The 72,089-nt window shown below is 47.4% G+C and overlaps 1 long non-coding RNA gene across 1 annotated transcript; it reads right to left on the bottom strand.

Annotated features, from left to right (window-relative positions):
* Window positions 1-31,501: 31,501 nt before the first annotated feature.
* Window positions 31,502-34,829, bottom strand: LOC123480891 (uncharacterized). Its single transcript, XR_006657032.2, has 3 exons — window positions 34,768-34,829; window positions 33,119-33,215; window positions 31,502-31,587 (listed from the first exon to the last, which is right to left on the bottom strand). It is a non-coding gene; the product is annotated as an uncharacterized lncRNA (long non-coding RNA).
* Window positions 34,830-72,089: the final 37,260 nt, after the last annotated feature.

The raw sequence follows: 72,089 nt of genomic DNA on the forward strand, positions 1-72,089 counted from the left end.
TAAGTAAAAACAAAACAAACTAAGCAAACAACTAGAACAAGAACAGAATCACAGAAATGGAGATCACATGGAGGGTTATCAACAGGGGAGTGGGAGGGGAAGAGAAGGGGAAAAGGTACAAAGAAGCAGCATAAATTGTAGGTAGAAAATAGACAGGGGGAGGGTAAGAATAGTGTAGGAAATGTAGAAGCCAAAGAATTTATATGTATGGCCCATGGACATGAACTAAAGGGGGGGAATGTGGGCAGGAGGGGTGTGTAGGGTGGAGGGGAGTGAATGGGGGAAAATGGGACAACCGTAATAGCATAATCAATAAAACATATTTTTAAAAATAAAATAAAAGAATTTGAGACACGACTTGCAAAATCTATTACCTATATACTTGCCATTTAATTGCTCATAACCAAGATTTATCAAATTATTATTAATTGTATCTGTTACCCTTTGAGTTAGAGGCCTCTTGTTAAATGATATGGTCAGAAAGTATTAAGAAATTGAATTATCATTCACTCAATTATATTTTTCCTAAAATAATTGTAAAATAGAATATTTTTATTTTATGTGCTTTAGACATTCTGTTATGTGTTTGGAGCTGCAGGGTTATCACTTCCTTCATGCAGCTTACACAGAAAGTCTCCACCACATAAATTCACTGGCAAAGGCAGTAACAGTTGTCTCGTCACTCAGCTAAGTCAAACTTATGTTTTTACCAGAAAATAAACCCAACTTTATGTTTAAGTTAAAAGAACCATATTCATATGAGTTCTATAGACTATAAAACCAGGGGAAATAAATGTACAGTGAATACATTACGAGGCAGATTACTAAACATGATAGAGTTAAAATTATTACGATATGGGTCTGATATAATAGATGTATCTATGTAAAATGTTACAAAAATATTAACCAATATGCTTTTTCTCGCTACCTAATTTGTAATAAAGGCAATATTTCATGTAGCTAAATCATAAGTTATTCATTATTTGAGGAATATTTTAGATGTATGTGTTTATGCATCAAACTTAGGTGTTTGGCTTTGAGGAATAGTTAAATAACAATTATTTATAAAGACAAATAATTTTAGTAATTTAACATACATCATGATCAAAATTTATCTACGTGGGAATAAAAGAGATTTAGTAAGCCGTCAAAACCATTTGTTGAAAGAAAGGATGCATATTATTTCCGTATATTATTTCTATGGGATAATTCTCAGCAGTAAGATCCTGGCCTTGTAGGGTTATCAGTTATTTAAATTGTGCATTAATAGAAATAACATTAATAGAAAAACCTAAAATTTAAAAAAGTTTGTACCAATCTATCCTACAAGATTGTACCAGTCCTTTGGGCAACGAACTAAATTAGAGTTTTTCCACATCTTCGTCATCACTTGGTATTTTCATTCATTTAAAAAAAAATTTTTGCCAATCTGATAAGCAAAAATAATGACATTTTATTGTCGCTTAAATTTGTTTTTCTACTTATTAATGATGTTAATCATATACATACATATTAAAGAAACACTCTGTCCAACTTAATATCAACAGCTTGGCACTCTTGCAGAAATTAATTTAGACTGAAATGAGAATGTTGGAAGGGGGCACGTCCATGTCGGTGAGGCATAGGTTCCAAGAGGAAGAAGCTAAAACACAGTGCAAATACTCCCAAATCTCCACAGTGAGGTGCTACAGGACCCGTGTAGACCCTGCCACATCTGTTTCTTGTCGCCAGCCTAACACAGGAGAGAGGCTATGGAAGAGTTGAGGGTGTGGACAATTAAAAGTTATACGCTCACCTGCAGTTCCTACTCCTGCCCCGCTGGGGGAAAGTGTGTCCCCTGCAGTCTAGGACACACAGGGACTGTTTGCTACCTGACTCACCCTTAAAAACAGACTTGAGTGGCAAATCTGGAAAACCGCAGCTTTCTTGCCTATGGCAGATGGAAGGTGAGCACACCCCGGACGCCAGGGGACTTGGCAGTGAGGGTGGCAACACAGCGCCAGCTCAGAGAGAGTCAGTATGAGTGCTCTGCAGCTGCTGTAACACAGCCCCACAAACTGGCCCTCCGCACACGGAACTGCCTCCTCTCGCACTTCTGGGGGCTGGCTGGCTGGAGTCACAGTGTCGGCGGCTGGGGTCACCTTGCCTCTCCAGGCTCCCGATGGTGACGGTTGACCCCTGGCGATTCTTAGGATTCTTAACTTACAGAGGCCTCACTCTAATCTCTGCCTCTGCTATCATGATGTGCTCCCTGTGGGCCTGTCTGTTCCCCTTGTAACACACCAGTCACATTAGATTAGGGTCCATAGTAATGAACCCTCCTTAAGTTAATCACATTTGCAAAGATCTTATTTCCAAATAAGTGTCAGGGTCGGGACTTCAATATATCTTTTGAGGGGACACAATTCAACCCACAACACCATCCAAGAGAGCAGCAGCCCGGGAAAGGAACACATTTAAGAGGTCATGTGACCAGCTGAAGCTGAGACTCTACTGAGTCGAGAGGTGCCCCAGGGATGTCTGCAGTGGCACCTCTGGAAGGCCCACACCCCCAGTGTGAGAGTTTAAGTTAAACAGCTCCCTCAGGCCGGCACCACCGAGCCAGACGCCACTGTGACCTGCATGCACGACTCTCCTGTCCCCATCTGTCCCCCACTCTGCAGGAGCCAAAACCACATTGGAGGGGGGAGCAGAGGAGAAGGGAACAACTCAGGGGAGCTTGAGAAGCCACCGCCCTCCCTTCACCCTGCAGGCTGCCTGAGGCAGACCTATGCTGGGGACAAACCAAACTTCTATTTGGACCCAAGCCCGGAGTTCGTTTGTCTTAATTATTACAGCAGGCGCGATATACTCATTCTAAAAGGGAACTGCTCTCGTAACTGAAAGGGAAAGGCTTTCTAAGAGCGAGTGGGAAAACTGTGGGACTGGGACAGGGAAGGACTAGACCCACAGAATCTGTTTGGATGTGGGAGTGTGGAATGATAATGTTGGTTTTGATTATAAGCTATGAGTTCCAATTTTCAATACTCTGGCAATACACGCTGTTTTCCCAAATCAGCTCAAGAGGAAGTTGAGTAGAGCTTTGTAATCCCAGAAGAAATCGAAAAAGTTTCCAAAGAATTGGCTCATATATTACAACTTTTTAAAGCAAATTCTCTTCAACTGTGAAAAATGAAAGTGCTGAGATACTAAGGGTGAGTAACAACATATAAAGATGTGGGGCGCCTGAAAATTCGAGAGGGACTTGCTGTGCAAGCCGCCCCGTCCACAGGCAGCACGTGGGGCCAGAGCTGTCAATGCGGATTAGACAGCCTTTGAGTTCACCACCGGAAACACACCCTGCAGCCCCCCAAAACCCCCTCGGTTACTCAGCATACTTCTCTCCCACAGAGCCCCAACTCCTTCAAACCTTTTACTAGTATGTTTATGAAAACAAGCGTAACCTATGTTAAGATGGTTAGATAGGAAGATGAAAGACTTCTAGCCAAAGAGGCTTTGACAACCAAGCTCTACGTCTAGAAACAAACCACAGAAATTCAACATCTGACGACATGCAAATGAGTCTGGGGCTGGAGAAGGAAACCCGTTTGGTACCCATGGCAGAGCTGCGGTGTAAAACCTCACGTCTTTCTGATCAGCTGGGCCTCTGGTTGCACAGAGTGGGAAGTGTGGAAGCACATTCACACTCACACACAGTCTTTGTGAGCTCTGCCGGTATTTATAACCTCTCATGTGCGCCTCAGTTCCCTACAGATGGACTGAAGGTGGACTCTCGTACTTTCCTCTGGTGGATTTGGGTTGGTCACCTGAAACCTTGTCGAAAGGGACACGTGGCACCAAGATGTTTCCTAGAAGTGCCTTCATTTCCTCGTGAATGTGTTTCATTGTAAACCAAGACCCATCCATGATTCAGAGGACTGTGGTTTCGAAATGATTAATATGGAAGTGTTCTAACAACATGAGTCATTTGAAGGGGGAAAGGTATCAGGAAATATAAAAATTAGAGGAATGCACACTATGAAAAGTGAAGGTGGTTAGTCATGAATAAGAGTATGTAGAGGGCACAATGCTGGTCATTCACATTTTCTCCTTATTTGACAAGTGCAGATTACTAATATCAGAGGATGCTGGAATGAATCACAAATGACAATCATCGTGGAGTTTACTTTTGCATGATTCACTCAACAGACATTTGCTGAACTCCCAGTATGTGCCAGGGACGGGGCGAGGTGCACCACTGAATACGTAGATGGGTAGATGCAGTGCAGGTAAATAAGCAGATGGATGGGCGGATGGATGAGTGGGTGGGTGGGTGGTGGGTGGATGGATGGGTAGGTGGATGGATACTCCTCACCCTCAAAGAACTCCCAATTCAGAAAAGGTATCAGACAAACATTTTATGAGCTGAAAGTCCAAAGACATAATCAAGTGTTCAGGGCCAGACCATGGATTTTGAAACTCCTGCAGGGAATTTACATGCCCACACCATTGGATTGGATTAGATCGTGATATATTTATGGCACTCAGTGTCCATTTTTCCCCTGAAGCATAAAATAATATTAAGTCCTTAAGTCCCTCAGGGATAACTTATTGCAAGTTAGTAATGTGAATTCAAAATACTCCCTCATTTATTTGCCTCTACAGTGACAGGATATGGAAAAAAACATCTTTTATGAAAATTGCTTGGCAGAGTCAAAATGGCAAACTTCTAGGCAAATACAGTTAACTCTTTAGGTGACCAAGAGGCCGATTGCTGAACAGTACAAAGAGGTACACCTGCCTTTTCAAAGCCAGTGCCCAGAGCACTGTCATCTGTCCCTGGGGGGGGGGGGGGACAACGGCCACTGAGGCCACTTAGAGCTAGAACTGGGCCTTCATCCAGCACGAAGGACACTGTGGCACTCGCCATGCCTCATCTGTAACTGGAACTTGGTAAAACCGGTCACATTGAGTAGAAGCCCAGTAGTAAGAGATCATATGACCACATCGATTACAGTGGTATTTCCCAGATTGAAAACTGGCTCTCTGGGGTTTCCATTTCTTTCCTTCATCCATTCGTTTGTTCCTTGGTTACTGTATCAACTCACCGAATCCACTGAGTACCTATCAGGTGCGAAATGAAGCGCTATGCATTGGGAAGGAAGCAAAGACAAACGACTCCGACTGTCCTCAAGAAGCACACAGTGTAATACCCACCTGCAGCACTTACAGCAATACCTCACCCAGAAGACACACCTCAGTGCCGCAGGAAAGGTAGACACCCGTGCCGGCCACATGGTCGCTACCAGCCACGTGTGGCTGCCGAACACTTGAAATGCGGCTTGTCCCAACTGAGATGTGCTGAAGGCGTAAAGTACACACTGGAGTGTGGAGACAGCATGAGAAAAAGCAGTGTAAAGGATCTTGTTGAAATTTTACATTGATGGTAGGTTGAAATGATAATATTTGGCATCAGTAAAGTGTTACAATAAAATATTAAAATTCAAGAAAACATTTAATGTATTTAAATAAAATATTAAAACTTCCCAACCCTGTCTCTTCCGTTACCGACAGGTGACATCCCATACTCGGCCCCTTTTACATTCCTGTCGGACGGCGCCCGCGTGGGGAAGGCCCACGGACGGTGTTTCGAGATTTTAGCAGCTACTTCCAGCACTAAGGGCTGGGGCGGGGGTCAGAGGAGGCAGTGGGGAAGGAGCATTTTGGCTGAGCTTGCTTTCTTTTAAAAAAAGGAGATTTTATTTATTTCTTTTTAGAGAGAGAAAGGGAGGGAGAAAGAGAGGGAGAGAAACATCCATGTGTGGTTGCCTCTCACACGCCCCTTACTGGGGACCTGGTCCGCAACCCAAGCGTGCGCCCTGACTGGGAATCGAACCAGCGACCCCTTGGTTCACAGACCGGCACTCAATCCACTGAGCCACACCAGCCAGAGTGGCTGAGCTGCTTTCTGCAACTTAGACCCCCATGAGCAGTGAAGTTAGAGGTTTCAGGAGGAGCCTACCTGAGTTTATTATCCGGAACCACTCCCGGCAACTTGACGCAGGTCTAGCTTTGTCCTGCTTGAGGGCTCCGGGTTGATTCCGACGGCCTTCCTTCCCACCTGCCATTTATTCACATGCTTGCCCGTCTCAAAGCACAGCCACGAAGCCACATGTCCACACTGGGCTTGTACACTGTCACCATAGGTTCTACAGCATAGAGCGTTCCCTCCACCTGAATGACAGAAAAAACAAATTCAGGAGATCATCAGTAAAGCACTCAGCTCACGAGGCCAGAGTGTCATGGAGCAAAGATGAGAGGTGACATTTCTGAGTCGCTTTCCTTAGGTTCTTTCCCAGACATCATGCTGTCCCCCTCGCCTAGGAGCCCTCCCTCCCCAGCAGTCTCACAGCCAGTCCAGTGCACCCGAAGTCCTCCAGGTGGACCCCACTGTGGACCCAGGCACCTGTGTGCCCTCCTGAGACAGAGCCAGCTCCTGCAGTGGCCCAGCTCCCCAGAGACAGACACAGGCTGCAGGTCCGAGGCAACTGCCCCGGGCACTGGAAGAGGGAAAAGGAAAGTGTTGTCCTTAGGTGTCTGCTACGTACCAGGCACGGTGAGCCCATCTCACAGCAAACCTTGGGAATAAATATTACTAAACTATCCCAGGATTGGAGATTTCCCACAATGCCTCATAATGCTGACGTTAACTGACCATCCTGTCTTCTCCAAGTCTCACTGTTTGGTGGGGCTCACGGAATCCTTCTGGAAGATAACCCTCCAAGTCGTGGTGGGAATTGGGCCTAAGCTGTAGTTTCACAGTCTGAAATGGTGGCCACCTCAGCCGTCTGGACGCACGACAGCAGCATCGCCTTCCATTTATTCACAGCTAACCATGAGCCAAGCAGCACGCCAAGGGTTGTCTGTGACCCACGCGGCTGTACCGCAGGTAAGGCCCTTTATTGTCCCGTGGTACAGGTGAGTGGACAATTTGAAAAGGGTCGCTTGACCCACCCAAGGTCAGCAACAGCAAATGGCAGGACTGGGATTCAAACACTTGACACCCTGTCCCCAAAGCCCACACGCGTTACCATTGTTCTCTGCTGCTTCCCACTATTCCTCAATAACCGGAGTGGACAGAGAGCCATTGAAAGGGAGCACAGGACCCACACCAACGAGATCGACTTGCGGGAACACCACTCCACGGCACAAAGAGAGCAGCTGTCTATCGCCTCCTCCCGCCAGAGCAGCCGGCGCCGGGGGGGACTGCACAGCCCTGGTCTTTGCAGGAACGGTGTGTTGTTCTGGCCCTTACTCTCCAAGGGCTGTGCAATGAGGCCCCTTGTCTGTTTTCACACTTGTTAAAAAGACTCCCTGCAAGCACGTAGAAGGCCTCTGAGTGAATGCGTACCTACATGTAGAGAAACCAGGTGACTGGCTGCAGATCACCCCACAGGCTAGTGACGAAGGAACGATTTGCATTTCCAGCCCCCAAGTCTGTAACCGGCTTCCCAGCCTACATCTCGACAGCGCCTCCCCGGGAACCAGGAGGCAATGCCTCCGCATCTGGTCCGCCGTGTGCTAGACAAAGACGGCCCTGAGCATCCACTTGCTTTCACGCTGCACTGTTCTCATATTACCACCGGCCCTGAGGGTTACACAGGGAACGGATGTCATGGCGATGACATGTTCCAGACCTGGGATCGCATAAGGAATTCACACCACCCCCATAGGTGGCTTCCCGGGCTAGCAGGGGAGGCATCAGACTTTACACCCCCCTACATACGCTTCTGCTGACTCGGAGATGGACACAAAACACAGAATCGCACTCTGGGACTAAGCAGAGTCTTTGAAACTCCCTCGGGGAGGCTCGTCCCTAAATCAATGCCTGGGTGTTGCGTGCAAGTGTATGCTTGTGTGTGTGCAAATCGCTCTTCTGTGAGTTACAGGATAAGTCAGCTGGAAACAGCTCTGGGATAATCCCACGTAATTGCTAATCTGATATTAAAATGCTGATTTCACAACGCTCTTTATTTGACTTGGCTTTCTCATATTATTATACTTTAAACAAAATAAAGCCCTAGTGAAATTTACAGCCACCTCGGGCTCCTTCCCCCACATCTCTGACACGTGTAACACTGCAATTTACATGTACCTGACCTTCCATGAAGTATAACATTTACTGGGATCTCGACACACCTGACCACCTTCTCAGAGGGTCCATAGATGATAGATATTGCTTAAGCCCTTCCAGTAGTACAGCTATACTAATAATCGTTTTAATCATAATAAAGATAGCTTATGTTTATTGAGTGCTCACCAGGCACCAAGCACTGTGAGAGGCATTTGGCACGCTCCTCAAAATAACCTCACCCTTTAGATGTCATTAGTAGCCACTTATCAAGGATAAGAAAATGGGGACCTTGGAAGTAGTGGCACCAGCCCACCAAGTCAAGCTCTCTAACTCCAGAGGACATGATTTCAATCATTATGCAGAAATTTCAAGAAGGTCAAGGCCATGTTATTTAGTCCCAGAAACAGATGTAAGGGGAACTGGATTTCTCGTGTTGAAATGTTTTAAAATGTAATTGAAAGAGACAAGTGCTGGCGAGGATGTGGAGAAAGGGGAGCCCTCATGCACTGTTGGTGGGAATGCAGACTGGCGCAGCCACTGTGGAAAGCAGTATGGAGATACCTCAAAAACTTAAAAATGCAACTGCCTTTTGACCCAGAAATCCCACTTCTGGAAATATATCCGGAAGAACCCAAAACACTAATTTGAAAGAACATGAGCACCCCTATGTTCATTGCAGCATTATTTACAATCGCCGAGATGTGGAAGCAGCCCAAGTGTCCGTCAACAGACAAGTGGATAAAATAACTATGGGACACTTACACAATGCAATACTACTTGGCCATAAAAAAGAATAAAATGTTACCCTTTGCAACAGTATGGATGGACCTGGAGAACATTATGCTCAGTGAAATAAGCCAGTCAGAGAAAGACAAACACCGTATGATCTCATTCATATGTGGAATCTAATGAACAAACTGAACTAACAAGGAAAATGGGGACAGACTCATAGACAGAGAGCAGGATGACAGCTAAGGGGGACGGGAAGGTTAAGGGTGGAGGGACTGAGCAAAAAGACAAAGGACTCATGGGCATGGACAACAGTGCAGTGATTGAGGGGGGAAGGGGAGCATAAGGGGACTAAATGGTGATGGGAAAAACACAATAAAATTTTTTTTTAAAAAAAGAGTAATTCCTATTGGGCATGAGCTCCATCTTGAAGATTATCATTACAAATACAGTCTGATGTGAGCACAAGAGCAAGGCTCAGAGATAGCACACCTGGGACAGCGCACCTGGGACAGCGCACCTGAGAACCATCCCCGAGCCCGCTCCGCTGAAGGCTCAGATCCGGGTCAGATGCCAACGAGGCCACTGTGGCCCTAGAAACAGCATCTGAATAAGCCTGTCACTGCACATGTCCCAGAATTACGTTAAAACACCATGGGACTTGCTTGCACACGGCAGTAAGAGATAACAAGGCAGAGCACACACTCCACAGTGAGGGTCATAGAAGTAAAGAGAGTTTCTGGGTTCGTGGTTCTAGCTACAACTAAGTTACCCATCACTTCTGCACTTTAGCCACTTGTTACAAGCAAAAACGAGCATGCAATAAGCCGCTGGGAGACCTCGCGGTTGCTACACTTGCAGCGCCGTTAGTGGGAGTGCGTGTGAGGGCATCTACGCCTGGGGCTGCGCACGCAAGTGTGCATTTGTCGCCTAGTAGCTCATGACCACGTGCTCCCGGACCCAGGCTAGGAAAGCACCCACTTGACTGCGAGCCAAATCTGCTGCACCGACGAGACCCCAAGAGCGAGCAGAATAGTGTTCATCCTGTCGTCCTCTTAACATGCAAGGCTCTTCATTTTCTGGGAAATAAAGTTAAGTCTAGGTCCACAGTTTGTAGTCTTTGCCAAGGTTCTCTCAGTACAAACAGCTCCCAAAACAAATCTCACAAAATTTTGAACGTCCTTGTTTACCTCTGATAAATGTCCTCCCAGGGGTCCATTGGCAACACGCGTACAGCAATGTGCTCTTTCCTTTTCCTTTCCCAACCTGTTCGTGTACACAAGCCCCTTCTGTTGCTTCTGCAGTGCTGATGCTAAAGATTGTGGATGGGTGTTTGATCTGCTTATCCCATCAACAAATCACACCTCCTGTGGACTGCATCAAGAATCGGTGTGTTACTGTTTATTCCTAAGAGTGACTTTCAATATATTTAAGCTGGACAAACTGTTGGTCCCTAGGATTCTGCCCAAGCATTCCACTGGACCCCAGGAAATAAACGAGAGGAGAGAGCCTGATTTCCTGCCCCTGCTGGTGCCAGCCTGGAGTCTCACAAGACCTCCACCATCACCACCTTCCTAATCCCTTTTCCTACGTTTTTATGTCCTGACTCTGTCTCATGAATTAAAGAATTTAACCACTCAGAGCCACCTAGGTTGTTCCTAGGAGATCTTGCCGAGTTTTTTCAACAGCTCACATCCTCAAAGAGCAGCCACTGGCTGATCCTCCCGCTTAATTACAATAAAAGCTTTGCCCAGATCTCACAGGTTTATTTCACCACGCACATGCCTGCTTTCATCTGCATGCAGACTCGGCGGGGCACACTGACTCTGCATTTTAAGAAATTATGCTGATGGTGCTAAGATCAAAACTCCGAACAACCCTGCCCATTCCACTTCCTTGATTAATATCAGCATCAGACAACAGCACCGAAAGAATGGTGTAGGTCGACCTTCATTCATGAATTCAGTCAACAAATATCTCCTAGGAGATAATGTCTCATGCATGACCTACTGTTTTGGAACAAAAATAAATGACAGATTTTTCTCTTCTAAAGCTATAGAGAACGAAAGGTAAGATGCAAATCAGTTCCGTGAAGTGTTGTGGGTGCTGTGGCTGATCTTCGGGATGTGCAGAGAACAGCGGTTGGTCGTTAGGGGAAGAGAAGTGATTTATGCAAATGTTTGTGAAAGTGAAAAAACAAACCCACCCCCGCACTTCCTCCACGTAGGAGCAGATTAACAATTCGATGTGACCCAATGTAGGGAAAACCATCATTTCAAAATTTCTGACAATTCTTTGTGTAAGCAAAGAGGGCATTAGAAGAAGAGAACGCTGCTATGTGTGCACACGATCAATGTCAATCCAATGGCGTGTGCAGACAAGGCACAGGATGGAGCCCGAACGCCGGGAAGGGGGATTGAATGTTCTCCGCGGGAGCACGCACAGCGCTGCGGGCAGGCGGCCGCGACTGGGGAGCCCTGCCTCCGCTTTATGGGGCATGAGGCCGCACTGCCTCCGAGAGCTCGGATTTGACCAAGGAAGCGCACATGTGTGTGCATATGTGTGTCTGGATGTGTGCGTCTGTGTCTGCCGGTGTGTCCACGTGTATATGTCTGTCTGTGTCTGCATGTCTGTGGGTCTTCGTATGTGCCCATGTGTCAGCGTGTGTATGTCCGTGTCTCTGTGCGTCTGTCTCCGTGTGTGACTGTGCGTGCCTGTGTGTGTCCCTGTGTGCCTTCCATACAAACTTGCCATGGGAAGCTGGAAGGCTTCCAGACCATTTGGGGCGGAAGGAGGCCGCCTCTGCGTCGCCCCCTGGCGGAGGGGCCCTGACTGGCGGGGCTGCCCTGAGACCTGGGCGCCGCAGACGATGGGGGGCCACAGACGATGACGTGGGCTATGGCACACAGAACTCCAGGGCTTGCTTTCCACGACATGACTGACGTCTTTAAAGTGATGAAAGAAAACAACCGTCAACCTAGAATTCTACATCCGGTGAAAACATTTGTCAAAAGTGAAGGCAAAATAAAGATTCCTGGAACAAACAAAAGCTGGGAGGATCCGTCCGCGGGGGATCCGTCAGTAGGGTGCTCTGCAGGCAGAGGGCCAACGGCACCAGATGGGAATTGGGTTCTCACAAAGGGGCGGAGGGCACCAGGCACAGTGAGTATGGGAGTGAACACACAGGACTTTTTAAAAATCTCTTTTGAAAAATAACTGTTTAAAGCAATAATACTAATATTGTATCGTGCATCTTATATATTAAACTCCACAAAGAACAGGAAGTAGAAATGAACAAATGCTGTTGTGAGATTTTTGCACAAAATATGAAGTGGTGTATTTGAAGGTGAACTGTAATACTTTAGTTATGCACTATAAACCCCACTGTAACGGCCAGAAAATGTGAAACAAAGTTATTATTACCCATAAACCATCAGCAGAGAAATGCAATCATACAAAATACTCAGTTCATCCAAAACAAAGCAAAAAAAATAGGAAAGGAGGAACAAAGGAAATGTAGGATAAATAGAAAATAAGTAGCGTGTGATAGATTTAAACAGAACTAGACAGCAATCTCATTAAATGTAAACAACCTGATATATATATATATATATATATATATATATATATATATATATGCAAACAGGAAGCATAAGAAAGCTGAAGCAGTTATATTAATAGCAGGTAGAGTGAACTTCAGAACAAGAAATATTGTCAGGGATGAAGAGGGGCAGCTAATAATGGTAAAGGAATCAAGAGGACAAGACTCATAAATATATAAGCACCTTAAAAACAGTTTTTTTAACCCTGCCTGGTGTTGCTCAGTGGATTGACCGCCATCCTGCAAACCAAAGGGTTGCTGGTTTGATTCCCAGTCAGGGCACATGCCTGCATTGCAATCCAGGACCCCAGTAGGAGGCGTGTGAGAGGTAACCACACACTGATGTTTCTTACCCCCTCTTTCTCCTTTCCTTCCCCTCTATCTAAAAATAAAGAAAATCTTAAAAAAAAAAAAAAAAACAGTGTTCGAGAGTACTTGAAACAAACAGCAACAGAACTTAAAAGCATACACAGTCCACAATTATAGCCAGACATTTCAACATACTCTCTCTCTCAGTGACTGATAGAACAAGTAGACCCCAAAAATCAGTGAGGTTAAAAATGGGGGGGAGTCAAATTTGAAAGTCAAGAGTGTGAGTTCAGCTCATAAAATAATCAGGGAAGAGAGACCGTTCGGAGGGAACGGCAGTGGGTTTGGTTTGTGACGAAAGGCAGCACGGAGAGTTGGGAGCACACACCCTCACCACCGTGTGCAACACAGCAGAGCACACACCGCTGTGTGCGACAGCTCCGGGCCCCAGGATAGGCGCACTTCAGGGCCCCTCCGCTAGCGGGCGAAGCAGGCATGTTCTCCTCCCAGATTCTTCTTGAATCCCATAGATGCTCATTGGTAATTCTGGACACACACACACACACACAGGTTTCCTTGAGCAAACGATAATTCTTGGAGAGAAGCAAACCTAAGATTTAGGGAGGGACAGAGATCTGAGAGAATGTAGCCAAAGGCAGAGAGACCCAGCACCTCAGGGGGAAGGAGTGGGCAGAAGAAGGAGGGAAAGGCTGTGGAGGTGACGAAGAAACAGTGACAAGGAAAGGGAATTATAAGAAGACTTTGATATCTGACCCTTTATTGGGCAATTGGCTACCAGGGTCAAGAGGAGTTAAGGCTGGGTTGGGCAGTTTCGGCACAGAGAGGTGATGAGATACCACACACCAAATTAAAGCCAGGAAAGAAGAACATTTACAGGAGGCATTGAACTCTGGTTAATGGCATGCATGCTGAAATGCTTAGGAGTGGAGTAAGCTGCCGCTTGCAACTTACTTTGCATTGGAGGGATGGTGGATGGAAGGATAAGTAGATAAAGAAAATACAGTAAAATACTGATCGTAGAACTCAGGTATTAGGTATATGCTTATTCACTGCATAGTTCTTTCAACTTCTCCACACGACTGAAAATTGTGTAAGAAAATGTTGGCAGGGAGAAAGACGCATTGGCGTTGACATTGACATTGACATTGGGTAAATCGCTGACCTTCCCAGAGAAATCTGGGTGCAGTGGGGAGACATGTGTATGAGAAACATTGCAGTAGGTTTAAGAACAAGCAGGGTGCCCCAAAAAGTGGAAGCTGGAATTGTAGACATTTTTTTTTCCTAAGAAACTTGGCTGCTAAGAGGAAGAGGCAAATAGCGTTTCCCATAGAGGAGGTTGCAGGGTTGAGAGAGGTGGTTTTGTGTGCTTTCTTGTTTCGTTTGGTTTTGTTTTAGATGAGAGACTTGCCTATTTATGGTTTGTTGGGACAGAGTGAATAGAGAGGCAAGTTATGTTCTTTGGAAGTAATTTTCTCAGCCTTTCTTAATCCTAAGTCAGAGCCTTTCCAAAGACAACACACCAACAGTGACAGTCGTTAGGAAAAGGAGCAGACTTGAATAGTCTAGAGAGCAGCAGTTCTGGCTCGAGCTCTGACAAACCCATAGTCTGGGCAAACACACCTGAGTCAGGCTGGCTCTGAAATCAGAACCCGTACGCTCACCCTCTAATTCAGAGCAATGTCAGGAGAAAAAACTATTTCCAGATAGAACTGTATACAAATCCCTGAGTCGAGCCCCATTTCTCACTCACTACACGGTTGTGTGATTTCGGGCAAAGCGTTTCCTAAGCCCCAGCTTTCTCAGCTCCTCAGTGGGAGTGATGGTGATGCCTCCTTCACAGGCTGTTGTGAAGATTAAAAGACAGGATGTGTGTGCAGTATTTAATCAGCTCTGGCACACGTGAAGTTCTCAGTGAACAGTGACAATTGTGTAGAGGTTTCTGGTGTCTCCATTGTCTGACGGGGACCTGGGAAGGGGCTCTGAGCAGGCCCGCGTGAATGGCGTGACAGAGTCCTTGGCGCTGGAAAACGAGGCACCAGATTGAAAATCACAGGTGCCCAGACGCTATTCTTCGTCTCAGACATAATTAACCTGGGCTGGGTTGTAGGCTGTGCCAAGAAAAATGACTGCAAGTTCCTCCCTGTCTGTTCGTTCTGAAGGTGTCAAAGAAAGCATAGCCTGTGCAGACTAGTCACCTGCCCAGACTAGCACCCAGAGGCCGCGATGGGACACCCTGAAGGCAGAAGTCTCCTTGTCACCCCCTTCTGCCTCCCAGCTCTGAGGTAGGTCTTTATTTCAAAGCAGAATTTTCTGAACGTCCAGCCCCTTCAGCAGGGTGACGGCTGACCAGGCTCCTTCAAAGCAGTCCCAGCTTCACAGGCAGCTGACATGAAGCCCAGAGTCAGACACACGGGCTTGGACAGCCACGTGGTAGCAAGAAAGGACTCTCCATTCCCCGACCCCGCAGCTGTGAACTCCTGATGAGGTCCAAGGCAGGTCTTTGGGGGTCACTGCAGATACAGACTGGTGTCCTCAGCACGAAGGTGTTCCCGCCCCAGCAGCACTGCTACCCAAAGAGAGGACCTTGATGTGCTGCCCTCCGCCTCTGAATACAAGGGCACCTCTCCCCAGCTACAGCGTGAGTTTTAGGGAGAACAGGGGTCGATGGGTCCATTTTCCTTCAACTCCTAGCAGGGCCGTGGGTCACTGCACAGTGTTAATTGGGCCGTATTGCTCCTGGCACTGAGGTGGCCGAAACTGAACCCCACCCCCACACACAGCTTCTTAAAAGCCAGGCTTTCAGGTTTTTCCTTTACAGTGAAAAAAGGAGAAGAGACTAAGCCGGGGTGGGAGAGAAGGGAAACAGAACCTCTGGTCTTTGACTTACAAGCAAAAGGCCTGCTCAATTGAAAAACATTGAAGTCTTCCCTCGTTCCTGGGGATATTTTACACATATTTCTTCTGACTTAGGTGACGTGCAAGAGTGGAATGGATGGACTCACGCTCTTACCCAGACTGCTTCGGGGCAGAGGAGAGCGGTGCGAGAGAGCAGGTCGTGATGTCGTGTAAGAAGAGAGGGCGAGGCGTGGAGGTTGTGGTACCAATGAGCTTAAGGCTTTTATTTTCAGCTAAATCCTTGAACTTCTGGTTTAGTTCAGCAGTTTTCTGGTCCTGGCCAAAGGAGACCTGATAAACTTATTAACATTTTTCTCCAAATCTGCAAAATCAGGTAGTCTTTTATCTTTTGCGGGGGGGGGGGGGGGGAGCAGGGATTTTTTATTTTCAAACTTACAAAAAACTTTCTAGCAAAATTGCTTTATCAGTTATTACATCTGTGTGTGCCTATATATTTATATTATTTTCTATGAACTCACTAAGAATGAACCACACACACCATGCGCTTCACCTCCTAAGTACTTCTGCGTGCACGTCCTAAGACAAAAGCAATCTCCACAATAGCCACAGTCTATAAAGGAAAGTAGGACGTCTGTCACTTCATTTCCTAGTCCGCCGTCAACTGTCCAGTTTCGCCATTTGTCCTAGGGACATTTTCCCCTTTGCTAAAACTCTCCGCTTGAGGGTATGTTTATTGATTTTGTTTATCGATTTTAGAGAGAGAAGGAGGAAGGGAGGGAGGAAGAGAGGGAGGAAGGGAGCTAGGGAGGGAGAGAGACATCAATTCAAGAGAAACATCCATCAGCTGCCTCCCGCATGCACCTTGACCGGGGATTGAACCTGCAACCTTTCAGTGTACAGAATAGTGCTCCAACCAACTGAGCCACCAGCCAGGGCTAGTAACGTGCTTTATACAATTTTTTTTTTTCAGTCCAGAATTCAATCCCAGATCATGCCTTGCATTTAGCTTTCCTGTCTCATCAGAGTTGTCGTTAGCTAGGCTATCATCAGTATTCATTCTTTTCAACTGAGAATCTGATGTGTCCCTCTGTAAGAAAGTTTTCCAGAGAAGACCCGACTTTGCCAGGCCTCCTTGTCCATCGTTAGAATTTGCGCGTGATGGGCGGAGACTCCTGGCAGCTCTGAGAACCCAGAATCCCTATGCTCTCGGGCCTCGCACTGAAGGAGCCTCTCCTCCCTTCAGGTCCTCGGCAGCATTTGTCTTAATCAGTCACAGTCTGTCATAGTCACAAAAAGTGCTGACCCATAGAAAACAATCTGCTCAAATCTCAGACTGTGTTGCTTTCAGACGCCACCAACACCCTGGCCGTGGAAGACGCTCCTGCTCATTTGGTCAGAGGAGAAGGAAGAAGAGAACAAAGACGTGGTCACAAGGCCAACACTAAAATACTGGGACGTGAAACGTGCATTCCTAAATCAAGTTAGGAATGAACACTTGATTTACTCCCTGCTCCCACAGCCCGTGGATTCTCCACGTGTGTGTGTGTGTGTGTGTGTGTGTGTGTGTGTGAAACGGCCAGCAGACTAGCACACTTGATTCTTCATGAAATTCTTGGAGCCACACACTTTCCCCTTAAATAAAAATGTATGTACAAGAACATATGTCCTGAGCTCTCCCAATGACTAGTAAATTCATACCACGGCATTCTAGAAAACAATAGGAATTATGAGTAGACCATGTAGTATAATTCTACAGGGCAACCCCTAGTTTGGAGATGTTTTAAACCAGAAGAAAATGGTACGCTGTGAGATCACAGAATTTAAAACCCAGCAGAGGCCCTGAGAGCTCACAGACCCCAGGCTCCTCATTCACAAAGCAGGACGTGACGCTCAGGGAGGGTAGGTGACTCGCTCCAGAGCACACAGCTAGAGAAAAGGAGAACTGGCACCGAGGCACAAACGTCCTAGTGGACAACATGGGGCTCTGTGGCTGCGGGATGCTGCAGGGGACCCGTGTGGCCCGTTCAAGCTGTCTGGAGGGCGAACACCTGAAAATGTAATCCCATTCTGATGTCTTAGGGAGTGTCGCAAATCAAATGAAAAATAGAAATCACTCCTTTAGTCAGGGAAGCTAACTTACACAGTGCCTTCTCTAACTTCTTTTTGATTAATTATATTTTCAAGTCATGTATTTCTTCAATAGTGGAATCTTAAAGCTTTTGGGCAATTTACACTAGGTCCCAGAACACTCAATACTCTAGAAAACCTCAAAAGGGATCACTGGCAGTCCTGATTTTCACTGCCGATTTGCTCCACCAGGGCAGGCCCGGAAACTCTCTCAAGGCTTTAGAGAGACAGAAAGGCTCCCAGAACTGGACCCGACCACCAATCTCAGGAGCCAGAACACACGAGCCAGCTGCTCCTTGACCTAAACGCCCACTCTCAGAGGTCCCTGTCCTCTGGAACTCAGCGGGGCTGCTCTGCGTTCTCCTTAATGACCTTGGGTCTCTCCCTGAAACTCAGCTGCCAGAGCTGTCCAGAGGACACTGACAAATGCATCCATTTGTAGAATAAGAAGAGAGCATGCAGTGTGCAGGTGGGGGTCCACGCTGGCAAGAATAACATTTCCTAGGTCCACACACTTTGGGTGTGAAGCCAAGCCAATCGCTAGGATCTCAGGTCCTCATCTGTCTCCCCGACTCCACGGTAACGCGCGTGCTGCTTGGGCTCCGAAGCGAGGCAGACAGAATTTAAGTCCTAACACCGCCTGCGGATAACCGTGTGAGCTTGCCAAACTGTCTAACCTCTCGCAGCCTCAGCGTGAGGGTAAAACGGCAGTGAAGTTACCCGTCCCGCGGAGTCACGATGAAGAGTAAACTCCCTGCTCTGAGAAGGCCCGGGACAAACGCAGCCTGGCCGCCTCCCAGCGGTTTGTCGGAGACTCGGGCGGGGGCACGGGCAGTGAGAGAGCTCGTACAATGTCACACGGCGAGGCAGCAATGACAGGTGCGGTGGCATTTTTGCCACGTAGAGCATTTGACTCTCCCCTTATACTGAAAATGAGACTTTTCCACTTTCCATTCTAGAAAAATGCTCTTCAATGATTATGCCATTTGATTTCTCCTTCTGGAGGGAAGATTGTAAACACTGAAAAAACTGAATCTCTCTGCACCAGCCACAGCCTAAGCCGAGGGTTAGCAAGTTCAATCAAAACATACTACCTTTACATCTGGGGGAAGGCTGGAGTTGGGGGTGGGGGACTAGCTGTCTGTCTCATTAGTATTCTTTACTATGCAAAACATTTACGATGCCGGGGGGTTCCAAGATCCTGGAAGGAATCCGCACACACCAGGGCTCCGTAAGGACCTCACAGGGCCTGCAGGGCCCACTGGCTGTGAGCCAAGTGAGAAATTTTCAAGTTACTACAGAGATTGGCAAATGCCGAGAGCCTGCTAGAGAGCTGAATACCTGTGACTCATCCTTGTAGTCCCAGGATATGCAAAAGCCCAAACAGAAACACAGAGAACCTGGATGTAACATTACCTGATGCCGGCTGGTATCAGCGATCAACCAACAGTGCAGAAACGCATGTCTTGTCGGGAACTGCCTCCGCGCTGGATGGTTGTCTATGGAAATTTATCTGGACCGAGACATGTTCTTCCACATGTGCGTTCCCGGAAGCAATGGGATAAGTAACCTCAAGAGATTTTCTCTTAGAAACTAGGGCTCAATAAGAAAAAAAAAGCACCTCACAGGACAAACTTTTCATTAGCTTTGCTCAGACAGCACAGAGATGTGCCAAATCACATGCCAGCCAAGTTCGTGGATTAGACCTTTGAGGATGGTGAGTATCCCATCTACAGGATGTGGTCTGGTGACTGGACTGTAGGCCAAAGTTCAGTGTTATCCGTGGTTGTGTCAACCATCAGTGACCTCGGGGAAATCTCTCCAGCGTGCCAACCCTCCATTTCCCTTTCAGCCAGTTGTCATCTCTGACCTGTCAGGTCGGATTCTTCCTGTCCTCCCATCTGGGATTCAGGTCCCTTCGACCCATTCTCCTTGCCAAGACGCCCCTCCCTCGGTCTGCCCCAGCCCTGTCTCCCCTCTGGCTAAGGTAACACCTAGTTATAAACTAAGTGTCAAACTATGGCTTGTCTGAAGGGGAGATGCCTTTGCTTGTCGGGACACACCTTTCTCAGGCACCCCGAGGCCCCGCAGCCAGGTGGAAGGATCACCGCCACTGAATTCTTGGTGGTCCAATCACCCAGACTCATGTGTGAGGCATGCTTAAGACAACACACACCTACAGAGGGGTGAGTAGCTTGTACTGGCGAGTAACGCCTGCAGAAGGGTTTCAGCCCTGAGAGAAAGACATTACACAAACACAAGTTATAATAGTATTAATACTGATCTACGCCCAGCTCTAGAGTCACTGATTTGCCACATAAAGATCCTCCGGCTGAAGGCCAAGACACTAAGTAATCTTCTGCCGGGTAATTGGTGTTCTGTTCCAACGGGGATGCTGCGGATCCAGGCGAGGGGGGATGTGAAGACGTGCTGAGCTGGGAGGAGTGTTTGCGCCACGCAGAAAAGCTTCGAGCTGAAGCTGGACGGAGCCGGAGGGAGATAGAACTGCAACAAGAAGTGAGTCCTTCCAGGAAAGCTATTTGCAGAATCATCTACTACTCGGTTTAGCAAAGCACCTTTTACATGCCCAGCCTTAGACTAAGTACTAAACGTCCGAGGTAAACAAGACGTGGTCCCTGCCCAGAGTTCGTACTCTTGACCGTGTTGTTTACACTCTGCTGAATATTCCAATCACCTGGCTCCTGGTTAAAACTTGAGATTCCCATCCACACCTCCCGGGCCCACTGGACTCCAGGTCCAAGGATGACCTTGTATGTCTCACAGGTGACTCTGATGACTTGATGATTAGCCAAGTTTGGGAAAACTTGTCTAGTGAAGCAATTAAACATCTGATGTGTCTGGGAACATTTTTCTCTTTGATCACAAGTGATAATTTATGCAATTGCTTGGCAAAGTGAAGACCACTGAGCTCATCTCTCACATACAAGGGTTGAAGGTCCATCTTAATCTCATAACTCCTTTGGCCCCCAGAGCTCGAAGCTGTGCAAAGAACAGAATCAGTAAACAGTTGTTAAATAAATACCAAAGTAGATAGATAGAATTTTTTCTTCAAATCACTCCATTAAAAAAGTTCTTGTCTAGTTCAGAACCAATTGCTAAGTAATGTACTTTAATTTGTTTTTCTGTAACAAACCTTTTGAATTGTTCAAGCATATTCTCTTGGTAGTCTTAAATCATTTTTGGAAAAAAGTGTGAGGTATAAATCAATACATAAACAAACAAAATAAATTCCTAAAACTTTCTACCACCATCACCTCCCATAAAGAACTTCTACTTCATGATTTTTTTTAGAAACTAAGGATTTTGTTTACCTTTTGCAAGGAGCAGAGGACAAAATAAGAGACATAGTTCTTTCTGTCCTCTTTGTCCCTTAAGCTCTAACCCTGATTCCTTCCAGAATTAAGCCAATATCTTTGCCAGTAGTTTTAAAAATTATTTCCTAATGGCTTTTTATTTCCTTCAAAATATCATAATTATTTTACAAGGCAATTGTAAGGAAAGCATCCAAACTTTGTTCAGGAGAAAAACTGATAATCTGGCACAGTTAATAGTACAATGCAAGAAACACACTTTATTTACCTTAAACTTGGGGGAGGGGGACATGTTCAACATGCATATGAAGTCTTCTGTAATTTTATATTTGAAACCCTTCCAACACTGAAAAAGTGATGTCTTGAGCTCCATTTTGGTTCAGTTTTTAATTGGTTGAATCCATGATAAACATATAAGGCAAAAATAAAGCTCAGAGAGCGCTCTAGCCAGCATCTATTCTTGCCTCTATGCCAGAGCGGTCCATTACCATTCCTGACAAATGGGGTCAGTAACATCATTTCATCTTTCTTGGGGCAATTAAGAAGCAGCCATTTCAGGAGCCAAGAGAGATGCTGTCTCATAAGTTTTATTTTTCTCAAGTCCCTTGATGCTATAATTTTAGAAAAAAATGTTTTTGAGGTCACTTAGTGTTCGTGCCAAAACAAGAGCACGTGTCAAAGGAAACGAGCGAGCACACGGTTCCACCCAGTCGCGCTCCCGACTCCATAGAAATGAAATCTAACTGACCCGGAGTCCAGTGAGCGGGGGACCTTCAGGTTCCCGTGAGCATTGCTGCGTGGCGCGCCCGCCTGCCACAGCACTATTTTGCTCATTTGGTTCAGCAAGGCTGCTTTCTCACCGACTCCCCAACCTTCCTCCTCAGGCAGTAAGCTCGGTTCTGGATGCTGTCCAGCACTGTGTCTCAGCAGACCAGCTAGCTGCCAGTGAGGAACCAAACGGCTTATGTATATTGGAAAGAGAGAAATTAGGATATTTCAATGCCAAGTTCTAGGATGTCCCTTGCTGACCACTGAGGCTCACGTTGGTGCCATATCCTAGTTCATGAAGAGCGTCAACTGCCTCGACTTTTACATCCCCCAGGTGCTCTCTTTATTTCTCCTTGCACACTCTCCTTTGGTGACATCGTGGGCACTGACTTCACCTGAGTGCGTGTAAATAACTCACCACACGTGTTTCTACTCAGGCCTTTACTCTATAAATTCAAGGGCCTGCTACCCAGCTCTCTCTGCTCAGGCAGCCCCAGGCTCCCCAACCCCTGTGTTTCCATGTGGATTCGCTACCGTGGATCTTCTCCTCCCCCACCCCCACCCTCGCTGTAATCAGCTGACCAGCCCCACCCCCACCAACACCCACATCCCATCAATCACAAAGCCCCACCAAAGATGTCCCTTAAATACCTCTCTCAAATTGATCTCCACCCCTTCGTCTCAGCTGCCACTCTTCTCCCCAGGACCCTCCCGGCCTCCCTCCTGGGTGGCTGCACCAGACCCCTTGGTCCTGCGTTGGCCTCCTCCACCTTCCCTTCCACTCCCCTCCCCGAACACTGCTGCCTGAAAGGGAAATCCGATCGTGGTACTGTATTCAGTAAATGTCTTTCTTAGATGGAAGTGTGCCTCATAATTCAGTCTCCCACAGCTCTTTCAGACCATCTCCTCTGCTCAACACCCTGCCTCCTATGTTCAACGATGTGAAAATGCTTAGAATCTCAGCATACATGATGAGTCTCATATCCCTGCCCTCGAAAAGCTTCACTGCCCCTTCTTCTTCACTGTGAATGCCTCTTCCAAGTCAGACCACACTCCTGCTCCAAGGTCAGAGATGGAGAGGACTCAGCTGCTCTCTGAACACATCCCATTCCATCAGATGGCACTAAACACCCCCTCCTTAGTACCTCGCTAGAGGAATTGCTATCAGAATAGACACCTATTATTTAACCAATTCAGCCAACAAAAACTTGTTGAGTGCCTCCTATGAGCCAGACACTGTATGGGGTGCTGGGGATACACAGGTGAGCAAAGCTGAGCTCCCTGATAATGAAAACATCAGCTCTGGGTTAATGATGCCGCCCGCCCCTTGTCCGTGTGCCTGTCCCAACCAGCATGTCTTTCTCCCAGTAGACTGCAAGTGTGTTGAAGTCAGGAGCTGTGACTCACGCACTGCGTTATTCCTAGAAACTCGCACTGTGCCTGGGGTATAATGAACACATGAAGGTTTGTTTTAAATGCATGAGTAAATTACGCCTAAATCTGTGGCAGGCTGCCGCAGAGTCGTCCTGTGCTCTTGTAGAAAACAGACACCCCCAACTCTGCCCTCCCCTGTGTGTTTAAATCCAACAGTTACCAGAATTTCAGCCACAGGGTGCTCCCACCTGGGCTGGTCAGGTGCTTCCACAGCTCTATCTGTCAGACATCTCCTGCTCACACCGAACCAGAACCTGTCACCTGTGCTCCGAGGCCAGTGCTAATTCCGTCCCTGGAGAACGTGCAGGACGAGTCTGGTCCCTCGTTCCCATGACAACGTCAAGTGTTTGAAGACAACGGTCATGTCCCTTCTCTTCTCCAAACATCACATCCCTCCTGCTCATGATCATTTCTTACTCTAGGATGTCAGGTCTCCCCACTGGTGAGGTCACCGAGCTTCCCTGGCAGGCACTGCCCTTGGCCTGTGGCCTCTTACCTCTTCTTTGAAGAATACGAAGTGTTTTGAAGGCTCTGTTGAGATATCTCTGAGGTGTGTTGTGCATTTGGGGATCACCAGCAGGTGGGCTTGGAAGCAGAAGATGAGGTGCATGTTTCCAATAGGAAAGAGGGTTGTTTCAAGGACGTGGAGGAAGTTGCTATGACTTCGCCCTGGGAGTTGGGTGGTTTGGTGGTTCAGACAGTAGGCATCAAACACTGGGTGATATTTTGTACTAAAGGAGAGTCTCCCAGACACAACCGTAACTCTCCCGTGGGCAGTGCCCACCTGTGAGTTTGGCTGGGTCTTTAGGACATTCCAAGGGACAAGACAGTTGAGCATTAATTTGCATGGAAGGACAGAGGTGAGGCAGCAGGTGCGGACCTGAAGCTCCTTCATCGTGACCCTTCCAAAGGAGGGGAAACTGAAGCCCTTGCTCTGAGATGCAGTAAAGGTGGCAGATGAACTGGAAACCATGTCCGAAGGTCACGGGTAACCTGTGGCAAACTCTGAAATGAGCGATTCTGTTCAAAGTGCCAACAGGGACAAAGACAGACTTGTGGTGTTAAGATACCATCTCTAATCAAATTGCACACGGAGCCACGGAAGCCCCACCGCCGACAGTGCTGTGTGGAGCACACGTCACCGCAGCGCAAAGCCTGAAGCCAGGAGACCCTGTACTCTAGAGGCTGCCCAGGGTTAAAGCCGGGAAAGCCGGAGTTGCCACCAAGTTCAGGGGCAAGCACATGACGAGAAAGAGGAGACAAATCCAAAAAGATTAGAGCGAGGGGCACATAGTGGGCACTGAGGAAAAGGGCATGAGGAGCAAAGGTGGGAGCTAACAAGGGGGCCATGATGGGCAGCCCCGAAGGGGGTGGAGAACTCCACACACTTCTACCGAGTGTGGGCCTCCTGACTACGCACAGGAGGCACGGGGTCAACACAAATTCCGTACTGTCCCTTCCATATTTTCATGTCTCTCCCCCTACAGGACAATACAAGGAAACAAAGAAGACAACAACCCCCCAAAGGAGACTTTCCCTTATATTTCTCGCCATAGTACTGAGGGGCAGACATGCACCCCCATAACAGGCACCACCCTGACTGGGAATGGCTGGGCGTCACTCGGTTATGCCTCAGGCAGGGCTCCCCAAAGGCTGTCTCTCCTCTCTCGCTTTGTAGCAGAGATGGTGTGATGGGTCCTCTTCTACCTTTGGCCCCAAGCATGATCGTTATCACCTGTCCGGCAGTTCATTAAGCGCCGTCTGCCACAGGCTCGCACTAACTTTACTGCGCCACGTAACTCGTGTGTATCTGTCTCAGTCTCCAAGTCCAGGTGTAATCTTCGGGGGGTAGCGTGCTTACCTATGAGCTCACCTGGGGTTTGATAGTTCGTTTCAAGTGACAGAAAATCTGGCATTGTTCTGCAGACACTTGTTGTTCAAAATACATTTTGGAAGCAGAAGAAAAACATGAAAGGTCCTTTTTCACAGGACAAACTCCACTTAGAAAAGTTTCAAACATTTTTATGAACCCCATTTGTTTCTTATAGAATTGATAGAAGTTTTTATGTTTGAGAAGGATGTAAAATGTTGATTGTTTTCACAGTTGAATGTAGGGCCCAAGCTTTGGATGTGATATTCACATACTTCTCCCCAAACTCTAACTCACTCCTGGGAAACTGGTTTCTGAAAATACACCTGTGAGAATATGCTGCTAACGCGGGTGACGTGACAAGTGTGCCCGTGCTTACAACTACCTTACCTTGATGTTTCATTAGATGCTGTTGGGCGCCGAGTTTCATCAGGGTTACAGGTTAATCCTGTGAGAAGCTTCTCATTCAACATCCAATCTCCTTTTTGTTCTGTAAAACTTCGTGAGACAGTTACTGTGACTCAAACAAAAGTAAACACAAGTCGGCAATTACCAAGAAACGGGGTTTCCTCATTTAAAGAACACCACCGTAACAGAGGCCGGGTCTCCGGTGGTCATTTCCAGCCCTGGGACTATACCAGTCCAGGCGTTTGGGGCCACGTGGCCGCAGGGGCCGGGCCCGCTGGCCGTGTCAAAGTCTCCTGACTGTCTTCCCAGGAGCCTTGTCGTCCCGGGTCACGGGCTTCATTTCGGAAGTGAGAGGTGAGCGTGGTGAAGCCAGGAGGCAACCCTTCTGTACCGACCTGGAAGGCCAGCGGCCCCTCACCCAGGCAGGGCAGTCACACCTGCAGGTGCTGGGAACATACACACGGTGACTCAGGCCAGGGACTCGCTCCGCAGTCGAGTTCAGCTCAGGAAACACAGCCAAATTTCACCCGGTTTAGAAAAATCTCACCTTTGGCAGTACTTGACAAGTTCGGCCGACTGTGGTTTGTAACCAACCCGAACAGGTGAGTTTTCATTGGCTTCTAGTTTCACCGTGTAATCTCCTCCTGTCTGAACAAGCAGCACGTGACGTAAGAAGGGAAAAAAGAAAACCGCATTTTGACTAAAAAGAACTTTGACCTTGTCTACATAAAGCGGGCACTCTCAAATGTAATATATTTATAACTTCCCCACCCGCTCCCATGCTTGGCTTTAATTTGATTTTGGTTCTATACACGGCTAGAAATAAAAATGAAAGGAAAACACCAGAGAGTGAATAACATTACAGAGTTAGATATGGGCGCTCGGCAGTCTGAGAAATGGCTCACAGACATGTTCCGTGTGCTTGCCTGACAGGTGGAGGCCCGGGCCGGTGTCTGCGGGGTGTCACGCCCTTGCATTTCCTGACTCGGCCCCAGGGAGCCCACAACCCGTGACACCCAGAGAGGCCTTTTGACAACTCCGGGTCATTTGGTTTGGCTATAGGACAATCAAAAACCCGTTGCCCCTAGAAACTTTCTTTCATTGTAAATAATTGAGAAGTTTAAAGCCAAATAGTTCAGTTTCTTCCCCCTGCCTACCCAGCCTTTGTGTCAGATTGTCAAGAAAATAACGGGCAATTCATGGGCCAGAAAAGTGTTTCCACCTTCGCCACAGCCAGCAATCTAAAGAGATACACGTTTCACAGATTCGTTTTCTAAAAAGAAGAAGGAGGAGGAGGAGGAGGAGGAGGAGAAGAAGAAAGCTCATTCATTGGTGAATTTTTAAAGAGCCAGCCAGGCCCCCTCACGAGGCGCGCATTCCATACGGGGGAAGTGCACCGGTGTGGGTGTGACCAGAAGAGCGAGCCTTGATGCTGACCGCCCCTGGACGGTAGGGGAGGGACACTCACGTCCTCTCCCTTACATGTCACTGTCTCCTCTGAAACGTTTGTGGTAGCATGCGTGATGTTTTCTTCCCTGCGTAAAAATATAATAATAACTTGAAAATACATATTCACAAAGACATGCGCACCCCTGGGTTCACTGCAGCACCATTCCCGGTGGCCCGGACGTGAGACATCACGGTGCCCTCGGTGAGTGACGGAGAGAGGAGGTGTGGTGCGTGTGCACAGCGGGATGGGGCCCAGACACCGGAAGAGACGAGGCACCGCCTTTGTGATGGCACAGTGGACCTTCCAGACGTCACGCTGAGTGAGACAGGTCCATCGGAAAAAGCTAAGAACCACGTGATTTCCCTCAGATGTGGGACATAAAGCTGCCATCAACGCGGTGGTTGCCAGAGGGAAGGGGGTGGGCGGTGGGGGGTGTGCAGGGGACCTAATACAAGGTGATGGGAGACGGTTTGACTTTGGGTGGGGGGCACACAGTGCAGTAAACAGCTCTTATATCATAGAAATGTATGCTTGAAACCTATGTCACCCTACTAACCATGTCACCTCAATACATTTAATTAAAAAAAATTTTAATGTAAGCACACAAATATTCACCAAATAATTATAAAGAAAGAATAAAGCTGTTTTAATTTTTCAAAAAATAAAATGGAAAAATACTAGTCAGAATAAGTCATCCCCAACGTGGCATCTTGCCCCTTTCAGTCGGCATGGGTTTCACTCGGCGTTCGGGGGTCAGTCTTCAGCGAGGGAGTGATGCTCAGCAGCCGGTGATTCGTCCATGAAGACATTTCTGCACCATTCCTCAGCATCCTGTGGGTGTGGCGAGGGAATGGATACAACACACCGATTGCAGCATCTCTCTGTCTCTGAACATCTGTTACTTTTCCCGACCGAAGACTATGCCACTGACCAAAACCTGCAACTACACCTCCATCCCCAAAAAAGGAGATGACTCACCAGTCACTTTTAAGACATACAATAGAATTTCTTTTTCTTGTACTGAATGCTGAGAGGGAAATGGTCTACTTGTCCCGACAACTCTAGCAAGTTCTGACCCACAAATAGGAGCAGAACACTGAGCCAAAAGCTTTCCTGCGGCTGACGAACACCGGCGGCATCGCGAAGGACCAGGGACACCGACGGCAGAGCTCGGGTGTACAATGGGATTATTGTTTGTGAAAAGAGGCAGAATCTTGAAGGCAATGACAGTTTTGCTTCCCTGGTGCTAGAAAGACGAGAAGGTGAGAGGGGACAGCGCCCACTGAGGGCAGGCACAGTGGCCAAATGCCTTTTCTGGGAGGCATTTATGAGTCTTTGCACTTCTATGAGAGTTTTTCATCTCTAGAGACAGGCTTTCGTTTCTGTAGCCATGGAGGGGTGTGTGAGCTCCAGGGAGGGGGTGAGGGGGATTCCGTGGGGCTGTCTCCCTGTGGATGCCTGACGACAACCTGTCCTGCAGACAGTGATAAGATTTGAGTCCGAGCTGAGTCTTTTAAAAATGCAGCAATAATGCGCCGACATCTCTCTGTCTCACAATACGTTTTTCCTCTGTTTCAAGTTCATTTCGTGGCAAGCCCTGCTCTAGTTCACTGTGTGGAACCGGCCAGCCTCAGGGTCCAAAATGAGTGATTCACTCTTCCCTTATCAAGATCATCACCAGGTCCCTGGCTGGGGTGGCCCAGTGGATTGAGCTCCAGCCTATGAACCAAAGGGTCACAGGTTCGATTCCCACTCAGGGCACATGCCTGGGTTGCGGACCAGGTTCCCCAGTGCAGGGCGTGCAAAAGGCAACTGCGCATTGATGTTTCTCTCCCTTTCTTTCTCCTTCCCTTCCCCTCTGTCTAAAAATAAATAAATAATTTCTTTTAAAAATAATAAATATATAATAAGATTGTAACTAGGGGTGGGGTGTAATATCATCCTCCAACTCTCCCTGCGCTTGCCCCTGCGCACCGCCAGTGTAGAGGTGAGATGACAGGGCCTGAGGAGCCAGCCTGTCTCCTGTTTGAGGCCATGACTCTGAACACTCCTCCACTGCGCTGAAGGTTTGACCTCTTCCCTGCCTCTGTTCCCTGGCAGGACAGTGAGGCCAACAGAGACAGCCGGGCTCTTGCCAGGGCCTCGGACACTTTGTCCACTGCCCAATCTGATTGCTTCTTTCAAACCAGAAAATACAGGGTTCTTGACTGTGTGGAGGGAAAACATTGACTTCTGGCCAATATTCCCCTTCACCCAGGATTACGCCAGTGAGAAAGAACAATTAGCAGGCTGCACCCCGAGCGGAGGGTGTCCTGGCAGTGCAGGGACTACGTGATCTGTGTGTCTAAAAGGAGCTGCTGACAATGGTGGAGAGACCCAGAAAGCATCTGGGGAAACCGCTGACGAGGCATGCCTCCCTCCAGCCTCTGTGCCAGGTGTCACGCAGAGGACCGGGCATCGCCTCTCCCGGCTCCGCACAAACTTGTACCCTGGGCCCTAGGCCAAGCATGACTTCTTCGGCTTACCCCGTTCAAACTTGTAAGGTGTGTCCCCCTCCACTGTGCCCCCAGCCGCCAGAGCCGTGCGCACACACGCAAACACACCCACAGGCCGCCCCGGCCTGGGCCCCGGGCCCCAGGAGCCTCATCCATCACCGGGGAAGCACTTCACTCCTCGTTCCGAAGCTGCGTGATCAACGGCACACGCAGCTCCGTCACGTCGCTGGCCCCGGTGCCGGTCTTCGGCCGTGGGTGTGTTTGATGTGTTTCCTGTTGTAATAAAGTGACAGGGTGACACGTTTTAGAAAGAGCAAGCATAGTCGCACGGTGTGGAAACCGTCACGTGGCTGCGAAGTGCAGGACGGGGAATGCCGTCAGCGGTGTCGCAGGGACTGTGAGCCATGGGTCAGACGGACGCTGGGCTTACCGGGGGCCACTTCGTAACTCAGATAGCTGTCTAGCCACTGGGCCAGGGGTGTCATACTCACCTTCACTGGTGGCCAAGTCAGCCTCAAGGTCGCCTTCAAAGGGCTGGATGTAATTGTAGGACTATATAAACGTTACTACTCCTTAACGAGGGGCAAGTAGCTCAGCACTGCCACCAGGCAGAAACAAGGTGCTGGGCTGGACAAAAGAAGGTGGAGGGCAGATTCGGCCCTCGGTCCTTGTGTTTGCCACCCGTGCGCTATGCTGTCCACCTGAAACCAATATAAAGTTCTGTGTCAACTGTAATTGAAAATAAAATTTTTAGTTAAAAAAAAGAAAAGAAACAGTATGGTAGCTTCCACATTTCTCTGGAAGTTACCGTATTTTTCAGACTATAAGACACACCGGACCATAAGACGTACCTAGGTGTTAGAGGAGGAAAACAGGAAAAAAACCCGCTCCACTGCCGCCCCCCCTTCCTCTAGTGAGTCAGGTAAGCTACATTCGGACTGTAAGACGCATCCTCCTTTTCCTCCCAAATCTGGGGGGAAAGTGCATCTTATAGTCTGAAAAATACGGTAACACTGGCTAGGGGAGGCTTGGAGCCTGAATCACTGGGACAAAAAGTCGAGGCTGGTGACACTTGTGTAAGTACTCTAGTACTTACTGTAAACAGTCAGGTACAGCGTGGCAGGCCTCTGAGAGCTTTGTGGGAGAGAGTAATTATGAGGGCTGTGAAACTGGACCGCTGGGGCGGGCCATCGGCGCTCTGGAGAGGGACAATGGCAGACTTGGGGAGAGTCACCGCCCGTGCAGGTGCAACGTAAAAGACTGAGGGTATTTTGGCAAGTAAAGAGAACCCCCTCTCCTGCAGACAAAGGACAGAAAAGACTAAGAATCCGGTACGCCATGACTGCAACCACGCAGCTCAGAAAAACCCTGGGTCCTCAGCCTCGGCAGGTCCGCTGGGCCAAGGTCAAGGGCCTGTTGGGAAGGAGGGGAACCCTGAAAACCAGCATGAGAATATCTGAGTTGATGCCGTCAAAATCTTAAATTCCCAGATTGCTCTTAACTAGGGGTCAGCCACCTTTTTCGATAGAGGAGCAGGCAGTGATTACTTGGGGGTTGCTGGGCCGTAGGGGTGCCGTCACCTCTGCTCCCCAAAGCAGCCACGGGCATGGACCAGGGAATAGGTGCGGTCGTGTGACGATAAACCTTCCCTCCCAGGACCAGGCCACAGTCTTCCACCCCAATCAAATCAGCGTCACACACCAGACAAAGAACAGCAGAAAACAGCAACAACAAATCCTGGTTTCTGGACATTTTTGGACGTGACATGGGACTGATTACCTCAGGTTCTGCTAAGTCCTAAAAGCTCACCCTGTCCGGTGAGCCCCCCACAGTGCAGACTAGGTTGCATGTGGCCCCACGAGGTCTTCACCAACACGCCGCGTGAAGGGCGCACGCAGAGAGCTGCCGAGCCGCCTCACCGCTCGTTGGTCTTCCAGGAGCAACACTATGCATGTCATCGGCCTTTCGCGAAGTGACATCAGTTGTGTGTGTTTTTGTGCCACTTCTCTTCATGCATGAAGAAGCTTGGGGATTTCGTGTTGAGAAAACATTTCACAACAGAAGCTTCAGTACTCTGAAAGTACAGCCCACAAGAGGAGAAACCTGAACTCTGTTTCAGGTTCATGGACACTTCACAGGTAACTCATAACTTCTCATTAACACCCCGGAGCTAGACTGGCAATGTTAAGTTGTCCTTCGTTGCTCGCGGTGAGAGGTTGTAGCACCGGCCAGAGCCCTAACTCTCTAGCCCTCCAGCCCCTCAGCACAGCTCTGAAGCCGGAAAGGACGCAGAACAGCATTGCCGCCTCCAAGTCTAAATGGGGACATTGGAACTGGATGGATGATGTCAGGAAACAGGCCCAGTAATAGCACTGCGCAAAGAACAGCTCTACTGCGGAATCTGCCTCCTTCATTTTGCTGAGTGTGAGTGGCATCAACAGTAGCCACAGGAACAAGGCAAGGAAAATCCCTGCTGTTGGAAGTAGCTCCAAGGCAGGAAATGGGGATCAGGAAGAGATGCCTGATTCGGGAACTGAGAAGCCCCCGGCCCCTGCCCTCCCCGCAGTTTCTAATCTCATTGTAAGAGCTTTTCCCGTGAATGCCCTTCCGTTTCCCTTTCTGCAAAATGGAAATCCCACCATGCCTTAGAGACCACACTTTGATATTGTGAAGGGAAAAAAACCCAAACTGGTGTTAAGGAGCACCAGATCTCAAAAGGGTCAGGTGTGTGCGCGTGCCCAGTGACAGTGCCACTGGCCCTTACCCAGACGACATCGGCAGAGGGCAGCGCACCCCTTGATCTGACTTCCTTTATTTATTTGTTTGTACAACATTAAAGGGAGTTGCATAAAATGGCTGTGAGAAGGGACTGAGATGTCCTATTGTTTAAGATTTTAGGATCAGCTGTGAAGCATTTCAAGGACTTTGTTTTTTTTTTAATTCAAGGGAGGCTCTGGTTCTGGAAACAGCCCAGGACCCCACGGGGGAAGGACAGACGCGAAGCCTGCGCTACCCTGGAGTCTGGGAAAACATCTTGACTTCATCTCGGGTGCACCTGAATCTTCTGGGGCAACAAATGGGAAATCACGGCCCTACCAACAAGCGCTAACTTGACACGGTAGGGGCGAGCTTTTTTTCTTCCTATAACTCAGACAGGTTTTTTTCAGTCTTAGCAGCTTGGCTAGACTAGGTAATCCAGATAAGCAGCTGCTGCCATGTGATCTTTTTCTAACGTTTGCATGTGGGGCTGTGAACTCCCCCAGCTTCGGGCTCTGCTGGGAACATTTGGAGTGCACTTTCTTGATTGAAAGATTTGCCATTAGGCTCTCTGTCTAATCTGCCTCAGACGGAGGGTCTGCACCCAAGATGTAAAGTTATGCTGGGAACATGAGGTAGGCTGCTGAAGGAACCATCTTTAAATGCGGATCCTACGCAGTTAAAAAAAGACCCTTAACTTTATGTCCTTATTTTTAATTTCCTTAACTTTTTAATTTTGCTGAAGTAGTAGCATTCTATTTTCTCGATCTCAGGATACTTATTCACGTCCTGCCTCTCAGGGGGTAGAGTTGGGTGGTCGTCAGTGTTCCAACAATTCTGCCACTTACCAGCTGCATGGGCTTGAGCAAATCACCTCCTGCCTACATTTTACTAGCGTCCTGTGTGGCTGGGAGTACAACTGTGTCTAACTGGTAAAGCTGGTGCCTGGAGTAAAAGAAAAAAACACACATACAGGACACATAGTAGTCACTCATTCACTATTTACGCCAGGTCCTAGCATCCAAATAACGTTAACACCAACCGGAGGGACCAACTGTATTTATTATATATTGCACTTACCAATTATTATCTTAACAGCTGAAAGAGAGGAAAGAATGTGACCTGAGACTTTTAATACATACCTTTTTAAGATACTGGAATCAAATTTTGGCCATTGTGGAGGTCAGCCTCAAGAGTACTACCAGGTCGCGGTTCTTTACTTTAATAAAGGGCAGTGTCTCCCGAGAAGGAGGGCCCTGTTTTCCTCAGCCACAGTGGGGGCGAGGGCGACTGCCCCCCCCAGTATTTCCCTGATGTCTCTGGATGCGACCGTGAACGGCCCCTCCGATCACGGACACAACTCGTGTCAGAGAGCACTTGCTGCAGAGTTTTTCTTGCTTCCCTCCTCGGCTGGGCGGGCAGGGGGGGCTGGGAGGGCAGGGTGCCCCAGGACCAGGGCTGGGGCCCAACCCCTTCCTGAAACAGCAGCGACACTGCCGACTGACAGGCGGGCCGTGTGCACAGGGACTCGCACACCAAAGCGCTGGGAGAACCTTCTTGTAACGGCAGGTACAACCAGACTTGCATGCCTCATGGCAGACGGGCCGGGAACAGCTACGGAGCCCTTGTACTGAGCCACATCGCCCAGCGGGAGACAGGAGCTGTGTTTGTAGTGGACACCGAGATGCGCCATCCTGAACTTCCTGTTCAGGATGAGACTAACTCATCCTTCATTCTGGCTGCCGGCAGCGTTGGCTACCAGAGGCTCGGAGTGCGGTTCCCCTTAGAGAATTGCATGCAGCCAGCGGAAGCTGCGTGCCCGAGGTTGCAGCCCGCCCTTGGACAGCCTGCATCTGAGGCTCATTCAAGCAAGGCCCTGCTCCCCAAGGTGCTGCGGCTGCAGAGCTCCACCCAAGGCTGCGGTACCTCGACTTACCTCCTCTCTCCCACCATCCTGCTGTTTTCACTCCCGGGCAGGCAGCGTTCCTGAGAACACCACCAGGGAAGCTCTATCCCAAAGGCTGTTTCCCAGGAGCCCCATCTTACCCAGACTCCCACTCATCTTGGCCACTCAAGGTCCCATCCCAATGCCTGGGTCAGTTCTCTGCAGGATGGCCTGTTCCCTCCCACGCAGACCAGCTCTGTCCTCCAGGGCAGGGGGTACTAGGAGGGGCTATTTCAACCCCTTGGGTTCCCAGAATACATGCTACTTCCCAGGAAAGATTCTCCCCACAAGATTCCCCGCCCAGCACCGGGGGACCTACAGGAAGGGTCTCTGACATCAAATCGGTAGCAGAAGGAAGCTTGCTGAGCTTGTGTGTTTGAAGCATCCTGTGCACCCCAAAGCACTGCACACCTGCCTTGCCAGCTTTCTACACACACACACACACAGGCACACACGATGCAGATATCCCATCACACGAGGGCTTGGCAGCAGAAAGAGCCAGCTGGGGTCACACGACTCTCCTGGAGCCTCATCCCCACCTACCACTCTTACCTCAGCTGGGACCCTGGGCTTGCTGCAAGGACAAAGATTTCCCGGAGGGGCTTGGTTTGGTCTTCTTGCTCCAAAGCAGACACACTGCCTTACAGAGGAGCTGTCCTCCTTCACCAGCCTTTGGGGAGCCAATCCCAGCTCAACCGCTTGGCTGACATCTTCAAAGCCTCGTTTGGACACAACCTTGAGATGGGATTTGTAGACTTTATCTTAGTTCATTCTGCATCTAATCCTTGCCACAACCCTGCTAGGTCAGCACAAGTACTTGACACTTGACAGCTGTGGAAACTTGGCTCAGAGGAGGCGACGCCCCAAATCACATGCAGTGGCAGAGACGGCCCGACCAGGGACCCAACACCTGCGTTCTTTTCACTTTGCCGCCTGTTTCCTCCCATCAGGCTGCCTCCCCATAGTCAGGGCCAGAGATAGGGACCGTACCCCCCAGGGATTTGCTCAGTAAATACTTGCTGATTGGAGCTGTATCCCAGAAATCAGAGGTCAAGTCTAGGCTCCTATCTGCTAATGATGTGGGCTGGCTCAGTCAATTTACTTAACTTTCTCCATCTTGGGTTTTTGTTTTTGGTTTGTTTTTTTTTTAAGATTTTATGTATTTATTTTTAGAGAGAGGGGAAGGGAGGGAGAAAGAGAGGGAGAGAAACTTCAGTGTGTGGTTGCCTCTCACACACCCCCAACTGGGGACCTGGCCCACAACCCAGGTATGTGCCCTGACTGGGAATCGAACCAGCCACCCTTTGGTTCAGCCGGGGCTCAGTCCACTGAGCCACACCAGCTAGGGCTTGTTTATTTTTTTAATTCCATCTGAGAAAGCTGGGTACTAACCCCTGCTCTACATCCATGTAATAGCCACTATGTCAATTAGGATGCTTTGGGCTGGCTACAAGGAAAATTCTCAACCATTAGTAAAAAAAATAACAAAGACATTTATATCTGTCACATAATGAGAACCTGGAAGTGGCGTTGCCAGGTTAATTCAGCGTCTCAGCCGGGATTTTCTTCCAATCTCATACTTCCTCTATTTCAGCGAATGGCCTTTTTTTCTCAGGCTTGTCACCTCTGGGTCGTGAGACAACTGCCTGATTGGAGGAAAGAGGAAGAAGCTTCGCTCAGAACTCTGTAGGAAGCCTACACTGACTTTGCCCTACACTCAGTGAGCCAGACCCGGGTCATGTGGCTCTCTGACTTGTCACTGCCAGAAAGGGCTTAAGCCTCCCGGAAGGCGGTGTATCAGCCCCAAGGTGGAGGTGACACGTGCAGCTCAGACAGAGGAGGCAGCAAATCTGGGAGCCACACCCTGGCCCATGTGACTGCAAAGTTGCCCTAGTAGTTTCTATTTGCTCAGAAGTTAGAGGCTCCCTTTGGAAATCTGTTTCTAGTAAGTCTAAGAAAATGTGTAAGTTTGGGTGGAAATATCAAAACACAAATACATATTGCATTTCAAAGGAGGCACGAGACAGCATACAGGACAGACAGCCATCCACAAGCAGGCGGCCTGACTCCGAAACACCTTTCCCACACGGGTGGTGTACAAGGACGCAGATGTCAGGAATGAGGGGCTGCTCTTGTGTGGCCTGCTTGTCCTCGAGCCGGGATGAGGGTCACTCTTTGAGGGAAACCCTCAGAGACCTCGGTGTGACTTCCGCAGGGACTTCTGCAGGGACGGGGACTGGTATCTGCGCGAAATCTGGAAAGCTCTAAAAAGCTGGTGTGGTAGACTGAGGAATATGACCACACAGTCCTCTCTGAACGACATTTGGGTGCTCTTGCCTTGGGGTCCTGACACTCTCTCCACCTGGACGTGGAGTCTGCTTCCACCCTCGAAGTGTGACAACAGTGACATGGTATGACCTCCATGCTGCAGCCCTGAGAGGCCTTGCCACCAACTTCTAGCATCGTCTCTCGGGACACATGGGAAGTCAGTCTCCCCCACGGGAGATGAACAGCACTGGATGCTGGGGGTGGGCTGGGTGAAGAGAGGCGCCCCAGCAACGCTGCACCGACTGTTAGACGCACAAATGCGGCCACGCCGGGTCTCCCAGCCCAGCCGACTGTTCAGCGGAATGTGGCTCATGGTTAAGCCGGGCAAACAGTCAGAGAAACTACCCAATCAAGCCGAAGAGCCATTGGAAACCATAATGCTAGTTATTTTAAGCCGTGGCCTGCGTGGTCGGTTACACAGCAACAGGCAGCAGAAACACTGACCACCTAGTCCAGGGCAGAGGACAGGCCGCAGTGTCCCGTACCTTGCCTGCATTCCAGGGTTTGGTGGGGGAAAGAGGCGTGCCTGTTGAAATAAAAGGAAGGGAAATTTGATTTTCACTGAAGTCATTTAAAACACTGACTTTGGGGTGTCACTTTGGGGTAAGCAAATCTGTGTGGAGTGATCCAACAAAGAAAAAAGAGAGAAAGAGGAAAAAATGGAGCTAGGGGAAGAGGAGGGAGGAAGGGACAAAATCATGGACAGAGGAGGGATCGGCCAGCTCAGAGACAGGCACCCTCAGCTCTCGGGCTGGGACGTCACATGGGCCCTGGAGCAGCTTCTGAAGGACTGACAGGTGTTGTACCCACAAGAACTCTCCTTGCCCCCTTCCCCATCCAGCTCCCAGCTTAACGCCGGCAGGATGAGAAACAGCAGCTCCTAAGCCTGGGGAGGGGGCAAGGCTGCCGTGAGCACACAGCCCAAAGCGAAGCCTCGCTGGGGAAAGGGAAGCCTCAGCTTTACATCAAGTTCAAAGTTTTGATTTTGACCTGGAATTGGACACTGTAAACGACTCCACTGAGACTGCATTTTTTTACTTCCAAGGTCCAAAATGTCGTGGAACTGCACAAGTTTCCACCAAGGGCAGGGAAGGAATTTTCCCTCATTAAAAACCGTTACAGGAGCAGTGGGAACTGAGAGGCCGCCGTCAGCTTTGCCTTGGGCGTGTCCAGATTCCTGGTTCCTAAGTCCCTGAGCTAAGTGGTGTTAGAAGGGCCACCTGGAGAGTGGTGAACACGGTTGCAGGGTGCCTTCGTGACGGGAGGTCCCTGCCTCCAAGTCACTCCTTGGTCAGAGAGGCTAGAAGTGCACATCAGAGGGAGGGCCGGTCACATTCAGGCTCCCCTCAGGAGCCTCGGCATCCTGTGTTAAATCGCCGGAACTGCGTGGGATGCAAGTCAGGGTGCGTGTGTCTGAACTCATTATGAAGGACGTGCTCCGCTGCTGTCGGCGCGGCGGGCACAGAGCCGCAGCCACGCCATGGAAGACAGAGCCTACCGCCGTTTTGCCCGGAGTACACCGCACGCGTGAGGCCAGTGGGTCTCAGCGTCTCACGAGAATTACCTCGGGAGCTTGAAAACAGGCAGGTTTCAGAGCCCAAGTGTTAGATTCGATTCCACTGGCTGGTTTGGGAGCCCGGGGCATGGCGTTGCAACGGGCATGCAGGTGGTTCTGGGAAGTGGGCTCCCAGGTCACGGTGGGGAAACGCTCCCTGAACACAAATGAAGACCAAAGCTACCGACAAACTCTGATAGAGATCTCTCCACAAAATAAAATGCAGCCTTGCAAACGAATTGGGTGATGTGGAGAGATTTCCAACGCTCTGAAAGAAGTGAGTTATCAACCATGCTTCCTTAGTGCTCAGTTGATTGTTATACGTACCATCAATTTCAAGGAAAACTGGAGGGAAAATGGAAAACAACCCCATTTAGGAGCACACATCCATTAGACAACGAGTCAATGGCTAGAATTTTGAAAATGTAAACAACTAAGAGTTGAGTGAGAAAGACATTTGTTAGACTGAACTTGACTTAGAAATAAAAGATTTCTTACTGTCCCCAAATTCTAAGGCGAAGATGGCATTTGGTTGACATAGCCCAGGAACCTCATTTTCATGCTATTTTATCCCTCCATGGACTCAGCCAGCACTGGAGAACACAGTGTCTTCCTAGAAACAAGGGGGTTTCTAGAAGGTGTCCAGGCCTCTACCTACGTGATGCTGGCTTCAGGTGAACCCTCGCAGGAAGACAGAGAGAGCCAGGCTGTCCTGAAAAGCTTCCCACCACTTCCCAAGGAATAAGCACTCAGCACAGAGACAGTGGCTGTCATTGTCCTCGGCTCTAACATACCGGCTCACGGAAAGTATTACTAACGACGAGGAAGAAGTAAACGGGCATTGCAGAGAGCCCCGTACTTGCCACCGTGGCCCAGAATTCCATCCGCCCGGCAGGATGAGCCAACTCCGGTCAGCAGCTGAGAGGAACCTCCGGCGTCCACGCAGAGGGAACCACGGTTCCACGGGAGCTAAGAGAATTGTCTAAACCTTGAATACATTTCACCACACACCTTGAGGAATGTTTTCAGCAAACTGAAAACCAAGGCTTTTGGAACAGATTGGTTCACATCTCAGAAAGTGGAAAAGAAAGGAAGTCATTTTGTCAACTAGCAGGAGCAGAAACAACAGCAGATAGGTCTCTTCAGGCAGAGGACTTGTTGGTCCTACGAATTTCAATTCGCAGACGAGAAATCTGTCCGCCTTTTCCGGATTCCTTCCCAGCAACACGCCTCCTCCCTCGTTTACGCGCTAATTGCCTCATTCCATGTTTTACGGGAGTGAAAGCCATGTGAGTCACTATTTTTAACTGTTTCTCGTTTCTGCGCCTCCTCCCGCCATTTGCCGAGCCCCACGTTAAACTCCACAGTCCCCCCCGGTCTCATTATCTCCCCGTGTTCCTGCCTCCGCAGCTGCTCGCCGGCGTCCCCGCCTCGGCGTGGTTCGGGGCCAGGGAGCTGCTTTCTCCAATGCTTCAAAAACACATGGCACTTTTTTATGGGCATGAGAGTCTTCACTTCTTTCAAATAAAAAAATTGATTCATAAGGAAAACAGTGTAAGTACGTAGGTGTTTTCAATGAGCAATGCATTAAAAAGAAAGAAGTATGTCTGAGGAGAGAGTCAAACCTTTGCCTAAGACTTAAACGTGACCCTCTTTGCCTTTGGGAGCATCGGAACGGGCAGCTGTCCCCTGGTCAGCTCCGTGTTAGCTGTGAGGACCATTGACGGCATGACGCCCTGGGCGCTCTTGCTGATGACATTCCAGAGCCCCGCACACAGACCCAGCGACACTGCCCCAGGGCTGACTCGGCCTCCTGTGCAAACGCCACCCCGGCCTACTCGGGCCCGGCGCAGGGCTGCATTGGAGCAGATGGCCTTGGCGGCTCTCCCGCAGCTCCTGAACGCTGGCCGGCAGCTGAAGTCCAGCAGGAGAATTGGTTTGGTCTGACGATGGCGTCTGTCCTCACCGGTGAGTCCTCGGGAGAGAATGGCTGCTTTCTAATCTCAATGACTGTCTTTCTCTCCACATAAACTTAACATTGATGGGAACCTATGAGTGCCCTGACCCCATTTAGCTGTGTGCGGAGAGTCCGGGGCATGAAGCAGAATGGGGCCCCCCCATCCCTGCAGACCCCTTTCCACTGTTTTTACATGCTGTGCCCCTTTGGTTGCACGTTGACCTCCGACAGTGGGTGCCCACTCTTTTCAGGAGAATCGTCCTCGGCCAGCTGGAGTCCAGTGGCATGCCTGCCTGGGGGACATAAGCGCTTTGGAGGACCAGGCAGAAAGGGAGCAGGGGACAGAAGGTGGCCCTTGCCCAGGGACAGGGAAGCCCAGCCCCTGTGTGGCACATCAGGACAACTCTGAGGACCACTGGCTCCCTGCAGACAAGGCGGACGGACACTCTGCAGGACTGGGCCTGAGATAACGCAGACGGAGACATCTGGGGGTCCTCAAACTAACAGGTGATGAGTGGCAACAATTTCAGTCACCAAGTCACAGAGTAATAGCATGTCCAAACTGCAAGGGGCCCATGCTGGGCAGCAGAGATGTGACAGAAGTCACCCGTGCTCCCGCAGCTGGGACAGGGCAAGGGAGTCCAAGAGCCTCGGCCTCCTGGCTGAAAGGCCACCGTTCTTCCCACCATCAGCGTTTTCTGAACTTGCCGTCACGGTGACTGCACTACATGCAGTTAGAGGTGAAATCGGTTAACGGGAGGCTGAAATTTTCATTTCCAATGTATCTCATAGACAGGTGCAGACGTAAACTCAACTCCAGATTAAATCTAGGCCTATTCTGATGGATAAATAGATAGACAGATGGACAGATTGCCCCTTCTTCTCTTGCTCTCTCTGCTTTCTCTTTTTCTCCATCACACACAACAAATACCACCAGTCGAGGGAGAACACCCCCCACCCACGGAGAAGCTTGCGTGCCTTCAGTCACGAAGGGCATGGAGTCCCGTCGCTAGTGGCAAACTGCCATCTATCCCACGAGACCCGAAAGGACACAGGCCAGAACTGCCCCGGGGGCCCCCATAGACAGAAGGGGCCGTGAGCACATACCCATGAAGGAGCCTGACTAGAATTACTTACAAACAGCGAAGGGACACACAACACTCTGCCCAGCGTCACGCCTTCCCAGAGCGTAAGCCGAAAGGCCCCTGCTTGTCGAGTGAGACGCGAAGGGCGCTGAAAGGGGGGCCGGGACCGGCCTCGGCCCCTCCATGGGGGTCTGCCCACCGTCCGAGCTCCTTGATGCCATAGTCACTCCTCTGGGTGACACACACTGTTCTGGGGAGCCTCTGTCGAACTTCCAAAGGGATTCGCTGGGAATGACAGCAGAGGAACTCACTGTCAGCTCTTCATCCCCTAACAAGGAACCATTTCTCAGAGCAGGGCTCTCAGGACGCCAGACAGGCGAGTTCTGAAGGATTGAGGGTAGGAGAGGCCAGCCAGACGCACTGCAGGTCGCAGAGGCTTCACGGCTGGCGTGAGCCTGGAACAGGGGGGGACCCACCATGGACACTGGGCACCCAGGGAGAGGGTGTGGGGGAAGGCGGCTAGCTTGACCTGCCACAGGTGTGCTGTGTGACCTTGGGCAAAGGAGCTCCACCCCTCCCAGCACCCCCTTCTCCTCTTCTGCAGAATGGGAGGAATCTTGTGTCTCCTCTATAGGCCTGAGTGTTCGTGGGCCCAGGCCTGGCCTAAAGCAAGGCTTCAAAACACGTGAGCTATTTTTACTGCTGTGGCTATTATTCTTGTAATTACTTGGGAATAAAATGATGAAAGGGAGGGTTATGAAAATGCTTTTAGAAAGCATTTCAACTACCACAATTTTACTTAAGTCTGTCCAGCACTATTTACCAAAAAACAGGAAGAAAAGGCCAAAACAAGACACTGTAACACACAAAACTAACCGTAGGAGCATACCGGAAGGGCCCTCAGTCACATTGCCAGAATAAAATGCTATGATCCCCTTTCTCCTCTCTTCCCCTTTTCCTCTCCTCCCACACCCCCACTTCCCTGTATTTTCTTTTCCTTTATTCATAAAGTGTCCTTTTATTGTTTTGGAATGCAGATGAATAGTTAGAGATTGGAGACTACCCACCAAATTACTGCTTTTTCTACCTGCTCCTAGGAGCTGTGTTTATTCGTTCATGGATTCCATGAACAACGCGTGAGTCCTCTGCTCCGGGCCCCCAGCTAGACAGGCCGCAGGACTAGCCCACACGCACGGGGGACATTCTCGATCACGGCTCCTCAGCAGGCCCCTCTCAAGCTCTGTTTATTCCCAGAGGAAACCTGGTGGATTTTACAAGAGGTAAAACCTTCTCTTTCCCCCCTTGGAAGGGATGTTCCCCAGCCTGACCCACAGCACGTAGACTGATGGGCATGCTTGCACCTGGGTGGAATTCCTACGCGGGACCTGGCTCCTGGGGGCAGGGGGGCTCCTTAAGGATTCAAGAATTCTAAGTTTCATTCTCCCTCATTTATGCCTCTGGGTTTAGGAGGTTTTAACAGAGTAGCTTTTGGAAGTCAAACAAGGGAATTCTGAAATGCAGATAGAAGTCAGGCCAAAGAGGAAGACATGAGAATGCTAACCTCTGAAGCCTGTAAAAGAAGCCTGTTGAATTTTAATTATCTTCACTGGAGTGTTTGTAATTGTTGATCTTGTATGGAATCTAATAGTTCCAATGAAAAATGTGTTGGGCTTTGGGTCCAAGCACGTCATCATTATAGGCACATAAGTGCCTAGGACAATATAAATCTCCCCATGGTGCTGCTGCTGTGGGCTTTGATCCTTGATGTATTACTTACTTATTTATTGATTTATAAAAATGAACTGTCAAGCTTTTCCTAAGAAGTCCAAGGGCACATGAACAAAATGTAGGAAATATACAACCACAAAAAAATAAACCGTGAAGTATAAACCAGATCCCTAAAGTCCAGGGCACTCTGCCTAGGTGAGTAGGATAAATCAAAAATACACTTTCTAGACACACCCCGAATGTCAACAAACAAAAACTCTGTAAAACCCAAAGAAGGAAGTTATATAATAAGGGCTTATATGAGACATAATATACATTGGCAAGACCCTGATCTAAACACTATGAATTTATTTATACTTGGCCCTTCTTCAGAGACGGGCCTGAGACTCTCACCAGAAAGTATGAAGAGTATGATATCTCAAACACCAGCGGGGCCAGAGGTCATGTACTTGGCTTTCAGCATTTAATAGTATTTTAAGCCAATTAAAATAACTTGGTTTCACAGTGGAATGATTCCATTAAATAATAGCTTTGTTCACTGTGAGTGTGGTTGTGTGGTTCTTTACTGAGTAAGAGAGAAGTGGAGGGACGTGAAGGGTCGAGATTTAACTCAGGGCCAAGACGGAGGGAACTGCCTGAAATCAGCTCTGTTCAATGACCACACAACAGAAATCTGACGAAGGGGGTGTATATAGTCAACCGTTGCCACTGGCATGGGTCAAAAGATGCACATTTATTGTTACTCTTTTTTTCTCGATGACCTAAAATTTTAGAACACAGAACTTCTATTTTCAATCAGTACTTAATCAGTGTCAAAAAGAAAAGTTAAATATATAATGTTCTTCACTCTTCATTTGTAATCCCAGCTGAAACACAAGGGATTTCATGATTTCCCTGAGCACGACTCCATTTCATTCTGCTAATGATAGTCCCTTGTCTGAAAGCCCACGGTCTGTTAGCTCCGGGCTGCCGTCGGGAGCCAAGTCGGACTGGCTGAATAGGCCAAAAAAAATCAACTTGGGTCCAGAGTCATCCCATTTAGCTGCTGGCACAGAATAATTTACCAGATAATTCCTAACCTCACCACTTAAATTTGGCTGCGTACCTCAATGTTTTTGACCAAAAATACCAAAGTCTGCATGCAGCGATTGAATACCCCAAATTTCCTGCAATCCGATGGGCTTTAAAGGTACAGGGATTTGTTGGGGTTGTATCCCAGTGGATTAAGCAATAATGTGGTGGCCCGCCTATGAGGCTCCTCATGGGGGAGTCCACACAGTCGGATGACTTAGTGTCTCATTGGGTGCACTGGCTCTTGCAGAAAGTCCCTGCATTCTTTGTCCTTCTTCTCTACCAGATGCTACCCATGGGCATGTCTTCCTGCTCAGCGTATGAAGCAGAGTCACCAAAGTCTATAGTGCCACCAACAGTGACTCTGTGTGCCCTCCATGTGCTAGTCAGTGGAAAGGCTCCTCCCTGGTCCTCATTGGAGGTTCTGATGGAGCTCTGCTTGCTGCTCTTCTTCTGCCCCTCCCAAGTTACGCAGTTTTACACTTAATTTGTTGCCCCAATGGAGGAAAGCAGTCCAAGCGTTTCCTGGGTGGGCTGGCTGACTTATGCACATGTAACTCTGTTCTGACCTGCCCTGGGCCTATTCCATCACCTGTTTCTGTGTCTGCTCTGCAAAGTACTCAGCAGAAGGCAGAGAGTACCCATCATAATTCATCCCTTTGGAGAGAAAATACTAACTCTCTATATTCCTCAAGTAATCCCTCCTCACAATACTTGTTTTTCTCCTACCTGCCGCAGATGTATGCACCCATGACTCAGAGACCTATGCTGGGAGCTTCACATCACTGTCCCCCAAAGGCAGCCACATTCTTCAAGACTGGCTACCACCTATTGCACATGCTTTGTACCTTCTTAACCCTCGCGTACTGGCCAGGGATTCTGCAAGGAACTGATGGTGCGATCGAAGGGCCAATTGGAGAAAGTTTAACAATGCAACTATTTACAGAACTGCGGGCCAGACTCAGGCCGTCCGTGAGGGATGGTGAAGCAGGTGAAGACTAGCTACGGTGGAAAGATTTTATCTCCTCGGTACTCAAGACACAAAAAGAGGGTCATGTTGCTCAGTGACAGCCAGAGCTGGAAGAGGGGGGCCACCCAACTACCACCGATGGGACTGCAGGTAAAGGAAGGCCACCATTGCCCACACCAGGTAAGGACACGCAGGGAGAAGAAAACTCCACCTGCCCTTGTCTTCTGTCTGCTAATCTCTAGGTGGCTGAGTCCAGATGAAAACCAGAGGCAAGAGAGCTGGGCTGGAATTCAGGCTCTGGGGAAACAGAGCTGGGCAGAGAAGGATGAAGTATACAATGAAAAAAGGAAATAAACAGTAATCAGCATTTCATGTCAGAAGGGCCTTACTGGAGGATCAAAATTCTCGGAGCCAGAAAAGTAAACCATCTCAAGTTTGATGGTCTCAGGGGCTGGGGACAGGGCAAGAGGAAGTCCTATTTCATGTGCCTGAGGTTGCAAAGAGCCAAAGGAGTGAGTTTCAACCATGAAGGCTGCCAGAGCTCAGGAAAGCAAGATTAGCAGACAAATCCAAGAACAGCAGATGGGTCCAAACTGGGAGCTGAGGAAAAGATGAAGGGCCGGGCTAGAAGAGGGAGAATCAAAAGCAAGTGACTTCAGCAATTTGTACCTAAAGGGCTGACATGTCTACGGCTGGTCTGTATCAAAAGGTACCAGGAGGGAAAAGGGAAGATTAGTGTGAAACTAAGAGCAGAACATAACACCAAGAAAGCACAGAGAAGGAACCAGTGACACAAAGAGCCAAAGTTCAAGATGCTTAACATGCTTCCTCCGGGGGTCAGAAAACACGAGAACAAAGGAGGTAGTCCGGGAGTGAGGGACACTGGTGGACAGTAGAGCCTTGGCATGGGCTGAGCTGACTTCAGAGCTTTGAAAAGAATTGCACCCGCACACAGAAGAGCGGGGCCCTGGAGAATATCATGCAATCTGGTGGAGTCTTCTCATAGCTCTAGAACCCTCCCCCCCAACTCTAGTAATTCATCAGATGAAAAATAGCCCATTCACCTTCCCTTCCGGCAGAGACCAGTGTGCATTTACAAAAACGTCATTGGCCAGTGTGTCTGAGAAGAGAACACACACAGTACAAAGCAGACGAATCACTAGCGTGATTTCCTTGGTGGCGGGCACCTGGGTGTCACGGTGAGCCTCACCGTTAATTGTCGTGGAAAACCGAAGTCCCGTGTTGTCAAGTGCTGCTGGTTTGAAGTAGATGCAGGACAGGAGACCGGAAAGTATAACTGGAGAGCAAAACCCAGGGACAGAGGTCAGCGTGGGACGTGAGAAGACAGTCACCCCCACATGCCAGACTGGAAGAACGCCAGGAGCTTCCAGTTCGGTGGCTGAGTTGCTAGAGAAAACTGGCCGGAAACAGTGGTGTAGGTAGTGAAAAAGGAACGCGTGCAGAGCGACTCCACATGGTGGTCTGAGGCAGGCGTCCAGTGTCCAGCACGCTGAGCCCTCGGAGGGCTTTATCTGCTGTGCCCAGCCTCTCTCAGGTCAGCTTGTCCCCAGCGTCATCCTCCCGCTCTCACGGACGGTCACCTGGGTTTGCCGCTAGTTAACTAGTTTTCCAGGGAAGAGGCTGAGGCTGATTTGTCGAGTACAGGATGCTGGAGGTTGATGTCAGGTGGAGGCTAGGAGTGTGCAGAAGAAATGCATGTGGGAGATACAGCAAAGAATCAAAAGGTACAGGATATGCCAGCACATGGGCAGGCACAAATTCCGGCAACAAAGGAATGAATGATGACACCTGTTCAAAGCGTTCTGGCCCAACCCCAGTCAGGACAGAGCCAGCACCCTCCCGTCACCGAACTTGAGGGCCTCCCTTTCCCTCCGCAGTCACCTCGCTTTCTTATTCCCCACTGTGCGCGCCGAGGGGACCGGAGAGCGCTGTCTGTGAACAAATGCTTGCCTTTCCTAGCTTAGTCCCACCGTCGAGCAGAAGAACAAAGTGAGGTTATGAGAAAAGGAAACAGCATTTGTGGGAAATAGTGCCAGGTGAAACCCAGGGCACGAGTGGACTTGGCCGTCGGCTCAGAGAACGGACGCCTTCTTCTGCGTCCCCTGTCGTAGGTAAGATAACGAGTTGAACGATGCCACAGAGAGGCTGGCCATGAACTGCAACTAAACTCGGAGCATGAGAAAGTTGTGTTTTGGGGTTTGTCTTCACGCCCTTGAATCGAGTACTTAAATGCAAAGGGAAAGACTGACTGATTTGAACAGAAGCCGTGTGTCGAGGCAAAAGTAAACAAAACAAAGCTCTCTACTAACAAAAACATGATATTGCTCTTCAGGAAGAAAAAGTAGTGAAATGCTTCTTCCATCTTCCTTTACCCACCGTGTAGTTCAAAACACAAAGGAGGGGTGCTCTGAGAATAAACCAATGTGGAAGTATAGAAGGAAACTCCCAACTATGTTCCGCTTCTCCCCTTGGGAATGACTAGGAACCCAAGTGGTAAAGAGAGGTGGCCTCCCCGCAGCGCACAACCCCGTGGAGAAGAGCGCCCGCCGGAGCTGGGCTGGGGCGCTGGTGACCCCACAGAGGGCATCGGGGCTTGTTGACCCGGGTACCTCTGCAGCAGAGATGATATAAACCGACAATGAATCTCTTTGTCCTGGAAATTAAACCGGAAATCTCAAGACTGTGTTTTCAGTGTTTCTTGGCTTTCGTTCTCTTAGAAATCCTGCCACATTTCAGTATTTTCATTCTTGTCCTGGATGAAATCAGAAAGCAGAGAGGCACTGGAGAATTCTGTTTTTAAATAAAAGTAAACACTTCCAAGTGAGTTTCGGTCTTTGTTTAGTATTTTTGCGACCCAATTACTGAGCTTAAATGCTCCACAGATGTCATATTTCTTCACGGCACAAGTTTATTGAACCAAGATGGTTAATATTAATGAGAATGTTAATATGTGTCTGTAAGGTATTTAATAAGCATTTCATATCATACTTTTCAACACTTGGTCAAGAATTGTGCAAACCGTGGTTTTTGTTTTCTATTTTCCATGGTGACTGCCGAGGACTCCCACGGAGGACTTATGTGTTTGGACACCTAGGACAAAGCTGACTCTGGTGTTTTCCTCATCATTTGCATGAAAGCTGTATAAACGGCAACTCCAGCTTTTTCTGAACCAACTTTATCCTTCAGCCCATGAGCCATTCAACAGGAAGGTAGGAATTTTCTAAAATGTATTGATCCTTTCAAGTCAAAAAGATTCAACTAATTCTGAGAGGCCAGCTTTGGCAGTGAAGAGGACAGTTCTTGGACTTCGCTTCCTGCTGATGCCTCCCTGGGGCGTATTGTTGTGGTGGATCTGACTTTTAATAGCAACCTCACCTCCGAAGGACACTGCTCACTCTGTCCCCTGGATCCACACTGCAGAGGAGCCGTCAGTGTTGGCTTGTCCAAAGGACACCCGAATGAGGGGCTCTGTCTGTTGAAGGGCAACTGGAAGACAATTAAACTCGGAAGCAATTGTCCACATGTCCTTGGGCACATTTGGAAACTTTCCGTTCTTGCTTTTTTTCCCCTTCTGTGCATCTGGAAGGGTTAACACTCGCCGAGAAATTTCCTTACCAGTGTAGACTTGGCCTTATAGAACTCCGATCATTACCGCACCTTTGTCGCACGGTGCAACAGGCAAGAATGGACACCTCTGTTATCATTACGTGCTCTTCAGTGGCTAGACAAGAACACATGACCATGGTGTGTAATTATTGACTATCCATTCTCCTTCGGCTCTTTCATGGAAGATGGCAGACACTCCCCAGTTTCGAAACCAGTCATCTGGACTTGGGAAAGGGCACATGAGTGGCATTTGTCCATGACTTTGCAATGCTGTCACCAGCAAAGTGACCGGCTCCTCAAGCAACGGCATAGGTTACCGCAGTACAGAAACTGGTTTAACGTCTTCAAAAGCACCTAACAGTGATTAACCAGCAGATATAGTCTTTGTTTGGGTTTTGTTTATTCCCTGCTTACACATTTCTACCTGCTGGTATGCAAAGGGACTATCCTTATGGAGTCCTTGATAATCTCGGTGTTGGCAGGATGAACTAGGCAGAAACAGAATAAAAGGAACCAACTGTATCTGGAAAGATAAGGGCTCTGGACTCCATCCATCTGGGCTCCTCCCCCCAGCCTGTGGGGTCCTCAAGGGCGGGGAGAGCTTCACGCCTGCTCTAGTGGCTCTTCTTTGACAGATGCTGTCAACTACCCCCACCCCAGCCACACAAATAGCTACAAAATGTGCTCTGCTCAATTGTGTCTAAGAAATTGGGGGAAATAATAGAAAGTTGCTCCAACTAAAATCTAAAAAATGCTAGACCTCAGGGTAAAACGTAACAGAGAGATTGTGGTAAGACAGATTCACCTTTTACTAAAGTCCGTGAAATCAGAGAGGCAGACAAGGAAAATCTGGTGAAAAGTTAGACTTCAATAGCATTGTTATAAAAAGAAGTTCAGCCCTTTCTCCAGAAGGCCTCCTAATACATGTTAGTGGGTCCGCAGACAGGGCGAGCTTCCTGGCGAAACTCAGCGAGGGAACACGGGCCTAAAGTAATGCAATGACAGGCCGTGTATAATAGTTTCAGAACATAAGAAGAATTCGCATGAGCAGTGAGCAAACATTGTAGACTTCAGGCAGAAATGTTCAGTGTCGCCGTAGTAGAGGATTTCCGGATGTTAACTCAACCCCGAGGATCTGCTGGAACTGAGCGCGCAGGCCGGCGGTGCTGCTGCGGCGGCGGAACCCAGAATTCCACAGCGCTGAGTGTTCCCGGCAATTCCGTTCCTGCAGAACCAAACTGCTTTTATCTGCCTAATTTCTTTCCTATTACTTTTGACTCTTGAAGACAAATATGCAAGGAATGCTGCCAAAATCTAGTTGGCACTTCATTATCTGAACTTGTTCCATGATGCCTAAGTTTTAAAGTATTTGGTGTTGTTATACTAAAAAACAAAATTGTGACTAAAACTCCTGGGAATGTTAAGACAACAAGAAGATTGGTAAACTGAGAGCTAAAAATAATCACTAACAGGGTCTTATTTTCTGTCTGTGCTACTAATCCAGTGAATGTTAGGGAAGTTATTCTATCTTTCTTAAAACTTTTATAATGATTAAGCACAAGTAATGTTTACCTTCAAGTTTGCTAATGGAATAGACAATAAATATGACAACTAAAAATATTTTTACATCTCAAGTGCTGTTATATATTTCCACATAACTAATAAAAGGAACAAGAGGCATTGAGTAATTCAATATATTAAACTTTAAGAAGTGCCTACACTAATAAGCTTTACTATGTACTTCAAATTTTTCACTGAATCAATGGCGTGTGTACATATATGACCAAAGATATACTTATACAAAAAGCACACAAATGCACCCTGACCTTGACCTTGGCCTTGGTCCTGACCCTGACCTTGGTCCTCTTTCTATTCAACCCTACAGTTACTGGTCCAAGACCTGATTTAACAGCAGGGAGAAGAAGGTTCATGCACTGTGTATAAAGCATCATAAAACTCTGACTTAATTTTTACAGCTTCTTATTATAGAAACTTTTAAATGCTAAAACAAAGTAGACAGAATTAATAATGAACTCCCATATACACCAGTCAGAGCTTCAACGATTATCAGCTCATGGTTGATCTTAGTTTACCCACATTCCTATCTCCTTCTCTCTTCCATGTTATTTCAAAGCAAATCTAAGACATTATGCTGTTTCATCCATAAGTATTTCAGCATATATCTCTATATAATAGTTATACCTTAAAAGGCCAAAAATTTATTATACAAACTAAAACAATTAATAATAATTCTATAGTATCAAATTGTCACCCATATTCAAAATGTCTAATTGTCTCTTAACAGTTTGAGCCATTTTTGCAAAAGTGCTAGGACATTGTTAGCCTTCTTCCTTTCCTCAACTTGGGCGCTCATCTGAAAATCAGTGGACAGACTGTGACTGGGGTCACAGGACAAACTCAGTGTGGATGTGTGGCTCCCGCCCTTGTGAATGGTGCCCTTCCCTGTGGAAGGCTCCCACAGCTCTATGTGCCGTCAGTTTCTCTTTCTAAAACGGGGCGAGAGAAATCCAACAAGCTTTGAGGAGAGGAGAATCTTCAAGCCAAAAAGCGATGGGTGTTTGAGAGTGCGGATCTCACCAAGGCTGTCTGCCCCCGCAGGGGCGTGGAAGACCGAGGAAGGAAGGATGCAGGCCAGTGGGCTCGGCTCGAGGCACCTTTCTCCTTTAGGCCTCATGCCACAGCTTCCCAAGTGAATCATCCCCTGAGGTTAGACAGTACGCTGCGTACATAATCGATAGGCTACCTGAGAGCAAGAGAATAAGATATAAAGTCCCAGCTCTGAGACCCTTCTTGGATCTGGTTTTCCTCCTCTGTAAGCAGGGATATATAAACGACTCCTCGAGATAGTAGTTACTAATCATGAAATTCTATATTTTCAATAAACATCTATAATATTAATATGCTCATATAATAAAGAGTCAGGTTTTTTTTTATTGCCCAAAACTTTAGACTGTGCACTGCTTGAAAATCCCAGGACAGGTCTTGGACCTGGAAGGGAAGACAAAATTCTGCTGCCCCCGAGGAGCAGCTTAGTGTCCCGACTCAGGAAGGGGTTCACTTCTGACCCCGCCGAGTACAAATGGTCAGAAGCCCGTCAATGTAGCCACAAGGAGAGAAATACCCTCTATTTGTTTTGCAAGCCTCTGATTCCTTCTTAAAAGGATTTGCAGGTAGGTGAAAATAAATGACTTACCTATACTAAACCATTAACCTAAGAACATAAATTGAGAAAGAGATAGATGTCCTAAAGCATATGAATTTTCTGCAATTAAGCATAGCATGTGTGTCTGTGTTTCCCTAAAACCAGAAAAGACAGATTTCTTTTTTATACGTGCTTGTAAAAATTTAGAAGTCTTTGGAATACCTCCAAAAACATTTCTTAGCTTTGAATAATTAGAAAAGTTTGGCATAATTGATGAGTGTATATTTAACATGAATTCCAAGATAATCAGTTAAAACTTGTTCCTTTTCTTCAAGAATATCAGCAATGTCTTGTTTGCACTACCCTCCCTATACATCTGGCCTTGTTATTATATGCGGATACTTTATTCCTAGAGCTGGCACTCAGCATTCTCCCAGCTGTCCTTGAGTCATGTCTCCATTTACTACTGTGGCTGGGTGATTACGGAGATGTGGACGTTCGTGCCTGCGTGGAGGCAGGACCTCTGAGTCCTAGGCGACACTTTGGAGCACTCTTTTAGGTCATTTAAACAAAAACAAGTCAACAAGGGCAACTAGTTAACTAATGCAAACAAATGATTCATTCCATTCCTTCTCTTGGATGTAGACATCCAAGTCATTTTCATTTTCAGATAACAAGGCTGTATATTATCTCTTCACAACAGTTTAATTTACCCAGGAATATTTGAAAGATGTAAACACGTGACAGCTAATTGAAATGGAGTCAATCGGGACAGTGCCCTCGGCAGCTCGTGAATTCTCTGCTGCTCTGGAAATCTCGATGCATTAATAGCATGTGGTCCAATTCTGCATGAAACAGAAACCTAATTAGCCCGCTGAAAAGGAAGCGAAGGAGGGAGTGGGGAAGGTGTGAGGGAGGGGAAGCAGCGCATCTCGTTAGGAACACGGAGCTGTCGCAGGAACAAAGTTCAGCTGGCTTGGATGGGACGGCCTGTTCCCACTCTGGAGAGGCTAAACTGGCACCCCCCCTCCCCTTCTCACCAGCCCTCACGGTGTCGTTTCTGGTATGTGCTCCATTCTCCACTCTGCCGAGTGGCTTCCTCTGGGAGACTGGAATTCCTGTGCTTCATTATTTGGTGCTTCAGGGTAGGTTCGGCCTGCTATGCACTGATTCTGGGACTGACCTTTTTGTCCAGCTCCGAGCCTTTGGCTGGATTACCCAGGCTTCCAACACTTCCTGAGTGAAGTCACTCCTCCGTGTGTTCACTTAGGGAGAAAGCAGTCTGGTGTCACCTACCACTGGGCAGGCTGTCGTTCCCACTCAAGGAGACAATGAGCCAAGGCTCAGGGGCCACACGATGTATGTGTGGCACGTTTAGTGACTTGGTGACTTTGAGAACCCTGAGTGGAGCCCTGGGACAGCCTGGAAAAGTCACAGGATAGTCCTGCCCCTCTTCGCCACCTTCCGGAAGCCCGTGCCTGCCTCCAACTGTTGATGAACCTGCCTGCCGTAGACAGAAAGCGTCTCCAGAGTAGAGACCTTGATTTACTCACCTTTCCCTCCCCAGTGACAATGATGCTTGATGACTAAGTAAGAAATGAATGGCATGGTGCTTAGGCTGAAACATCAAACACACGCAGAAAATGGATTTTTTTAAAGGAGAGGGAGGCATCTTAGAGTTGCAGGTAACCAGGTTTCAGAGCCATGATTGACCACAGCGCACTCCAGGTGTTGCTTGCAGCTGTGAGAGGCAGGGACCTCGGGGCTGGGTGTAGACAGGGACCGGCTTGGGAGGGGCTTTGCCTCCGACGGAGTTCTCACTGTGTACCAAGGGCCTGAGAGCCAACAGAGGCCTCTCAGAAATGCCGACCAGAGCCGAGGCGCGTTTTCTCAAGGGCACCTCACCAGCCACACAAGGGTGGGTTGCAGTAACAAAGCACAGTGTCAAGAGACTCAGAGGCTCTTGCAAAACAGGTAAAAATGGACCAGTCAAGCCTCTTCCAGGGCAGACCACAGCCCCATCCCGGGCACAGTCTAGAGCAGCTCCAATGGGGAGCATCCCCGGCGGTGGCGGCACCCCCCCTTGCTGCTGAGATTCCTGTTTCTCAAGAAGCGGCACCTGCACCGGAAGAACACAGTGTCCTTCCCTCACGTGCTCCTGATGCATGCTCGCGAGACCTTTCGGATGTTGGTCACCTAGGGTGCCGTTCTAACGTAGGACCTCCCTGGTCGGCTGCTCCTTGGAGATCCAGGGAGAGCAGGCCCTGTTGCTGCTCCCCCTCCCCAGGGGCACAAAGGTAACACACAGACAAGGACAGCGAAACCAGCCATTCTCCCACGGGGCGCAGATGGATGGGTGGTCACCACTGTGTAAGTCTGTCCCTGCCTGTACGAATGTCCGCTCCGGGGTGCAGATGAAATCCAACTGCATGTTACGGTGTCCCTCCCTGGGTGCAAGTGTCTTCACTAGGACTTTTATTTCTTACTTAAAACGTATTATCCCACAGAAACTTTGGGCTTTCATGACATTGACGCCAAGCTGTGCCTTCAAAAGTGCATGTATTCGGCATCTAAGCCACGCCCACTGCCCTCCACTTGAGTAAGTCCCCGATGCGATGGATTAAAGAAAGAGGCCTGGCCTGGCCTCGCCCCCAGCCCTGGGATGCTCCTCAGTGAGGCCCTTCAGCATGCGTGTTCTCGTTAGTAAAACGGGAAGAGAGATAGGCATTAATTCTAAATGACAGTCTAGCACCCCCTCTGACTCTGATCCTGTGACAAACGCCCAGAGGAAACAGGAGATCCGAAACGGCACACGCCTCCACGTTGCATGGGAGGGAAAGGAGAGTGCTTGCCTGAAACCGAACCTGCGAAAAAGTTCACCCCACGTTCCCCCATGGACGTACCATTGGTCCTGAAAAGCACAAACAAGACAGAAGCCAAACCACAGTAACAACAACAGAACATTCTCAAAAATCCAGTGTGTCTCAGCCCCCTCCTTAGTCTGAGTAGTCAGGCAGAACTGCTCGCGCCCTTTCTCTCCTCCTTGTCTTTACCCATCTTCGCTCTTTCGCACTTTCTATTTTTGAGTGGATACCACAGGCACAGCGTGCCAAGTCCAACGGCTGCCCAGGAAATGCCCCGCTCTTCTCCCTGCTGCCCTTTGCCCACTGTGTCCGCCCGCGGCAACCCCTGCTGCCCTCACAGTGACTTCTGCTATCAGACATCGTCAGAAGTGTCTCTTTCACTGATGCAGAAGGAGTTCCTCCTCCCTGCCTGAAGGGCGCCTCCAAGTGAGCAGGTGACTATAGTAAACACAGAGGCCTGTGGGCCTGTTTGTTTGCTCTAGCTCCTGCCTGGCGGTTTCCTCTGGCTCGAGGGCTTTGAGGTAAAGCGCAGGTCACAGTCTAGCTGAGTCAACGGGCAACAGTGATGCGGCAACACGTTTGAGCCATCTGGTACGCCAGGCGGCCAGGCAGGAAGAGCTGAGAACGGGAGTTTCAAAACCATTCCTGACTCTAACCGCAGTCCTTCAGAATTGGAGGCACCTGCTTGGAAAGGGCAACCTTTCACAGGGGCCTGCGAATGACTCAGAACATTTTTCCCCCCAAGAGGACTTGGGGGACCCAATCGTAAGTCTTGGAAATCACTTGGAACCTTTCAGTTGGAAGCTCAGTTGGTTTTATGTAGACAGCAAGGGCTTTGTGGGCCATAATCTAATGATAAAACAGCACGAGAGAGACTGTTCCATCTTCATGGAGACCAAGGGGAGTCAAGGCCCAGCAGGAGCCAATCAGCAGCCGCAGAGGGGCAGGAATCCCAGCAGGAAGGGCGATAAGCTGACTGATAGAATTTGGAGCCAGCCCACTGCATCCCTCTGCGCCTCTTCTCTGAGACTGGCCCTGACACCCCTCCAGGCAAAGGATCTTCTACCTAAGAAGGAACATAAAAACTGAACTTTTAAGATGTAGCCAAAGATGATGCACTGTAATGCAATGAAACGAGCCTTCCAAAGCTTGCATTGTTAACATTTTGGCTTTGCTCTCCTGATGGGCTGAAGCACATTATAAATAAAGCAAGTCTAGATGACGCAAGAGGATGCCACGGATCAAATACAAACTTCAGGTCCTATTTGTTTCCATTACATCGACAGGGCCAAGTTTAGAGGTTATTTTTCAGTCTTTACTGGGGCAATCTAAAGACATTGGACTCTCCGTTGCCGTGGTTTACAACAAACCTCTTTAAATGTACATTAGTGTTGTATGGGAAAGGGGAGATAATAAGGAAACATGAGGTTCAAGGATGAGATCCAAAGAATGTTGCCTAATTTATGTTCCATTGACTCCACGTGTTGAAATGAGTAACATCTGATGTGCTCCCAACACTACCAGCCTCCCCTGCACCTTGCCAGTCACCAACAGCGAGCAGACGGTTCTCTAAGGAGATCCCATCAGCTTCTCGTTCTCTTTTCTTTGACTGCGTTTTCCCGGGTTGTACTCATGCGTGAAAGGTCAAGTGGAAGGGATCGCCCTCGCTCCCCCTCCCAGGAGAGTCACAGGTCCCTTTGGCTTGGAGCAGAACAGACACAGTGAAATCCTGAGCTGACTCAGCACCTTCCACATCCAGGAGCTTTGAGATGTACTATTCTGAGTTGCTGAAAGCCGTCAAGAAATTTAGCTTCATTGGGGACTGTTGATAGATTTAATAATTTTGCTGGATCTCTTGAAAAGGGAGCTATTATTTAAAGAAAGTTATTTAGAACTTTGCAATGTACATTTTCATTAAATGACTTATGTAATTTTGGATTTATAGATTAGTTTCCATTTAATCTGTAGTCCTGGAAAACTTCAAATGCTATCATCCAAAACCATCACAGATTACTGACTTTGAAAGATTTCTGCCATGATCAGCAGTAGGAAATACATTTCACATAACTACCCAGATCACACAAATACATTTACACATATACCCCTATCTCTGAAACAAAATTTCAGATAGTAAGACCTTTCCTCACACTATGAAATGCATTCTGACATTTTCTATAAATATGCACAGTCGATTTCATAAAGTATTCCGTAACATCACCGGGACACTGAATTAGTGAACATTAAATGTTGCTTCTGGGGAAAATAGAAATGTGTATTTCTTTTAGCCTCTGGTCACAATATTTCAATCAACGGATCAATGCACACCTCATTCTATGCACGTCTGTGTTGGGGGACAGCTAACTGAACGCACGCTGTTGATTCGCTAACACTGAACTCGTGGCGGACAGCACAGCGCCCCCGCCTGCCGGGCCGGTGGAGCTGCCGGTCCCCGCAGAGCGCACCGCACTGCCTCCTCACACTCAGGACCAACGCCCGGCACTTCAGCACTGTGCTTGAGGGCACCAAAGTCACCGACAAAAATGCAAAAACCATGGCACTAAGAAAACTGCCGAAAGGACACTTGTTTACAGTGTGAGGGCTGAAACGAAAAGGCAGAGTGTAAGGCAGGCCTTGTTGGCTCCCAGCTGGCGTCGGCAGATTCAAGCTCTGACGCTCTCTGAATGTCAGCAAAGGACTTGCAAGAGCGGCGGGAGTCTTCATTTTACCGTTACAAATAAATTTGAGGGTGTAAGTGAATTCACGAATAGTGAGGACCGACTAGAAATGTACGTGTGGACATGTGTGTGTATATATGTGTGTGTGTGTGTGTGTATACTTATAATGATACGATTTTACAACAAACTAATGGTTTTTGATTGGCAGCTTCAGTAACCCTACAATAAGATAAGCAATTGAATGTCAGGACTGTGACTTCACTACCATTTTATCTTATATTTGAATCAATGACAAACAAAATGATCAATATGGAGGACCTCCTTAAAAAGGACTGTTTGCATCAGAATAACATAGAGATCATGAATCAACAATGCATTATCCACTTTCTGCGTAAGTTTGTGACAGTGATAGTGAGAAACTGTCTTGGAATGTTAATACAAAGTAAGAATTTCCCCCCAAGGTTGTCCTGGGGAACAGAGCAACCCCGGGTGGAGGAGGTCAGGGCCATGTCTGCAGCAGAGCTGGGGGCGGGGGGAGGCGAGCAGAGCTGCCTCGACAAACGAAAAACCTTCAACCCATCGAGAGCTCACTTGTCGCCACTATACCAGAGTTTTTATTAGTAAAAAAGAAAGAAAGAAACAACCTTAATTACCATGATCAATAAGAGAATTATTGAAAAATTATACTATTTTCTTACAGTTGAATTGTAACAGTGAAAGTTAGTAAACTAATGCAATACAGGAAAAAATATCAAAAATATACAATTAAGTAGAAAAAGGTGGAACTGTAAATGGCATGTGACCATTTATATAAAGTTAAAAATATACAAAACAACACTAATATTGGTTAAGGATTCGTGCAAAGTGGGTAAAATGTAAAACACGCACAAAAGTTCAAGATCGTGGTTGCCTTTGTCAACGGAAGAAGGGAATAGCATCTGAAAAGTCGTATTTCTTAAGCTAGGATGGGATGGATAGACATCTATTTCATTACTTCCTGTGCTTATTTTTTTAACCTGAATGTCTATTAAAATGTTTTTAAAGTTCTTATTTACATATATAATAAATATATATGTGAATAATCACAGCAGCTCCTCATCACAGAAAAGACCATTCGTTAGGGGAAAATTGGCATAATTTGGGATCAGTGCTGCTGAGGAGAGGGAACTTTCCGAGGCAGATGAAGTTGCCGCGATCGAAAGTGCACATTGCGTCCGCTGTCAGGAAGGAAGCGGGGCACACACCTGCTGCGGATTGTCAGATGGGGGACATTTCCTCCCTAGACAGCAAGTTTTTTACATTTTTTCCCAAAAGATTCAAAATAGACATGGAAATCAAATTAGTCAGGAATAAAATCTGCATTAACTGGGGAGGCCCAAAAATACCTCACCAGAATCCTCCTGAGTCAGCTTCTAAAACGACATGCCAAGGGGTGGCACTCCACCACCCGGCACCCAAATCATAGTTTCTAACCCTGTTCTCCGTGGAAAGCACCGGGGCTCGTGGGTGAGACGGGTGCCTTGGGTGGTGGTGGCGACTGGACGAGGTACGCCTGGAGCACCTGGCAGTGTCAGGACGCGAGGAAGCGCTCGAAAACCGAAAATGCCCGTGATGCTGGTGTGTCAGGTGGGCAAGGAGCCAGCTGAGAGCGCCCAACGCCAGCACGGGCACCATTTGGGCGAGACGGAAAGGCGGAATTGGATTAGAACCGAAAGTACAGAGTAAGTACTCCTGAGTCCTTAATGATCGTGAGTGAATAGCAGAGAGAATAGACAAGTCTGTCACCCAGAGGAATTTCCAGTAATTTCTGTGGTCACGCTACCCTGGAGGAGGTGGGGCCTCGCTGCCACGCCGTCTGTGCAGGGTGCACACGCTGCTTCCAAGGGACGTGGCCTTTAAGGGGGAGTAAAGAGACATTTTACTGCCGAGAGAATTCACCAGCACCTCAGCCAGGTTCACATCACCAGTGACAAGGGGAAGGATGTCACAAACAGCACTTTGTCCTCTGGTGTTCCCCCCCCCCCCCCCGAACTCATACCCCCAACCCAGTCAGGAGGAAAACCTCGGACAGGTCCAAACCGAGGGGGGCGCTTCAAAGTCGCTGACCCATACTCCTCACTGCTGCCGAGATCGTCAAGTCCAGGAAACGTCTGTGCCATTGTCACAGTCCAGTGGAGCCTGTGGACAAGTGAGAACCACACGTGCCGTGGTCTCCTGGGGGGCACCCTGGAACAGAAAAGGGACACAGGGGAGCCGAGGGAGACCCGAGGCCAACACAGACTTTAATTAGCCAGAATGTCTAGGTGTCGGTCCACCAGGTGTGATTATTCTGCCCTAGTCAGGTTAGCGATCGAGGAAAGTGGGTGCCAGGGAGAGAGGACTCTAATATTTCTGCCACACTTCCATAAATCTCCAACTACTCTAAAACAAAAGGTTTATTTTATTTAAAAATGTCCTCCGCAACCACGACAAGAACTTCAAACAGCTGGCAACAGGGGAAAACCTGACATATTCAGGTGAAAGAAATACGGCTTTATTTCTGAAATTTCATGGGTTCCCCCCCCCATCCAAAAGCCAAAAAGGAGAGTAGAACTTTTGATTGCTTGTTAAGGCCGATTATGTAAAACCTGAACTCACGCATGAGCCGGCTCCTGAAGGCCGTCTCAGACAGGGATGTCACGGGCTTGGCCCGGAGCTGATGTCTTTTCCCTTCTTCCACTTTCAGGAACACACTGATGCCCCGTCCACGTAGCGAAGCCACTGGAAGTCCAGAGCTGGAGTTGGAGCCAGAGTTAGCACCTGGGCTTATGAACCAGAGGTCAGGCGTCGCCGGTCTCGAGCAGAAGGAGGGTACAGAGCAGGAGAGGAACAGAAACGCTCCCGAGGGTTCCGAGCCTCAGACAAAGGTCTTCCTAGACGTGGGCCCACAGTGACCTGAAGCCAGAACGCAAGACCATTCCGTCCTCAAGACATCAGGCCCTCTCCAGTTGCCATTAGAGGATAATTAAACAAAATGCTTCATGTGTCCACATCGGCCACGAACGTCCCAGTACAAGGGACATTCCTCATAGCAAGTACAACCTAAAAGTGAATTAATGTAAGAAAAATATAAACTTTCTTGGAAGTAAACTCCTCATTCCTCTGAAAAGAAACCAAAAGAAGTCAGGTCAGCCTTGAATTGTTCTCTTCACATCCAGGTGTAATTCATTTCGAAGAATGTGTTTCATCTACCAGAAGCCGGGCCTGTTCACAGCCATTAATTAGGGATCCCTGACGGACCCACGTCATCTGAAGCCACGAATTCACCCGTCTCCTGAAGTACCAGCATGACAGTATTTCCAGTGGCAACACCAGCTGCCGAGGGAGGGGCCCCATGCCCTGGCAGGCACCTCTTGTTTCCTGGACCCCTGGCTCTTCCCCAAGGAGGTGGCGGGGGCACAGAGAAGGGTGGGGGGTCACGGAGCATGTAGGCAAAAGAGAAAGAAAATCAGAGGGGAAGTTACAACTGACTTCTAAAAAGATGTATTTATTTTGGTTTCCTTTCTGCAGAATTGCGAGCTGGTTGTTTTAGGGAATCGTGTTTAAGTCTTCAGATTGCTCAGAAACAATTCCTTGGGTGAAAAGGCAAAGAAAGGGGATAAATCTTGGTCCATTTATTTTAGTCTTTTGTGTATGGGTTTTGTTTCACTTAGAAAGCGGTTTTATTTCATAATGAACACGCCCCCCAAAAAAGAGTAAAGAAAAGGAAAACTGAGGGGATTGATTTCATTTTATTCTTTGGTCTGAAAATAAAGTTCTCGTTCATCTTTAAGTCAACAATTTTCTTTTTTAAAAAAATAAAATAAATCAAGAAGGTTCAAGTTCTGGCTGAAAGCTCTACTGTGTTATTGTACGTGCTGGAAGGGGGACTGCAGAATGGCCCCCGCCTCGCCTGGCAGCGAGGACTCGGCCCCGCAGGATTCAGGCAGGGACGGGAAAGGGAAAAAAACTCACTCAGGGGAAGATTTCCAAAGAAGACAGCCTGCACTGAAGACCTGTTTTATGACCAGCGTCCCCAGGGAAAGAGATCGCAGAGAGTACGGCTGGCACGGCCTAGGCTGGGTTTTAAGCTCCTTCACAGAGTAAAGTGAGGACAAAAGAATATTTGTAGAGGAACTTCCGGTGTTGGCTCATTTCTCCGATTTTTGGCTGTTTCCGTAAGCTCGGGCACACGGGGTAGACAGGTATGTCAAGGAGAGAACAGGAGAACGTGGCAGTGACTAGACGGTCACAACCCCTCTGTCCTCTGCGTCTCGCAGCTGAGGGTCCGTGCCTCTAACCTGGGGGAGAATGGAGCCAATGGGGGGGGTGGGGGCCGGTGGCGCATACGGAATCTTGCATCCATATTACAGCAAGTGAAGTATTTTCAGGAAATGGTTCCAAATATTCAATTAAATTCTTTTCAACCAGTGGATGCATTCAGATTCCCGGCTGCTTCAGGACAGCACGTCATGGACTTGAGTGCGTGAGTCAAAGGCAACACGCTCCCATCAGTCTGACCTCCACTGATTTGGAACTTGTGATCTCTGCCGCGGCCTTCCTTTGCCGTGTTTGTAAAGAAAGCAACCAAGGTTAGTTAAATCCCTCTGATGTAAACAAGGGTTCAAGGGGGACTGCTTCACTTACTTAAGAGGACAAACTGTTTTCAAGCACTATGTAACAGCATCCATTTGTATACAAACAATTAATATGTTACTTCAGATGCCATCTTATCTGTTCCACGAGACACGGCAGGCCTCGCTCGCCTTGACGAAGCTTCGTTGCAGGTAGTTCGAAGGACTCCACGGCTCTGAAAATACTGATGCCTTTCTTCACATCCATGTGTGAGCTTTTCAACCATTTAGACTGGCCTCCCCGCTTTTTCGTGTAAATGATGGTACAAGTTGTAATCATAGGAAGTCAGATCTAGGATTTTGTCTGATAATTTTTCAGTCCAAGAAGATTTTGGATAGCGGACAAGAATTGTGGGGAGCTGGAAGGAACTAAGTAACAGGGTTGAGATTCAAATCCCAGAGAGGTAGTTGAGTTCTCCATGACTTTTTCCTGAACAGAGTTCAGAATCGTCTTCCAAAGGTTAACAGTTTCCATCGCTTCACTAACTTTTACTTTCAAATGGTCTCCACGTTCAGTATTTTTTAAAAAATCTTTCCTCTGGAGCTTCTCTGTCGTTTGTCTTCCAGGCAAATTTACCTTGTAGTAAGTATCCCTCTCAGAAGAATGTCGACTTAGTCAAACAGTTAGTTGCATAAGATGCAACCCCACTCACTTTCTAAATAAATTCACTTAAATCAAGATAACTCTGAGCATTTCTCCCAGAAGAAAGATGTTCCCAAAGCCAACTGTTTACGTTGCTGAGGAACGTTCTCAAGTATGACAGTCTCACAATTTCTGCCCGAGGAATTGAAGTCACTCACAATTTAACCTGCTGTTCAGAGTATTCTGGGAGCACCCCCATCTCCTTACTAACCCTCCCAGGGCTAAGAGGTTCCCTCTCAGCTCTGTAAATGGCAAAAATTATTTTAAAGAAAAGAAAATTAAAATATTCATTCTACAACCACAGAAAATTTGAGATTTTGAAATGTTAAAGTGAAGCATCAGGGGAAAAATGTATACGTAACACTGTCATTTAAACTATACCCGCGTTACACTGATTTGTAAGCTGAACGTCATCTCCACGCCCTTCCCCATCCTGCCTTCCCCGCCTCCACAATAGCCTCCAGTGAAATTCTCTTTGTCTTCTAATTCCTAGGAGACAGGAATGTATCTTCTCTTCTTGGACTAATCACTTTCTGCTTCAGATTGTACTTACTTACAACATTATACCTGGAAAACATTTTTTTTAATTTTTTTTATTTTTTTTATTTATTTTTTATTGTTATTATACACATCTTGATTCCTCCATTAGATTATATTTCTTTTATCTTTGAGGTGTGAGCACTTGGTATGGCACTTTACGCAGATTGGTGCTCAGTACACATTTGAATAAGGACGAACCCCAAGAAGATTGCTATTTCAATACTCTCATCTATATTCCAAATTTAGGTCTTTTCAAAACGTGAGAAGGCTTCAAATATTAACAGACATTCATAAGAAGACATTTCAACACACTCAACAAGTCCTGCAGGTACCAGGCAATGGAGCTTGTTATCTTACTTAATTCTGCTTCATTTTCTTACACGCACACCCACAACACAGACACAGGAGTTCAAAGTGTGTAAATATTTGCATATAATGGATATGGAAACTGAGATTCAAAGCAGTTAGATCATTTCCTCAGACTGTTTACCTTAAGGGCTAGAGGACAGGCTGAGTGTTCTTTCCAGCACATCCATCTAGACGCCTTACTCACATCTGTTCCTTCATACCAGGTCAACCTCCCCATTCATCATATAGTTCCGTGGGCAAAACCCACAAGTCATGAACTCTTGTAACAATTTTCTTGGACCACCTTACTCTGTTCTTGGACTTGGTTTTATTTCCTGCTCAGTTCCACTGTTTAGTGAACATACCACTACCATTTCATTCTTTGAAGCTCAGATTTACCCTTTGAACTCAAAACTATTCTACTTGATTTTGGCATGACTTGTCGTAACCCACAGGACAAGAGCCCGGCCCTCACTGGACTCACCAGTAACCCCGTCCAACTTTACCCTTTAGCCTTCTTCTGTGGTGAGGAGTCAGAATAAAAGGGGAGGAACGGACTTGTGCCGCCTTCCCCAATTATAGGCTCCACGTCTCCGCCGTGCGGATGTGCTACCTGCCACATCCGGTGGTCCTGTTGGAGGTTCTCTGAAGGATCACAGCGATTTTCAAGGCCATGCTCGAGCGCAGTACTTTCATTATTCTTCCCACTTTCAAAGTCTTCACTCTAAAATCTAAACACGGCACTTTATCAATGTGTCCTGGTCATTTGAAATATCTGGGGTATACTTAACTGACGGAGGGTCTGGTGTCTTCACCCATTGCCAGTACTCACGACTTCCCTCCACTTTGACCCTGATCTGTTCGTTCACACATTAATTCATTTACTGAGCCGATATTTATTAAGCAAGCACCAGCTCGGTGTTAGGCACTGCCCTTGGACTAGCCGTTCAACAGAGAGGAACCCCAGGTCACTGCCCACCTGAAGCCCATACGGGGAAGGTATGAGGAGACACCAGAAGTAAACATTTAGCACAGCTGGGTTGTGATGGAACCACAACAAGGGCAGAGTCAGAAGGAAAGTGATGGTAATATTGACACTAAGGCCTGGATAAAAAGGAGGCAGCCGTGTGGGTATTAGAGGAGAAAACTGCACAGAGTAACCAGAAAAATAACGGAACATCACACCTCCCGCCGCTCCCCAAACCAAGAAAACGGAAAGTATGCACTTCAGATCGGGAGCGATGGCGACTGAAGTCAGGGACCCAAACACGTGTCGATACAGTTTCGGTCTCAGAGGTTTCAACAGCGGCCGCACAATTTCACTGAAGACGTTATATGGATCGAAATTCTCTGATGCTCAAAATGAAAAAAACCATTAGGCTTATTTTACAGCATTAATTACAAAATTCTAACCACAGGCCCGTGTCCCCAAAACAACTCAAGGGGTCTGACCTGTCCTGGTTACCACAGTGTAATTTACCTTCTTGCTCCATTTTGAAATGTCCATCTGTAACTGCGGCAAAATAGCGGGGAAACAGAGTGGTTCTGTGGGTCTTGGAGGCGGCACAAAGCACAAGGACAGAGCATTCCCCTGTGTCTGTGCATGAGTGTCTGCCCAGTGGGCAGCTCACTGCCACACCTGCCCCAAAGTTCATGACGACTGCGTTACACTGGCGATGTTTATTCTTACCACCCTCGCTCTGCCCAGTGCCAAGCACCCCCGCCCTCCGGCAGGATGCTGGGCGTCTAGGTGTGGTAGGGTTCCCAGCCTGCCCTGACAGTCCTAATGTACCAAAAGCTAGCCATAAAGATGAAAATCCAGTTTTAAAGGAGCAAAGCTACATTCTTCTGACTTCATTTTTACACACCTTCTGATTGGGGGCGTCACCTTTTTATGAGCAAAATGACTGAATAGAGAGGCTACCGAAAGTTCATACCCCTGGCTCCCGTTAGCTCACGCTTAGGCTTTCTGCGGACCTTTTCTTCCGTCTGGTCTGGCTGTCGTTCAGTTTACGGAAACGGTGGAAGGTGTGTACCGTGCGGGCTGATGTGCAAAAAGTTAAAATTCCCGCGGCTTGGGCAATCAGCACACATTGTTGATGAGGAGGCTGTAGCTTTTCAATTGCTGCTTTCTTGCCATTTACCATATTTTGCTGTGTATAATATGCACATTTTGCCCAAATTTTTTGAGGAAAAATAAAGGTGTGCATTATATACATGGATATAGTACAAATTCTGTATCTATATAAATGTTTTTAATTCTTTTATTTATGCTTGTGCATTAAAAGTATAACTCTAGAAAGCAATAACAATATCCATATGCAAAATAATACCATAGAATATGATAATCAGTTTTGTTTCCAAATATAAATTTTTAAAACTTGAATTAAAAAATTAAAATGAAAGATTTGTTTCCTGAAAGTTTGGGCCAAGAACGTGGGTGCACATTATACATGGCAAAATGTGGGGTAAACATGAATGAATGTTAATTTAGTTTCCTTGTGCTGAGATTAATTTGCTGTGAGTTTAGTTCACTAAGTACATCTCTAAATAATTGCCTTTATGGGATAGAATCTTCCCACATGAAGTTTAAGACATGAATATATTCTGAGCATATTTTCATGGTGGAACCGCAATCCCTGATCAGAAACTTGTAGCACAAGATGTGTTCAGGATTCAGCACTTTTCAAAGTCTAGGCAGGGAGCACCATGCGTAAGGACATGCATGATGGAACGCCCGCTCTGGGACCTGCAGCAGCGTCCCGCCACCGAGCACATCGACACTCCACAGTGCCACGTTCAGGTGCTCACACCACGTTGATAACAACAGACTACAGAGAGCCCCGCCTTCATTTCAGTTAGGTTTTGCAGCCGAATGAATCTGTACCAAACTTCCCGGAAAACTTCCACTCTTCAGAGCTTTTTGGGTTTCCGAAGTGCAAGTAGACTTTGTGAGACTGTATATGTCATTTTCATTCTCCTGATGGGAATGAATCATTCCCATCAGAAGAATGAATATGATGGGAATTTTAAAAACAACAACAGCAACAAAACTCCTCGCTTAAGAGTCAGTCACAGCATCCTCATTGAAGGAAAGCTGTGTTCGATTAACCCAATACTTGATGGCCATTTTATTTGTGGGGGAAAAAAAGAGCCTTCAGAGTGTTAACTGGGAATGAACCAGAGGATAACTAAACTCCTGTGCATATAAAATGAGTAAAACTTTGGAAGGTCACTGAAGTAGTTAGAGAAAAACAGGAGGGAAGCAGGGACAGCATCACACGAAAAACAGGAGGGAAGCAGGGACAGCATCACGCGGGAGCCCTGGCAGGAGGAGCAACCTCTCAGAACTGCCTGGTGCGGAGACACTGTTCGGAATAGCCAGAGGATTTGCAAGAAAAGAGATGCTTACTCTTTAAGTTATTGGCTTTACTGAGATTCAGGTAACTTTCTCCTGCCTTGTTGCCACCACTGAAGGTGCGGTCTCACCTAAATAAAGCAAAATCAAAACAGAGACTCTACTCTGTAGAAAGGCTGCCACAGATTAGGATTTCAGGTTGGCCTTTGAACATGGCCCATCTCGGATTAAAGACCGGAACTTTCTGTGAAAGAACAGAAGGAGATAAGAGGAAAATAGCAGTCCCTTCTAGCCTTTCTGTCTCCCCTAAGGTAGAAAAATACAGTAAATTCAGGTTGTGGCTTCAAGGAAAAGGATGCTGCCCCCGGGGGAAGGAATTTGGGTGGAGCTATCCCGAAGGAGAAAAGCTTGTAGAGGTCACAGCCCAAGGACACAGCTCAGGAAGGAATGAGATTGGACCCACAAGCTCTGGTACAACTACAATGATGGATTCCGCTGACGGGGCTTGAAGACTCAGACTCTGTCTGAGGGAAGTTCTTTGGGGACCTTGAAGACAAGAGGGGAGTCAAAATGAAAGACACTGGGGGAGTCTGAAGCTTCTGGCACCAACAACTATGGCAGACATTAAACACAACCCGACTCAGCCAATTTTCACATAAAGTCTCACACTAAAAGCCTCAGTTCCTACTACCCAATGCATCATGTTAGCTTTCAAGGCTAAAACTACAAGTCACACTCAAAGGCAGAAAAAACCTCAGACTATGAAGACAAACCAAGCATCAGACTCAGATTCCGATAGGACAGGGTTTGGAATTTATCAGACGAGGAATTTAAAACAACAGTGAGTGATAAGGTAAGGGCTCTAACTGAAAAACTTAAACATGCAAGAAGAAGAAACTCTAAGACTAAAAAAGAATGCTGAAATTAAAAAGAAAACATTGTCACAGAAATGAAGAATGACTTTGATGGGCTCATCAGGAGACTCAACGTGACCAAGGAAAGAATCAGTTCCCAAGCTTCCCTGACCAGTGTGGCTCAGTAGCTTGGAGCTTTGTCCTGCAAAGTGAAAGGTCACTGGTTCAATTCCTGGTCGGGACATATGCCTGGCTTATGGATTTGGTCCCTGATGGGGTACATATGAGAGGTAGCTAACATTGCTTCTCTCTTACACTGATATTTTTCTCCTTCTCCTGCTCACCCCTTTGCCCTCTTTCTAAAAAAATTTATTTAAAAAAATAAATTTTTTTAAAGTTCACAAACTAAAACACAATAAGAAAGAAAATGAAAAAACAACAGAACAGTCAATCCAAGGACTATGAGACAATTGCAAAAGGTGTCCCATTTGTATAACCGGAACACCAGAAGAAGAGAGAGAGAAAAGAAGAAATATTTAAAGTAATAATGGCTGAAAATTTTCCAAAATTTGGACAAACACCAAACCATAGATGTAGGGAGCTCAGAAAACATCAAGCAGAATAACTAGCAACACACGCACACACACACACCTAGGCTATCATATTCAAACTGCAGAAAACTAAAGACAAAGAGAAATCATTGTTAAAAAGCCGGTCCTGGCTGGTGTGGCTCAGTGGATTGAATGCCAACCTCCTAACGAACCAAAGGGTCACCAGTTCAATTCCCAGTCAGGGCACATGCCTGGGTTACAGGCCAGGTCCCCATTTGGGGGCATGCGAGAGGCAACCACACATTGATGTTTCTCTTCTTCTCTTTCTCCCTCCCTTTCCCTCTCTCTAAAGTAAATAAATAAGATCTTTAAATAAAAAACAAAGCCAGAGGTTGGGACCCTCACCTATAGAGGAAAAATGATAAGAATCCCAGGAGACTTCTCATCATAAATTACACTAACAAGAGAGTGGAGTGAAATCTTTAAAGTGTTGTAAAAAATAACCAGTGCTGTAGAATTCTATATCCAACAAAGTTATCCTTCAAAGGTCAAAGAGAAATGAAGACTTTCTCAGAACAAAAAACAAAAGCAAAAACTGAGGGAATTCGCTGACAACAGCCTCCTAAAAGAAATGTTAAAAGTAGCTCTTCAGGCGGAAGAGGAAATGTGTTGGTCAGAAGGTAGGATCTACACAAAGGAAAGAAGTGCCCCAGCAAATCAGTAAGTGGAAGTAAAATAAACCCGACATGTTCTGTACACTTGACTGATCTAAAAGAGAGCTGTTTAAATTAAAAGTAGTCACAGTCTGCTGGGTGATTATTACACGTTGATAAGTGAAATGAATGACCGCAATGTGCCAAGGGGACCGGGCAGGGAAATTTGGGACACAGGCCTAAGTTGCCTGCTCTATACATGCTCTTTGGAGGTAGACTTAGATCAAATACATAGATATATTATACACTAGGACAACAACTAAAATGTTTTTTAAAAAGTGTAACTGGGTTTGCTAAAAGAGGAAATAAAAGAGAATCATATAAAATGATCAATTAAAGTCAGAGGAGGAGGGACAAAGAACAAATTTGTTAAAAGGAAAACAGTAATAAACAGTAGATATTAATTCACCCGTGTCGACAGTCACTTTATGAATAGTATCAATAAGCCAATTAAAAGACTACAAATGTCAAAGTAGAGTTTTTAAAACTAAAAAAAAACCAAGACCCGATTCTATGATGTCACACCCAATACAAGTACACAAACCCAATACAAGTATAAAGACTCAATAGGTGACAAGCAAAGGCATGGAGAAAGATGCACCATACTAACACTAATCAAAGCCAACTGGAATTGTTGTATTAACCTCCAAGTTGATTTCCAAACAAGGAAAATTATCAGGAATAGAGACGGGTGTTACATAATAAAGAAAGGTCAGCTCCCCAAGAGGACATAACAGTCCTGAACACGTATATACCTAAGAGCAGAGTGTCCAGATACATGCAACAAGAGCCGACGGAGCAGCATGGAGAAACCGAAAGTCCTCCATGAGAGCTGGAGACTTTCCCCCCTCTGTCAGGCCCGACGGCCCAGCAGGCAGAAACTCAGGACGGGCTTAGTGGAACTTAACAGCACCGTCCACCAGCCGCATCTGATGGACATTTAAAGAAAAGTCCAACCAACAAGAGGAAAAGTACATTTTTTTCAAGCTCACATGCAACGTCCACCAACACAGACCACATCCTAAACCATTAAGTATACCTTAACATGTTAAAAAAAATAAAAATCACACAGAGTATGTCCTCAGACTACAGTGGAAAAAGTAGAAATCAGTAATAGAAAGATAGCTGGAAAATACCCAAATACTTGGAAACTGGACAACATATTTATAAATACACGTGGCTTATAGAAGAAATCTCAAGAGAAATTAAAAATATTGGACTAAATGGAAATAAAAATACTTTTCAAAATCTGTGGGATATAATAACAGTGTGTAGAAGAAATCTAGAGCATTAAGAGCCATAAAAAGAAAAAAGGCCTAAAATCAATAACTTTAGAAACTAGGAAAAGAAAAACAATTTAAGCCTAAGTCAAGAAAAAGAGAAACAACAAAAATTAGAGCATAAGTCAATTTCATTGAAAACAAGAAAATAATAGAGAAAACCAATGAAACCAAAAGCTTGTTCTTGAGAAGGTCAATAAAATTGACAAATCTATAGCCAAGCTAACAAAGAAAAAAAGAGAAGACCTAAATAACCAATATCAGAAATTAAGCAGGGGTCATTACTAATCCCATAGCTATTAAAAGGGTAAGAAAGGGATGCTACAGGCAACTCTATGCCCACAAATCTGATAACCTAGATGAAACTGACCCATTCCTTGAAAGACACAATCTACCAAAACTCACACAAGGAGAAAAAAATCACCTGAATATCCTTCTATCTATTAAATTAAAATCAATAATTAACAAACTTCCAAAACAGAAAATGCCCCAGGCTCAGATTGTTTTACTGGTGAATTCTACCACACATTTTAAAGACAAAATTTTACCAATTCTTCACAATTACTTTCAAAAACCAGAGCAGAGAGAACACCTAACTCACATTATAATGCCAGCATTACCCTGGTACCAAGGCCAGAGAAAGACATTTCAAGAAAGCAAAGCTACAAATATCTCTAATCAACACTGATATGGAAATCCTCCACAAAGTGTTAGCCAGTCAGTTCTAACAAGGTGTAAAAACAGTTACAACACAGAGCCAAGTGGGATTTATTTTAAGTATGTGAGGCTGTTTCAGTATTTTTTAAAAAATCAACATACCGCTACATCAACAAGATAAAGCCAAAAAAAATCAAAGGATCTTATCAATTGTAACAGAAAAAGCATTTGACAAAATGCTAGTAGAAATTCTCAAAACAAGTATAAAGAGAGGAAACTTCCTCAACGTGATAAAGAAGATCCACACAAAAACTAAAGCAAAATAATACATACTGGTGAGAAACCAGACGCTTTCCTCGTGAGACCGACCTTGAACGAGGCAAGGAGGTCCTTTCTCCTCCCTCCTCTTCAGCACCGCCCTGAAGTGCCGGCTCATTCTACACATCGCACTGTGTATCACCCTCGTTTCAAAGCTCATTTTATCTGACATTCATATAGTCACTCAAGCCGCCTTCTCCTTTTCACGGTTTGCACGGCACACATTTCTATCCACTTACTTTCCCAGCTTACCTGGTGTCCGGATTTAGCATGGGTGAGTCTCTAGAAGAAAGAGCTTGCTTTTTAAATTCATTCTAGTAATCTCCACCTTTCCACTGGAGCAGTTAGCCCATCAACACCGTCACCTTCTGAGGACGAGGGGTTTCATTTGCTCAATACTAAAACTTCACTAAAAAAATTCTAACCAGGGAGATTTCAGGGGTTTTTTTATTATTATTATTAGAATAGCTTTAGATTTACAGGAAAGTTGTGAATACAGCAAATTCTTTGTCCCTATTATGAATGTGTTGTAGGTGTATGCTGCAGCTGTACAAATTATTGAGCCATATGGATCGATTATCATTAAAGTCGATACTCTTCAGGTTTCTTTAGTTTTTACCTGATGGCCTCTCGTGTTCCAGGACGTCATATTGCACTCGGGCATGAGGTCTCTCGGGGCTTCTCCCAGCTGTGACGACGGTTCCGGAGGCTTATTTTTAGTTCCCTGGACAGTTTGGAGGGACGCTGGTAAGGCGTTTTGCAGAATGTTTATCGGTGGAGATTCGTCTGATGTTTCTCTGACGAGTAGGTGGGGGTTATGGCTCTGGGGGAGGGAAGTGCTGTTCTCACCCCACCACTTCCAGGGCCCAGCCTATCAACAGGGCTCTCACCACTGGCATTGGTTAGCCCTGGCCCCTTGCCTGAAGTAGCATTTGCA

This window comes from Desmodus rotundus, chromosome 1 (assembly GCF_022682495.2).
Source record: "Desmodus rotundus isolate HL8 chromosome 1, HLdesRot8A.1, whole genome shotgun sequence".
Taxonomy (NCBI): domain Eukaryota; kingdom Metazoa; phylum Chordata; class Mammalia; order Chiroptera; family Phyllostomidae; genus Desmodus; species Desmodus rotundus.